Source organism: Rhopalosiphum padi, chromosome 1, assembly GCF_020882245.1.
Source record: "Rhopalosiphum padi isolate XX-2018 chromosome 1, ASM2088224v1, whole genome shotgun sequence".
NCBI classification, from domain to species: Eukaryota; Metazoa; Arthropoda; class Insecta; order Hemiptera; family Aphididae; genus Rhopalosiphum; species Rhopalosiphum padi.
This window is the reverse complement of record NC_083597.1, coordinates 83,114,812-83,167,503: the sequence shown is the minus strand read 5'-3', so window position 1 is coordinate 83,167,503 and position 52,692 is coordinate 83,114,812. Positions and strand designations below refer to the sequence as shown.

The following is a 52,692-nucleotide window of genomic DNA, read 5'->3' as shown; positions in this document are numbered from 1 at the left end:
CTATACATAATGACAGTTCTTAGTGGTATGATAATTCATGTTCAATTACAGTGTCAGAATATAATATGTACAATCAAGGATAATATATTCTTTAACAAAAGTATTATAGTTGCAGTATTGTATTATGCAGTTGCAATGTGAATAAACTATGCGTACCAACTTATTAAACTTTTACTAACGGCCAAAAGCTAAAAAAATAATGTCTGTCGTGATTCGTGTAGAATTTTCTTGAACAATTATTTTTCGTTGTCGTTTTGGTTGTTATATCGTTTTTATTTAGTTCTATAAAATTTGAAAGTATTAAAATAAATATCTCTTCCGAAAAAATGTACTTGAATAAAAATTTTTTTTAGTGCACACAATACAGTACGCATGTAGAGTATTTCTTAAATTTATACACAATTATTAAATTATACATGTAATATTCAAGTACTATACTGTACACGTATACCTACTATATAAATCTATATCTCATACGAACCATTATAAAATGTATTAGTGGCCTTATAGAAAACTCAAAAATATATATACATAATTTCGAAATCAGGTTTAATACGTGATTCAAATGTACTATGTACATGTCATTTAAATGAAACTATTATTATAGAAATTGAAAAGCTTATAAAATTAAAACAATACATATTTGGTATTTAAATTTCATAACTAATATTAGCATTAAAAAAACACTCAAGTCGATAGCTATCAAACGTTTCTATAAATACAAAGGTTCAAATTCCGATAATATTAAAAACACTAACTATTTGATGAATAATCATTCAACACTCGCTCACCTCGTTGCACGCGAGCGTGTTGTGTTTTGTGTTTGTATTTTATTAATTAATATTGTTATTATATTATTAAAACATAAATAAATCATCCCATCATATTCAATAAAACGATTTACGATTCTGATTGCGGAATTCCTATTTATGTTAATCTCTAATGGATTATTTTTCCTATAATATATTAATATATTTTTTTTTTTAAACTATTTAATTTTTATCTAAAAAAGTAATTTACGACTAATCGTAAACAATGAATTTTATATCTAATGAGTATAATTCTGTATATACTATATTATATAATCAGCAACCTTGTACCACACTTCCAAATGTTCAAAATTAAAATTACAAATGATGTAAGGCAAAGTATAAGAACAATTATATACTTTATGGTGAACATAATCTATCCAAAATTATGCCGTATCTATAATTAAATACTAAGACAATAAATATGATGTGCAGGTCACTATATAGTTACCAGGCGGATTATCGAAAATAATGCAAAAAGTTTTCCTCGAATTAAAAAAAAAATGTGTACTCATATATTAAAGCGCCGCTTGTGGTAAATCACTTCCGCGATTTGTAGATTTATATTATTATGTATAGTTTATATTAAAGCTTATTGTTATAATATGACGAAAACTCATTTAATTGACCGTTTGACACACCCACGCTGAACAAATCGATTTGGTCTGTCTGCGGTGATACGGAAGCACTGATCCTTCTAAAAAATATTTTATGATAATTGAGTCAATTATCTCTCTCGTCAATGAACTCCGTAGGTGTAGACATAAGATAGTAAATGTGTAGATACAAGTAAGTAAACATAATAATATTATGTACCCATTATCCCACAGGTAGCCTCGTCGATTTTTTTTTTAGCACAACCGTTTGCCGAACGATTCTTTTCTATGCAAATTTGATTTACCGGAAAAGCCAAACGTTATACACACTCAACTGGTAGGTAGGTATGTGGCATGTGCACTATATACGCATTACATTATGTTATGATAACACAACATTTACCCGACAAAACACAATAATATGCAAATGCATAATATATATATAATATGTATAGTGACTATACATATGGCGTAGACTGCCGGAAACGAGTGCGGCGCGATTCGTGATAATAATAATGGTCGGTGGTTCGCCCCCCGAACGTATTTTCGAACGCGCCAAGGACATGCAAGATTTTGTCGATCGAAACGACAGAATAAACGATATATCGTGATAATGACTGTAAAAAAATTAAAACGCGTAATCTCTCGCGGAAACGACGCGACCGCATAACACGATATAATATGATATACACACACTGCACGAGTAAGCTTACAGAAAACAAGTTCGTGTCAACTGGTGTAATAATATAGATACACGCGCGAACACGGTTACGCATACGGACGGCGCGGCAGACGGAGACGTTTGTGCGTGTAATAATAATAATAATAATAGTAATATAATGATATCGTGTCGAGATTTGTCGCGTCGAGGAAGTAAAATCAAAACGAATAATATAAGTGAAACATAAAAAAATGAAAATCGATCAACGTACCCGCCACAATACGCGTATACCCATATACCTATATATATCATTATACCGCGTCTACACTACGCGTATATAATACGATAATAATAATATAATCTTATTACACGCTCACGATGTATTATTATATTATTGTGTGTGTATAATTCCTATATAAATAATAATAACATATAATAATATTATGTCTGCGGGCGACGACGACGACGATGACGACGGCGGCGATCGACGATCGACGATCGGACAGACCGCGGTACGGTAGCGGTTCAACAAACGTCCGCTAAAAATTCAATGGACTTCCTGCACCGGAGCCTGCCCGGGCCTTGAGACCTGCGTATCCATGTCGTTATATTCCACATATTTATATACCTTAAGGTATATTAGTGGTGGTGGTGTGTGTGTGTGTGTGTATTATTGTCGTGTATTTATATTGTTGTTGTATACTATTTTTTTACTATTATTATTATTACGCGCGCGCGTGTGTGTGTGTGTGTGGACATGTGCGATTATATTATGTACGCGGAGAAAAGTGGCGTGTCTGGTGGAATATAATGTACATGCGAAGAAATCTGCAGCGTGTAGGTGGAAGTGTATACACATAATATATTATTATTATGCATCGAATAATAATTATATTACATATATACTGTATAATATGCTGTGCGCGTATATAATATCGTCAATGTCAAGGGCGGCGGCGGAGATGTCAAAATATAATAATATACACTATACGTCTATACACACGTGTATGTCTGCGAGCCCGACACGTTTCGAACGATAATATCGTACGTTTTCGTGACTCAAATAACAATAATAGCATGCTGCATCCGCAGTAATGATTGCGATGAGATGCTCGCGTCTCTATACATGCACAATGAATGTTGCGATACAGGAACGAAACCGCGATTAGCATAATGATATTTTTTTCGTTTTCCGTCAATTATTATTGTCGGGAATTCGAGTTTATGTTATGTGAATTAGCCTTGCGAATTGGCATTCGCTTAACAATTTAATCTTAAATTTAGAACTTTAGAAGTATAGAGCTGGGTAGAGCCCAGAACTTAATGACTTATAAGTCTTTAAAAATATATATATAAAAAAAAAATGTTTTTAAACTAATGACTTGGTAATGATTTTAAAAATGATCTTAAAATTGTCAAAACAATTCCTTTAAAATAGTCTAATATTTTTATAGGTAGGTATTATAAGAATTAGCAAACTTCCTTATTCTGTGGATTTCTTTTACACGAAAATTTTTAATAATAAATCAATTAAAAGCCTAGATGAACTTCTATATCAATATGCTAAAAAAATTACGTGAAACTAAAGCTCATTCAAATATCAGATCCCAAGTCAAGTGCACGTATACTATAGAGTATAGACTTATTATAGTACAGGGATGGCAAATCATCAGTGGCACGCTAAAAATTAAAATATGTTTATAAATCAAATATCAAAGAATTGACATCAAGTATTAATCAAAAAATAATCACATTAAGTAAATAAATAATTAAGAAGGTAATGTTATTTTATTATGTATACCTGAACGAACTAACTAAACTATTAATATATTAATTATACAATAAAATTATGATAATGTTTTTCTTATAATATTTATAATATTTTTCATACCATCACGGGCATCACGCTCGAAAAAATAAAGGTAATTTTTGGTGCGTAGCGTTAAAATAATTTGCCACCCCTGCTGCAGTATGTTGAAAATCGGTTTCGCATTTTGCTACAAAACGAACGTAAATAATTTTTATGCGACATACCTCCAAAACTGACTTTTTACTATTGTTGTTAACTACAATAGTAGGGTATATCGTATAATATATTGCATTTATTACTATCACCGTGACAGCATTTTTTTTTAATACGTAATCATATAAGTATATATAATATAAATGTATATATAAGTATATCATAAATATACGAACTATTATACTATACGTATTATATGGGGATTCAGTACAGGCATTTATATTCTTAGACTTTTATAGCTATACTTTTATTATATTTTACTTTCGGTGTGCGAAAACTCAAAGCAATATCGTACCAATAAATGCCCGAAAACGGAAAACTATAACAACGATTCAATTCAGTGGATAATAAAAATAACTAGCACGCGTGCAATATAATAATCACACAATAATTAATATTGCACACGATCATAATTATACGACTAAATATCCTTTGGATATATATCATATAGCAGTTATTGCATTCGTAAATACGACAACATTTGAAGGAAATTAAAAATAAAGTACCTAAGTATAGGTATATAATAATTTATTCAATAGTCGTGGTATTTATTATGTATATAATCGTGATTAATAAATATTAAATATCCAAATTTCTATAGATTTATATCGGAAAACAAAATTAAGATTCTCAACAAAGACTAATATTCGTATTATTTATTATACGACAAATATTTTATTATTATTATTAAAAACAAAATATAGTTTTGCAAATGCACCTAATGAGTAATATCGAAAATTGAAATCCCTCAGCCCCGAGGGCTTACATAAATAATTGTATGGTAGTTTTTATTTATTTTTTCTGAGTTACTAAATAAATTCATAAGGTTACTTTTCAATTTAATTTATACGCGTTTGTAAATAACGACATTGCAGGCGACAGTGAATATATAATTTAGTAAAAATTAATTGTATCAGAATTAAAAAAGTAAACGCTGGTTAAATCTACCAATTAACATTTTTATTTTCAAATTTTTAACAAAATATGCATTATTCTTCTTTCATCAAGTATTCCCTTCAAAAATGTAAAAATTAAAAATACATTATATTGCACATTTTACCCTCACTGTAGACTGTACTGTTGTTACTCTAGTAATGACTATAAATTTAAAAAAAAAAAAACAAATATAAACCTCGATTATTATAATATTTAAAATTATGTTGATTGTTATTTTTTATTTCAGTGTGATATTCAAATGCTATACTTTAATAATGTTCAGTTGTATTCCAAATATTAAAACGTGTTTCGTATTGCATAATTGTTATAGTTAAGATATTTAATTAAATAATGTAGAAAATATTGAACTTGTTTATAGTGAAGTAGATCAACAGGTATAACAAAACAATAGTTTTGTATTCCTAAATAAACATTCCGACATTGTACATTAATTACAACATATTTTGTAAAATTGTACAATGATTATTATTATATATTATAAATTATAATGTGTCTGTAGTTACTAGTTCATATATATATTGTATAGCTAACAATATATAATATTATAAGAATAAAAGATAATAAGTTATTATGAATTATGAGTGTATAACTAATGTATATATTTTTCATAATAGGTATGTAACGTAAATATATTTTACTCTGTTTTGCCACTTATTTAGTTATTTGTAGTAATTAAATACCTAATATTTAATTTTGTGTTAACAAGGTTAAACGATAGTCGTTTAAAATATTTCTTGAAATAGTTGTATGTGGTATATGCATTGTGTATACTGTATAAAATACTAATATGGCGTGTAAGTATGCGTATGTATATTAGCTTTGCTTTATAATAAAACAATAAGGAAACTCAGTAGCTCTCCCCTTCTCAATATTATTAAATACTTACACTATAATTATTATAACACTACCTACCTATACACTTAGTTAGAGTAAAAAATAATATAGTTTACTAGTTTAGCTATCATTAAAATTTTTACTTTTTTAGAAATTTTCTTTTTTTGGAAAGTTTTTACTTAAACTACTTGTTTAAACTACTAATTCCAACATTTTTATTTTTTTTTTCACCCTTATGTAAACTAGTGATCGATTCACTATAATAATATAAACATAATTAAACTTTTGATTTTTAAAGTTCAAACAGCGTCTTAAATTTTTTAATTAGTCACTAGAACACTTTCATATAAATGTTAAACGAGTAGGTGGTTTTTTTTATTGATGATCATTAAAAGTTTAGTTGAAAATGTAGAGATGTAACACGAATTTTGTAGTATACCTCTCGTCAATAAATTTCTCTTATTTAAAATTTTTTTTCTTTTAATATTCATTTAATAATCAACATTTATATATCAATATTTTAAGCATATTAGTAAAATTATAGATATAAAATTAAAATTATTCTGCTTCATATTACGTCTGTACAATAAAAATATTGAGTGCTAGAAGAAAAAATATGTGTTGTGTCTATATAATATTATATAATATTAGAATTGCATATGTTATTTAAATTTCATAAAAAGTAACTTTTAAACTTTTAAATATTAATTATTCACTCATTAAAGTGTAAGTCTTATATAAGTACAAACACCACGACCTACCAATAATTCACTTTGAAATTTTAAACAAAAGTATTACCGGTGGCAATCGGTCAATGACTTTTATTTAACAAATCCTGAAATTTTGTACAGATGATTCATGACTTGAGTCATGACATTTTCAACCCTTTAATAAAATCGAAAAATGCACTTTACGTCTTCACCTTAAATGAATATTATGTCGATTTTTATCTTTTAGTACGATTTCAATACTTGAACGATTTTATACTTATCGTCTATACGTTTCGAGAATGTATAAACAGGTTTATTTATTTCGTACTTAGGTGTTGGTATTTTTATAACCCGGTAGCAGTTTTATTACTATTTCAGTTTTCATTCCTTATCCTAAAAACTCGGTGCAGCATCCATACACCAGTGGATGCTCGTAAAATATAAAGCTATTATTTTGGAGGTCTTTTGAAGAAAATTTTACGATTTTCCCACCCTTAAACTACAGGGAAAAAATGCACGGACCATCGGAGGGTGGCATTTGTCCGTTTGCCTTTTATGGGTTCCGCGCGATATTTCAACTTGGTATATATGTAGTGTATATAATTTATATGTATAAGACCCTTCTCGTCATCCTACTGAAATCGTAAATCACATTATTGTTCTGCAGTGACATTTATACTTGGCGCCCGTTAAAATAAAATGATGAGACGATAATAGAACTCCCTTTTAGGAAGTTGAAGACAAAAGCCTTCAGTGGAAATCGAAACCTTTAAAACTTTTATTTTCACTTTTAGTTTATGGAGATTTTCAAGTGAAAAGTTTCTCGAAATATCGAATATTATAATGTTATAGGTATACATTGTGGAGATAAAAACAGAAAGTAATTGATATTTAATAACTCGAAAATGAATAATAATGATAATTAAATTTGTTTTATGATTTAGTTTCAATATTTCCACGAACAATAACTGTAAATTAATTAACTAGCGGCTCTAATTATTTCATTATTTTTGTTTTATATGTAAACATGTAAACTTAATATTATTATTTTAAATACGCGTAGTCCTATATTACCTATACACAAATATATACCAATACGTATATATATGTAGACTGTAGAGTATCTCTTTCTTTCTCTCTCTCTCTCTCTCTCTCACACACACAAACACACACGCTGTTATTATAGTTTATGTAAAAAGTGTGGAGATGATAATATAAAATATACACTAAATATAAACTATATATTATACTAGTGGTCGGGAACGGACGACTCGCACCGCTATTGTACGGTACTCTTTAAATTTTAGAACGACGAAATTTTTTTTTATATATTTCATTATTTTAAAGTTTTAGACAGTATTTTTTTTTTATATATAGTAAATAGTTTAAGAATATAAAATTTTTATTATTATCCGACCCGCAAACTCTTTTAATTCGTTAATGTGGCCCGAGAGTCCAAAAAGGTCTCCGACCACTGCACTATACCATTGACTACCACAAAATATACAAAATATACTATACAATATTATAGGTACGTCTACACTTTTCAATTTATATCAAATTATTATTTATAATTAAAATAATTCACGATGCGGTCAGTTTGACAGTCAACGAGTGAAATCATTTACATAATAATAATAGCCATGTCTCTATAAACCTACCATCTTATTATTATTGTTGTTTAAGTATTTAAAATATATTAATAATTATTCAAGTTTTTTAAGCCAAAAATGTTTTTTTATTGATAAAAATCTTTGCTTGAATCTCACGATTACGCAAAACTTATACATTTTTTTTTTTAAGGAACATAAATCATTCTCTGTATGATAACTAATATATCGTAATAATAAGAACCATATTCTGACTCCGTTACAATATTTTAATAGGATTGACCATCGTGATTTCACGTTTTCCAGCGTTAGCATTTTTATGAAAAAAGTCATAATATAATTTCACGATTAAATCTTTTTTTTAATGTATTTTCAGATGATGTGTTTGTCGTAAACTCCCTCAATTGCTAAACTAATCAAAAATCTCTACGCGTGCAGTTTATCGACATTCGACACACTTCACACTGGCGTCACATATTTATTATGCTAATATATAAATAAGTATAGTATGTGTAAATAATGCAAATATTACTTATATAGTTATAATATAAAAATTGAAAAATATATTTTTATAACCTTTGACGATTAAATCGTCGAAACGCTAAAACATCATATCCATTTAACATGTATACTTACGCGAAACCATACAAATATAATAATAGAGTGCGAGCATTGAAATCTCTTTACTTCTGGATTACTTATATCACACCAAAACTGTTTTTTTTAGCTTTAGTATTTAGTTTTAGTACTCATTACGAATTCGTGACTATATACATAATAAATTGATAACATTTTTGTTCATTTGTAAATACTTATCCCACACGAAGTACGTCTACATTCGTTGCCGGGTCTATACATTTAACCGAAACCAACATACATTTTTTTTTATAATATACCGAAAATTATTTGCACAATTTCAAATAGGCATAGACATACAAAAAATCAGTCTCTCAACAATCTCAACTGGTAAAACATTTTGGCGCTTTTGGAAAATATTATTATACCTAAATTTACTGTTTCATATTTGGATCAAAATGATGCATCGTGTTTGGCAGATCATGTTTGATATGGTGACAACTATTAAAAATATTGGCCATAAAGTGACTGCATACGTAACAACGTTACATGATTTATAAATGTATAACTATTTAAAAATCGATTTTAATCGTAGAGAAAACTTGACTTTTTATAGACATGGGTAAATTGTAAACTATTATACATTAATGATCGGCCGTAATTTTGTCCGTTATATGTATTTATATCACAATTTTTTAAAATTATATCATATTATTATTATTCATTCATAATTTGCGTTTGGTACCACATCATTATAATAAAGTGCCACGTCATATATAAATATACTATATATACACTATACACTATACAGTATAATATATTATTAATTATACACAACCGCGCTGGTAATATTATTTATATGCATTTTTCTGTTATTTGGAATTTTAGAATATGTACCTTAGTGGCTTATGGTATGTGCCATTGTAATTGTTTTAATGAAAAAAAAAATGTAAAATAATATAATATGAAAGTTCTTTTGATTTCTTGGACCCGAGACCTAAACATAATATTTGGTTACTAACTACATGCGCTATATATGGTAAAACGAAAAAATATAATTTATTTACTGTACAGTACTTACTGCAAACAGTAAACTAACTAAATATTATATATGTTTCTGTTTTTATAATACCAACTGTATGTTGTAATATATATATTATAAGTGTTGGGCGATGGACATACGAAAGAAGAAAAATAAGTGGGCATTTAAGATGTACAAAAAACATGTGGCAACCGCACTTCCAACCTAGTTTTTTTTACAAAAACTTGAAATTCATACGTACGTGAATTGCGTATAATTTTTGTATTATACGTCTTAAGGTATAATATAACACTATGAAGTATGATAATTTATACTGCATGTGCATAACATTATTATTTAATCGTTACATTTTTAAAAGTTTGTCTACACTTTATTTAAATGGATCTATAATATCATATGTAATAGGTAAAATATGTTCAAAACGCAATAGATTTAATATAATATGTATATCGTTTGCAGAAAGCTAGGAAACAGATTCAAGGAGTCTTAGCTCCTCTCCCCGCCAAAAATATTTTCCAAATCCCCTTAAAAATGAATTAAAAAATAACTGTTGTATTTTGCTGAGTAAATATATCGTCTTAAATGTCCATATGTGAAAGTAATAAATAGAATATTTTCTTAAAAAATATTTTGCCTGAAAAAACTAACTGTAAAAATATTAGAATATATTTAAACAAGTTTATAGTTTTTTTAATCTAAATATACATTTTAATACAATCTATAAGTTATAACGTATCTATCATACGTAAGTCTTAAATATTAATGTCAAATAAATATTAACAAGTATAATAATCCTATTTTATTGACAAAGTTATGAATACAAATTTTAGTATTAAAATTTTAACTACGACGGCCTCTTGACTTGTATGGTTTTTGTTTGGGGGGGAGTATATTAAAGCAGTCTAGAGTTCTTCGCACGAATTTGTATATTGAAAATATTTTTAGCTTCGTAATTTTAAAAATTCATCACTCCTTTTTTAATCAATTTTGGTTATGGTCTACAACAAACAATTTATAATTCACTATAAATCGTTACAACATTTACGTTTCCGCTCGTTAAGACTATATTTCTGTAAAAGACATTTTAAACTTTTCTCTTATCGTATTATATGGACTGCTTGCGTGATGATAGCACTGATTACCGTTGATTTTTTTTTATATCGAGAAAATACAATTTAGCCGCTGTAACTTTTGGAGCGATAACAAAATAATATGTTTAATTGATAATTTCGAATTGTGCCACTTTTGACCATCTTTAACGAATATTATTATGTAAGTCATGGGAAACTGGAATTAATGGTCAAACGACTCAAAAAAACGTCTGAATTGGCATAGTTTCTACAGCGTTCGTTATTGCATTTGATTTCTATACGCACTGCTGTACACAACGGATTTAATTTATGATCGTCACCTTGAACGAATTTTATGGCCAAAACGGTTTCAAAATATTTCAAACTATTCGCGTATACCGTGTACGAGAATATGTAAACACGTGGTACATTATACAGATATTATTAAAAATAAACACGACATGTAGGTAATATCGTATAGAACATGTCACTAGCCGTATTATATACACATAGGTATTGGGTGTTGTGTTCAGACGAACAATACAGCGTGTTACAAACGTTTACGGGGCCACGTATGCTGTAGGTAAGTATATAAGCGAGTCGGGGATACAGTGTTATTACTTATTATTAATAAACACTTCATTTTTTTTTTCTTTCGAATATGAAGAAATATCGTTCAGCATTGCCATAATAATAATATAATATTATGTATACCATATTATTATTATAACAATTTGTCGTTATTCCGACGAGATAAAACGCAACAACGCGCGATTCAAGGATGTTTTAGGAACTAGGAAACGGACAAGTCTAGTTAAATATTATTATTATTATTATTACTAATCGGCTTCTATTACTGCTGCACCGACGCGTCCGCATATTACGTCGATACGTATTGTGCATTATAATATATTTATGTTTCCAACCATCTACTGATTCTACTGGATACTATAGTCTCGATGGTTTAGTTCCACTCTGTACTTATACTGACAACTATATTTATTTGATTATTTCGCGATTAAAACATCATCGCCGAATAAAGGTGACTTTATTGCGTATACTATTTTTCAATTTTTAGACTTACACTCTCTCGAACAATTCACTATCGTTTACATATTGTTTTTATACTATTTAGTATTTAATTAATATTTTTTTTATTATAAAATAATTAAATTTCTTATTGTATATGTGCGTTGGTTCAGATGCATTTCTCGTTTTAGAAATAATATAATTTTTAACACATCGAATTCAGTTAGGCGATATGCCAACACATTATAATTATTGTTAGTTAAATTAATTCATACTCGTTAATTGCGTATAAAATCAACCAGGAAGTAATAAACAGACATCCTCGTAGAGTTTGCTTTTCCTCATACCTACTTAGATTTATTTTTACGATAATTAAATTATTACCTAATGAACATTTTTTAAAAAAAATTTTCTTATTTTTACTATTATCAATTTTTGATACTTAATAACATTTATTTATAAATTATTATTAACATATTTAAATTTATGTTAAATAAAAACCTAACCTATACTATCAATTGTTATTAAGCAATCGATTTCATATTCAAAACTAAGATTTCATCGATTGGTCAATTATTACTAATTGGTATACAACCAAATATAGGTAGCGTATCTACTTAAAGCCGTTATTAGTTGACATAGCTGTTTTTTTATTGATAACCAAAATACATTAGTACAGAAATAATATTTAAATAAATTTACATTATTACCCGTGTCTTTGAAGCAATTATTTGTGTTAGAGATAGAGAGTAATATAACATTAAAAAAGTGTATTATACGTGATTGATACAAATATAATAATAAATTATAATATGTATTTCATATTTTGTACATAAATAAATATACATTCACCTATATTTACCTCTATTATTAAAATTAGTTTAGTTTATATCATTTAAAAATATATAAATAAAAAAAAAAACATTTAAGATATTTTATTTATAAAATTACTATTCTTAATCTAATCAAATTACTAACATATTTAACTGTTTGTTTTAAAATAAATACATAAAATACTAAAATATCAGAAAAAATTAACTTAAATCTTCAATATTGTACAGTATGTAATATTAATATACTATAATTAAATTATTATTATATCGACTGATGATTGATGGAACCATGCCGATTTTCATTGCAAAATTTATAGACGATGTTTATAAAAATAAAATCACTTTAGCAAGAAGAACATTATCATTACTTATACATAATATATTGTACATTAATCTGTTATATATGTGCCTGAGTGTATGTGTGTGTAGTAAGTATATTTAAATTACTCAACTGGAACATATTAAACTGTTCCACTTCGCGATCGTAAACAAAATATAAATAAATAAAGATATAAAAAATGACAATCAAGTACACTATGAATAAAAACAATAGCATAATAAAGAACGTCAACGAAGATGTTCAATCGATAAGTCCTAATCTGTATGAGACTATTATTATATTAACCATGTATATATAAGCATACAGCGTTAGTCCGTTAGCCGTTAATTATACTATGTTATACTGATGTAATTAATATATATATTAAATAATAAAAAATGAACAGGTATAATAGTTGTAAACCATTAGCTATTTAAGTATAATAATAGGTTATCTTCAATACGACGTGATTTCCTATTACAAACGGAATATCATTAGATAATATTTTACGCGCGGATGACATATAGAATTATATTATAATAATATAATAAGTTTAAGCAAACCGGTACTGTTTCAAATTCATCTCAGACATAATAAATATATTATGCATAAATGAAGAAAGTTTATTTTAGTATGTTTTTCATCGCATACCTATATTATAATTACAATGTACCTAATACATTATACATATATTTATAAACCGATCTATAAGTACTATAAGCTATAAGTTACTAACCACAATATCATCGCGTGTTCTTATAATCGTATATAAATTCTGCAGTGATTTGCAACGTACCTACTATACCTATAATGGCTAATACGTTACGGCACGTACATTAAAATAAGAATAATATACTGCTTCGAACGTATATACTGCGCTGCATCATTCTGCAGTAAGCTCCTTAAAACGAACATAACCGCTTGCGTCGATACCGTCCGCTCTGGTTTTCGTTGTTTTTACTTCTTATTACACAATCTCGTGTAACGATTAGGTACTGCGCCGTATGCGTTATTCGATATTAAAATAATAAAATTAATAAATAAATACGATATTCTTTAATATTATTATTTCTCGAAGTTGTGATCGTAAAATCGTCATGTCCGTTTTTCGAGTTGGCAGCACGGTTTCACGGTCAGCGAAACCCGTGACATTGTAAATTGTATATGATATTACAGAGTTCATTGAGTTGTTCCTACTTTCATAACCACTCGGTGGACGATCTGGCTGGAGGGCTACGCCGACTAAACGCATTGGAATTCATACATTGTAAACAGATTGGTTTTTATTATAGTTAGCAGATTTTTTTTTTTTATACATTCGATTCAATTATCTACCATACACTTCGTCAACAATCTTCTATTATATAAAATCAAAGGCCTATCTGATGTTTCTTATAAAAATCCGTAGTTTTTGACTAATTGGCACTGAATTTAGTATACACAAATTCTTTGGGCTCTCGGGTGGGTAGTGAGCTATTTTTCATCATATAATTCACCCTTAAATGTTAACTCATGTATGCTTTTCGTTTCGGCTTACAATAATCGAATATTTTTTTGTCATAAATATAGGGTACAGAAAATAAAATAATCATTATAATTGATATAATTTTCTGTATTGTATTATATATTTGGTGATTGTCATAGAAACTTGATATAAATATAGACATTTTATTATATAATTATTAATAATTTGTATATCTTCTTTTTTGTTAAGACGTAAAAATTAACCATTGTATTATTAAGATAAAACAAAATATTTATCATTGTGCATAAAATACATTTTTTAGTAAGCTGTGGGATATAAAATATTTAGGTTTTTTCAGATATTATGTTTATTTAATTCGGCTTAGTAGAAAATGTATTATATCATTAAATATTTTATATAGAAATATAAAGAAAACTTGTACAATGTATATAACTGATTATTTCTATCTTAAGGAATTTAAATTTTAGTATTCAAGGATCCTATTACAGGTGACCCCGGAAGAAAACTACAACGTAAATGATGCCACGTGATCTGCTGGATGAATAAATAAATACAACCATACGTCATGAAGTTCATCTATTATTTGATGGATTCTTCGCTCAAGCCCCATCAATCACCTATCCACACCGAATCACTATCGTTTATTATAAAACTAAAATTATGGGAGTTACCCATTTGCGCCAAAAAAAATTAATTCATTTTCGGTATATCACATTTGCGCCAAAATAAAAAAGGTATGTTTTTTCGACCACCCATTTGCGCCAAATTTACCTGTTTAAACATTTTACATTAAATAATTGGTTAATTCGTAATTTAAAAGACGTCGTTTTTGTAACGTATAATAAAGTTATTTTTATAAGTCTGTCAATAGTAGTATTAAAAATATACCTAACCCCAAAAATAATTCACAAGTTAAAAAAAGATTAAAAACTACTTTGAAAGCAATAGAAAATTATAAATTATTATTGATCATTATTTTTAAAATTGACTATGATTTAAATAAAATTCTAACAATTGTTTATTATTTGGGAAAAAAATATATTATTTTATTATAATTATACCAGGTGAATTTGGCGCAAATGGGCGATGCCCAAAATTATAATATATCAATAATTAAAAAACATAGAAATATCCAGGGATATCACCATAACTAGAATAGGGAACTATTGAAGTGTATTTTAAAAAATATATAAGGAAAACTTTATTTTATACTTTCCCAGTTAAATTAGGTACAATAACTGATATTAAATATGTTTCTCATATATCTAAGGCATATTCTATTTTAGTAATGAATAATTTATGTGTTAAGACATTTTTATGTAAATAGATCGATAAAATTATAACTATGGTGCTTTATCATGTCAAATTGCAAGGATATAAAGCTTTTTTCTTAATTATATGAAAACAAAATAAAATTTGAGTACCAAATATAACTATACTGAAAATCCTATTTCTATAGTAGACCTAGATCTATGATTTAATAAGATTGAAATAATTATGATGATCACTTAAGTTAAAGTAAAAAAATATATAAGGTACCTACTACTAAACATTTTTTTTTTGTGTGTGAAAAAGATTTATTGACATCTGTAAACAATGTGAGAGAGTAATTAGGCATTTGAATTCTACCAAATGTAATCGAGAATACTAATACAGGGACGTAATTTCACATTTTTTCCTGGTATGCAAGTTTTCAAGCAGGCCATTTTGAAATTTCACCGGATCATATAAATAAAGTATACTTATATCTACAATGTACATTATCCTGCTTTCAATTATTTTCATACATCATGTACCGAATCATTGCATCAACATAAATAGTAAAAATTAAACCATACTAAAAATTGATATAACACGATATTTATTTCTAATTATAACCAATGCAATTTAAAGTTGTAATCATGATTGACAGTTTACCAATATTGATAAATTTCAATATAAAAATTAAAATACAATTTAATTTTAATTATATTAATAATCGTGCATTATTTCATCAGGGCGCAGGCCAATGGGAACTATTTTAAAAGTAAGGGGTGCAGCCGCACACTCTTATCCCCCCTCCAAATGACGCCCCCGCCATTAACAATAACTTTATAGAAGTTTGACATCTTATCGATATGGTTAAATGTTAATACATTTAAAATTCTTTGCATCATTAACAATTAGAAAATAATAATTGGTATATAGAACATAATAATATATATGTTAATAACTAATAAGATATATTAACAAAATAACATCTGTTTCTATATAGCTATCTGGATAATTTAAAACATTAAATTCATTGTTTATTCATTACGAGTATAACAAATAAAAACATGTAAATCTAAAATTTTAAATATAGAGTATCTATTATAGTACGTGCATCATCCAACGTGCAACGTCCCTATTCCTATCGCTCGCAGCTATAGACAAGTACATAATAATATGTAGTATGTACATTGTACATATTGCCCATATAAAGTGCGTTCATTAAAATGGAAAATACTGTGTCCTACCTTGTATATCACATTGCCTAACTAACAACTATTGTAATTTGTAAGCGTGTATGAATTGATGAAAAAAATTTTTTATTTTAATCTTCAAATGTGTAACGTAACCAGTGGTGTTCCCATGAATTTTTTGAGAGTATACTATATCATCAAATACGCATATATTATGGGTATACGCAGTTACCCATACTATTGAATAAAAATCTTAAGAGTATACGGCGTATATTATGTAGTATACCCTATGGGAACACCCCTGAACGTAACGTCTAATAGGTTCTGCAATAGAACATAAATGAGTTATACGAAATCAAAATTATACCCACTTATATTAAAACAGTTAATTTATAATTATATAAAAACAGATTTTATTTTTTATTTAAATTCTAAATATTTATGAATTATATTAACTCTTTAATGAAGTAGTAAATCAACAACAATTGTATAAATAAATAATTTAATTTTTAATAAATTATAAATATTATATAAATTAAAAAAAATAATGTATTACCAATTTAATGTAATATTGTAATATATAAAATGTAATTGTCACACATTAATTTATACGATGTAGAGTGTAAACTGTAAAAGTATAAACTAATAGTATGGAATATTAGTTGGTAGGTGGGTACCGTAAAATAACATAATCTGTGTAGGGTGCGTAATCCATATATAATATATAATCGAATATTGAAAAACGCTTCCGAGGTCTGTCCTGCATCATACACAAAATTAGTCTATTATGTGTTTAATATTAAAATCCTTGTTCTATTATAATATGTAAACCTTCAATATATTTCACTCATTAAAACCGCTATAGCATTTTTAATAATGTGATCAATAGATAGGTTTAGGCGTGTTGGACACTAATTTAAATTATATTCGCGCATATAATACGAAAAGGATGAACCACAAAATAAATATCGCACAATAAAAACTAATTACGTTTGAATATTTTACTCATTGTCCACAAAGGTTAATATGTTACATAATGTTTTATTCTTTATCGAACTATATATTATAATCAATGCCGCCATCAGTTTTTCAGGTCATGTGTTGAATGAAATTAACTAACGAGAATCTCGTTACGAGACGCAAATATTACGGCTATTAGGTATACAGTGCCACATTATACCGGGGGTGCTGGGGGTGTAAGGCCACTGTCAAGTCATCACGGTTATCTACTAATCGAGGTCCGAACTAGAGCTAAAAGATTTCTATGTAGTGACATTTGACATATTGTCATATTATATTAATATATAATTCTTTAGTCCAAATACATTAGTAGATAGTTGTTATATCTACAGTATGACTAGTACTGAATTGAATAGAACGATTTTTGTTTTATATATTTTTGCATATTTTAATCAAAATGCATTTTTAGCATTTATATTGTATAAAGTTTTAAGAATATTTATTTGTCATAAATATAATATTTATAAACTGTCATGGTCGCGGTCATTCTGTTATGTTGAGTAATATATAAGATTTTATCTATATAATAGGCTTGTGAATTACCTATATGGTTGTTCATAAGTAATTTTTTTATAATTGTTAGTAGCCTTACGACGAGTGTTTGCTGTGTACAAATACTACAAATTATTATATATTTTATGCGTTACATTTAATGTTCAGTGTAACATTTATGTAAATAATTCAGAAGAATTCCTCAAGTTCAAAGTGAAGGAGTTAAACTATGATAAGTTGTAAAAGAATTTTCTGGTGAAATTTTCAAAGCTGATAGTAAAATATTTTAATGTATTATTCACGATCAATTTTTATGTAAAAACAATTTAATGTTTAATAGAATTTAAAATATATTTTTCTTATATAGGTATTTTGCATAATATTTAAAAAAATAAAAGGCACATTCTTTCTTTTAGGCTACACTACCAATATTCAAATAAACAGTAAATCTATGCATTTTTAAAAATGAAATTTTTATATATTAAAGAATCGCCATTCGTACAATCTTATTGATTACAACAAAGATAATATAATTGAGTTATGTTATGTGTCATTTTATTTTATAATACTGGGCCTTTTTAAACAATTACAATATGTTTAAAATATCAAGTGCGTATGTAATTTTTAATCAAATATGATTTTAAGTAATTGTAAATCCCTTAAATAATAACATGTACATATATATAGAACTAAAAACTATGACGTAATACAGGGTGGTCCAACCCGCGGCCCGCGAAGCTTTTTTTTGTGGCCCCTCCGACAATTTAAAATTTAGATTTTAAATCACAATAATATTATAAAAAAATCGTAATAAAAAGGTATAAAATTTATACGATCTTATTGCGAATTTATACGAATTATTTACGAATTGTTATACGGCGGGAGTTCCCGGGAGTCGGTCATATCGCGATAAAACGTGATGGACGACGTGAATACTATTCACAATCGCACAATTGCGAGCATTAAATATTTCTCTAAACTAAATCTAATCAGTAATCGACAATCGTTATTTAAAGATTTAAAGATTTTTATATATTGAAACCTAAATTTGAATTATTTAACAACCCAATGACAGTTGATATCTCAGTACAACCTCCCGATTTTCAAATGGAGTTATGTGATTTACAATCAGACTGTTTTCTTCAATCAAAAGTAAATCTGCCTCCAGAAGAGTTTTGGAAACTGTGTTCACAAGAAAAATTCCCAACATTACGGAATTTTTCTCTTGAAATTTTGTCATTATTTGGCAGTACGTATATTTGTGAATCGGCATTTTCTACAATGAATTTAATAAAGTCAAAATCAAGAAACCGTATTCACGATTCGTCTTTAGAATCGTGCATCAGATTAGCCACCACAGGGTGTTCAATTGAAATTGATAAATTGGCTACTGAAAAACAATGCCAATCATCACATTAATAGTTTATTTTTTTTGTAATGTATTATTGTAATTTTTTAATAATAATTAATTATTTGTGTATTATATAAAATAAAATATAAATAGGTAATAATATAATTTTTTCATCTGGCGGCCCCCGGTGTTTTTATGAAAGTGTAAATTGGCCCGCCAACTACAAAAGGTTGGACCACCCTGACGTAATACATTTGGTGTTGCAGAATACCAGAACATTATTAATAACTATTGAGTGAAGCGAATTATTAATAATTTTGGTATGTACTATACTACTATATGTGTCTACAGTCTACGTACATAGTATTATAGACTATAGTGCTACATACCCTGCACCAATATGATGTGCTTCAAATAACGACACTGTACCTACTAAGTATTAGCTCAATAATTACTAATTTATCTCTCCGTCAACACACAAAGACAATACCTAATAATACCAATATTATTACAGTCAATTATAACAAACAAATCGCTTTTAAAGGTATAATATCATATTGAATATTGATTATAATTTATATTATATAATATACGACGTAGTACGAATAATTCTTATTGATGTATATTACATTTTCATCAATTATTGTATACCATGGCATCTCCTAATTACCGCTTCTGGTTATTATATCGAAAATCATCCCTTATATGAGTTGTCTCTGATCCTTTTCGGGATTTATCGCTCTAACTGCGTGGACAGGGTGGTGCATACCTATATAGGTACACTGTACACTCGTACACATTTTGTTGACCTCGACATGATTACATGACTTATTATTTTATTAATTATTATTATTATATTGTAATTACGTAATATTTTAAAATTATATAGTTACCCACTAATTAGTCAGTAACCTATTAAAGTCAGTGTTGTTATTTCTGTTCGTCATTTTTGAACTTTGAAATCTTATTTTGTGGCTCTCTGTTTTCGTGTTGAGTGTTGACAATACGTTATAATCACCAATTTATACTTTCTGTGAATGAATTTTAGTTTTCTATTTAAATAATAATTTATATTATGAAATAGGTACATATACAACTAATAAACTGTGATAAATATTTATAATTTAACACCTATAATATAAAATCTAATTTTCTTTTTTTGAGACTTGGACTCATCGGTGACTTCATTTAGTGTTATGAGTGACTGAGGTGATAATGGTGATATGTCAATAAAGCTTCGGTTACTTGCATGGCAATGGGTTAATTAGAACTAATATAATCATTGAAGTAAGTTCTGACATATGGCTATAAATACATTTTACAAAACACATAATACAAATATTTATAGAATACCTACCTATCTAATGTTTATTTTCTAAGAATCAACATTGATCACGAGCATTAATTTTATTATTATTGCAATTATCGACGTCACTCGTATCGTTAATAACAATATATATATAACTTAAAACAGTTGTTCCCAAGTATAGTTATTATAATAGTGTGTTTTTTTCCATTTATAATAGAAATATACTCATTGTGTGATTGCAGTGGCATATTTACGGGTCATATAGGCTCTATATTATAGGGGATGGTCCCCGCATGACCTTTTTTTTTTATAGTCGTTAGGTTATTTTTTCTAGAATATTCGCGTACATCGTTTTTGCGTTTCCTCACATTTGTTGTTATCACTGATCGCGCTAATCGATATTTTTGTCGGTTACTCGGTCACTCATTCCGTTTCGTATCGTCGAATGAGTTTTTTTTTTATAATTACTTTTTTTGATGTGTTTTTAGTGTTTTTGGCTTTTACACGTACATCGTAATGCTGACTGCTGACCATTATGTAGTTAAAGGTAATTCAGTTACGAAAAAACACGATGTTAACTGGTCGACCGTAGAGGAGTGATAAAATATTTTCTCGTTCAAATTGTACAAGAGATGTTTGTCTCGGATTAAAGTGGAACATTGTATTATACTATTACAGTAACCCCAGTAATATTAGACATAATATTTAGTAAATAATAATATTAATGACGTGTTGAAATTGACCATTAACGATTAAGAAAATTACTTAATTTCAAAGACGTATGAACGGATGACCATCGTCGTGTTGGTTATCAATTATCATACTCCCTGAATTTCACTATTATCATTTATTTCACATACGGTGATTGTTGCTATATGATGTTTTTATTTTTTAAGTAACTGTTATCTTATTTCGTTAAAAATATATTTTTACTAAATTTTTAAGCGAATAGTAATTACTGACTTGAGTACCATCATAGATGATTAGCTTATAAGTTTTATTTCCAAGTGATACAACGCAGTTGTGTTTTTTGAAATTCTGGTGAGTATATAGTAATTTTCGTTGATCTATATTGGAAATGCCTCTCTTAGAATTAGAGTGCCTTTTTTTTCTCAAATGTAAACGATAATTTAAATATAATATCATCTAACCCAACATCCAACTACCTATAGTAATGATAAAACCTTTCAAATTGTGGTATGGTATTTATTTTTATTTAATTATTATTCATTTGATATGTGCTTGTGTTGTGTGGTCAGTTAAAATATTTTAGTGATTCGCTTTAATCATTGCCTTAGAACTTTGAAACAAGTCATAGAAAAAGTAAAAACAAAATATTCAGACGCTTGACCATGTATTGTTGGGGCAACACAATCAATGGAGAGCTTGGTCTGGGTGGTATTGAGGAAAACTATATCCTCAGCCCAACAGAGATAGTCAATTTTGAAAGCGTAAATAGTATTAGATCAGGTAATTGTCTATCATGTAAGATACATTAGCAATAATCCAAGTACTTTCATTCATATGTTTATTTTTAGTGGCTTGTGGAAATAATCATACACTGGTTGTAACTGAAGATGGAAAATTATATGCTTGTGGCAGTAATGATTTCGGTCAGTTAGGACACGATGGATGTCGGACAAAATTGCGTATGTATATTTTAATCCCAACAAGTTATATCTATGTGCATTTTAAATTCTTAAGCTTCTTGATTTTACAGAACAAATTACTGGGGTTGAATCTTTAGTGATGACAAGTGTTGCATGTGGAGAAGCTCATTCAATGGCACTTAACGAATGGGGACAATTATACACATGGGGATCTGACTCCTGTGGACAATTAGGTGAGTTTAAGATGTTTTAATATATTGAAACTAATTAGAAGTAAAAATTAGTTAATTTTTTATTTTATAATGAAATGTAGGACTTGAAACTGATGAAGGTATTCAATACAAACCAAAAATTGTAAAATCATTAGCCAGTATGCTATTAGTTCAAATTAGCTGTGGATATAAACATTGTATGGCTTTAACAAACCGTGAGTTAATTTTCAATTTTTGTGAAAAAAATATTTTATAAAATAGCACTTAAAAATAATCAATAATTCAATATTTTATTAAAATCTATTTGTATTTTAATAAATATTATTCAAATTAAAAATAGTCTATACATTTTATTAACATTAAATCTTATTCATACATTAGATGGAGAGTTATACACTTGGGGTTCAAATGAATTTGGACAGTTAGGCCTTGGACTCAGCCCTGGTAATGTGTCAAAACCTACATTGGTTAAATCCCTGGTTGGATTACCTATTTCATTCATTGCTTGTGGTGGATATCATAGTTTTGTAGTATCAAAATCAGGTAAGATTACTGTATAAGACACATGTTTTTATTTGTTAATTGTTTATATTGTTTCTTACTCGATTATAAATATTATTACTCGATTAAATACATTTGTTTATTATTTAATATAAATAATTTTTTATAATAAAGTAAACAAATTTAAATATTTAAATATTTTTCATAAAACTACATTAATCAAATTTAAAATGTATTACAAAGAAAATTGTAGTTGAAAATAAAAATGTATACATTTTTATAATTTGTAGTACAATTAAATAAAGAAAAATATACTTTAGTAATAAACTATGGTAACTTTTTATTAGGTAAGAAAGCAATATACTTGTAAGCTGGTTTTTAACTTGAGTCATAGTATATTCAATCTGTTAAATATAAGACCAATAATTAATAAAATGTTTATATTTATATTAATTATTTGTGCCAAATAGGTGCTGTTTATGGTTGGGGAAAAAATGATTTTGGACAACTAGGAGTAAACAGTCAAACTAGTTTATCATCACCTACACAACTGAAAACGATTCGAACTGTCAAAGTAAAATATATTTCTGGAGGAGAAGATTTCTCTGTATTCTTGACATATGTTAGTAATTATTCATTAATTATTTAATATATCTAAAATATATTTTTGTTTATTAATCTATTGCTTAATATTTTTTTTTTAGGATGGTGGAGTTTTTACATGTGGTGCTGGTATGTATGGTCAATTAGGACATGGTTCATTTTCAAATGAAATTGTTCCAAGAAAAGTACTTGAACTCATGGGGAGTACTGTGACACAAGTTGCATGTGGGCGGTAATTGTTATAATTCGATCAATTAGTACTGTTTATTAATTAATTAATATTTTCATATTAATATTTTGTAGAAGACATACTTTAACTTTAGTACCTTCAAAAGGTCGAGTCTACTCATTTGGACTTGGTAGTGTTGGCCAGTTAGGTACAAAAGGATCAATTAACTCAAATACACCACAATTAGTGTTAGGTCCTTGGCTATCTCCATCTGGAACATCTATGATAGAAACGAATAAGGAATATGTTGTGAAAAGTATTTATGCGGGAGGTGATCAATGTTTTGTTAAAGTTACTCATAAAGCGGTATGTGTTATTGAAATTAATTAGCATATTGTGTTTTATTGAAAATAACAATGTATAAAATTGAATGCTATTTAGCTTGAGATAAATCCAGATGATTATCGGATATTACAAGAAAGTTCTCAAATCTGGACTGTAAAGCTTCCAGATGTGATAAATTTATCAACCATTTTACCAGAAAATCCTGTTGACCAAGAAAGAATGTCGTATGTTTAAAAACATTAGTTCATTTGATAAAACTTTATTATGTTATAAATCTGTATGTTATTTTTTATGAAGGTTTGTAGAAATAGTGATGAGCAGTTTGTCATGTTTAAACGGCTCATTTTTAATGTTGAATGATATTCATTATACTTGTACAGAAAATAATCATGGTATAGACTTTGAACTTGCTGCACTATGTTTTGATGCCATTAGTCATGTACGCAATACTTCATTAAATGATTTAGTGAGTATTAAATTTGTGTTATCATTGTACGTCATAATAATTTATGTTATATTATTTTTAGATACTAACATCTTTAGCCAGTGCAGTTGATTCTTTATCATTGCCTTCTCCTGATGTAGAGTCTTTGAGATTTTATCTGACATTACCTATATACCATGAGTTTAAAAATATTACAAATGCTACTATTCTTCAAGTGCCTTATGCAGAAGCCTTATTAAATCTTAAAAACATGGATTTGAATACTATTGGTAAGAATACAGTTGATAGTTGACTGGTATTATCATTTTGAAGCCACATACCAATGCATAGTTATTATAAAAGGTGTAACAAGACTATTTAACAAACTTCCATTACAAATGTTACTATATTTGTTAAATAGTCTTGTTACACTCTGTATACCTTATATGTATATATCATAGACTTGTGAACTGACCTTGTCTATATTATTATTTGTTATAAATCACAAGCAAAGATGAAAGATGGTGAGACATTAATGCACTCATTTATAAATAATTTATATATATATATATATGTGTGTGTGTGTGTGTGTGTGTGTGTGGATATTTATTTTAATTTTAAAAGTATAATCCTTTCAACATTAGCATATAATTATTGAAAATAAAAAATAAATTTTGCTAATTATTAAGGAAATAAAATCGTGTTAATCATAATAATATTCAATATTTGTGCTTAATAAGTATTAGAACATTATAATATAATACATATTATGTACATAAAAAGATGATTTTAATTTTAATTTTAACTACTATATTAGGACTTGGGACATTTTTGGGTACTACAAATAGTTAAATAATAAACACACAATAAGCAATAATTAAGAATCCATATTTATGTTCTGTTAAAATGCTTGAAATGTACATGCTATAAAGTATAAATATATCTTTTTATGCAACAAAAATTGATAAAATATTACAAAAAATTATTCTTGTGAAAAAAAAAACTTAATTTAATAATCTTTATAGTTATTAATTATTTTTTAAATTTTGATTTGATTACATTTATAGTAAAATATACTATTTAGAATGTGGCAGCAGTTTACTAAAACTAATTTACCACTATCCACTAAATTAGTACAGATATCCTGGCTTATATTATAATATGTAAGCCTATATATTGGTAATTTGTCATCTGTATTTAATACTGATCTGTATATAAATATTTAATATGTATAACTATGGTTGGATTTCATACCAATAATGACCTAACTGTTTATAAAAGAAAGTTATCAATTAATAAATAAATAAATTACCAACTATGTAAATAGTTTAGGTATTATGGTTTACAATGGCTGATATCTAAATATTGCCGAAACAACTTCAAAAACTTAAAAGTATTCACAAAAATGCAAAAAGATATAAATTTTAACAGCATACATCCATTAAAAATATGAAAATATGTTTGTGCATATAAATCCTGAATCCTGACTATACTAATCAATAAAAAACACCTCAAAAAATTAATGTTAGCAAATATATATATAAATATTTAAATAATCATTCAATAAAACTTAAGTAGTCATTTAGAAATACAAACTGCTAAATGTTTTTAGCCAAACATAAAATTGAATTATTTAGAAATTTATAGATGATATCAAGCTAAATATATATTGTATAGTCTTAAAAAACTGTTGGTGTATGATATAAATATAAAATATAAAACTCAAACTGCTATTTAAAAAATTAAAACTTAACTGTTTTAAATGTAATCAACCCAGATTAAAATGACCCAAATAATTTATTTTAGTAAATTACACTGAATACAGTCACTAATGTAACTTAACATCAGTGATCACTTTACTTATGTTAATTAAAAACAAATTATCATTTGATTTTTAGTGTATATATTAAAATTATTCCCTAAGTAAATATCTTAACTTATTCATCATGATATAAACTACCATTTTTAGAAATAAAATTGACATAATTACTCCATTGGTAATAACATACATGATAATATAATTAATGTTCATATATTGTTAACCATTTACCATTTAAACATCATACTTCATAATTAAATTAATATTTTTTTGTTAACAGAGTTATGGATTTCTTCAATGCCAGTTATGTATTTTGAAAGCTTATTAATGGTGTACAAAGATGTATTTATTGAACAATTGAACACTAATACAAATTCTGGTGTAAGTACTATGAATATTTACTATAGTCTTATATAACTTACATAGTAATTACTGTAGTCTGTTGACTAACCCTGTTATTTGACACTTAATCTAAATTAATAGTTTTAATAATACACTAAGTTATATTGACATTAAATTACTGTATGTTAACAAATTAGTCATAAAATATTGCTTAGAAGGATATTTAAGATGAAACATTTTTCGAATATAATTTATATTTAATAATAAAGTGACCTTCAATAAGTGGGTTGTTCATTAAGATCCTGTTAATTTTTGTGGATTTAAATATAGTAAATGCTACAGTAAAAATATTTATAAATTTAAATTTATTTTTAAAAACATATTTCTAAGGTTGTAGTACAAATATTGTGCTTTATAAAAAACTACTTTATTCAATACATTTTTTATAAAATTAAATATCTTTAAACTTAATAAGCAAGAATTTGTTTCTATATGAAATATTTACTTATGCCTTAAATTTCTTTAGTATTGGAAAGGTTTTTAATTATATATAAAAATAATTTATATTTTTATTGTATTCTTTAGTATAATATGATGAAATGTATTATTATTATTTAATAATAATTATGTCATTTTTAGCAACAAACGTTTTGGGATAAAGCAATGATAGTGGCTACTTCTGTATTAGCCAAATTAAATAAATTAAATTCCAATTTAAATGGACATCAAGTGAAGAAAGGACAATTGAAAGTGCCATACACCTCATTTTATATTCCTCAATTAGCTGATAAAATAGATATTCGTTTTGATTACATGAGGTGGATACATGCTGATAATAATGGAATTAAAGTAAGTATAGCCAGTATAGGTCATGTTGTCATTTATTGGTATGAAATACTTTCTTCATTGATTTAAATTAATTGTTTTTAAATGTTTTTAGCATCAAGATTTTTATTTTTGTAATTATCCTTTTCTGTTCAATGCTGAAGCTAAAACAATACTTTTACAAGTTGATCAAAAATTGCAGGTATGTATAAAATAAAATTGACAAAAGTATTTAAATAGAGATCAATATTAAATTCAAGACAATTTAATTCCAGATGCAACAAGCAATGCAAGCTGCTGCGACAAGAGCATTTACGCAAATGCTATTTTTGGATGGAAATCAACATAGTTTAGCAAATCAATTTATTGAGCTCAATGTCTCAAGAGATAATTTGGTTGTAGATACAATACGTGAATTGTCTCTTTATACTCAATATGATTATAAAAAACCTTTAAAAGTAAGAACCTTAATTTTAAAAATTAAAATTAATTCTAGGTAAAATATTATTTTTATGTGTAAAATAGGTGAAATTTATCGATGAAGAAGCGGAGGATGCTGGAGGAGTAAAAAAAGAATTTTTCATGCTTTTGATCAAAGAAATTTTAGATCCAAAATTTGGTATGTTTGTAAATTATGAAGAAACAAACATGATTTGGTTCAATGACTCTTCTTTTGAAGACGTTACAATGTACTATCTTATTGGTAATAATCATTTTTTATTTAAATTTTATACTTAACGCGTTTTTTTATTAATTTTTTATTTATATTTCTTTAGGTTTGATGTGTGGCTTGGCGATTTATAATTTTACTATCATAGACTTACCATTTCCACTAGCATTGTATAAAAAATTACTTAATGAACCTGTTACCTTTCAAGACCTTAAAGATTTGGATCCAATTACGGTTAGGTAAGTACAATTAACTATTGTTTTACTAGTTAATTCAAATATTATACATGTTTTATTTGTGCAGGAGTTTTGAAGAATTATTAGCATATAATAAACCAGATTTAGATGAAGTATTTAATCTCACTTTTGAAATCACTAAGGAAATTTATGGGGAAATTCAAACAATTCCATTGAAACCAGATGGTTCTAATATAATAGTTAATCAAAATAATAAGTTAGTAAACATAATTATTAATTAATATTTTTAATATTTGAACTATATTTTTATGTATTTTATGTTTAGACATGAATTTGTTGATTTGTACGTTGATATGGTTTTAAACCGTAGAGTTGAAAAACAATTTAATGTATTTAAAGATGCCTTTTTAAAAGTATGTGGTGGACGGGTATTGAGGTTATTCCATTCACAAGAACTAATGGCCGTTGTTGTGGGCAATCAAGACTATGATTGGATTGAGTGGGAGAATAATGCTGAATATAAAAATGGTTATAGTAAAGACGACGAGACAATAAAAATGTTTTGGGAGGTATTTCATGAGTTTGATATTGATCACAAAAAGAAGTTTTTGTTATTTCTAACAGGAAGCGACCGTGTACCTATTATGGGAATGAAAGCAATAAAAGTAAGTATTAAAATTGGTACTTTCAGAGCCGTACCGTTAACATTTGGCGCCCAGGGCAAAATTAAAAATATTTGCCCCCTATTTTATTTATCAGTATGCATTTCTATTTTTTTGGCGCCCCTTTAAACCACATGCCCGAGACACATGCCCCCTAGCCCCCCCCCCCACGGCACGGCTCTGGGTACTTTTCTTTATTACAATTACTACTTGATGCTGGGACTATCAAGCCATTAAAAATAAATTTATTAATTATATAATGTTTTATATATTTTTAGATTGCATAATTATATTATAGTTGTAGATTATAATAGTTACTTGCGAGAAATATGTATAACAGCTACTGTACATTCTTCTCGCATGAAATAACATCTATAATGAGAATTATTTAAATTTTTTATTAAAAGTTAATTAAAAATATGGTGGAAAAAGTATTGTGGTAGTCAAAATAACAGTATTGTATTGAACTGGTAGTCATAGCATCAAAAAAAAATCTATATTTTTTGTATGCTTAATAATTATTAAATGTTTTTTTCAGATTTATATCCAACCCACCTTAGATGATAACTTCTTACCTGTGGCACACACATGCTTCAACCTTTTAGATTTACCAAAGTATCAAAGCAAAGGAAAACTGAAGTATAAGCTGACTCAAGCCATTCACCAGACACAAGGATTTTCTCTGGTCTAAAAGTTTTATGACACATTCCTCAACAATAAATACACTCAAAATAAATTGTCTAATTAACAAACTTTATCGTAGGATTTAATGGCAGAGGAGCTCAGCATTTTAATTGTTGAATATCAGGGTTACATTATTCGCTCTTGTTAATGTTATGTTTTCGTTCCTTAATGCCTAGATTAAGTTTTATGTTATCAATTCAAATAATTATTAATAATATAATATAAGCTTGTGGCCGGTTAATAAATTGTTTAAGACTAAATTATATTTTTAATACTTTCTCAAGGGAAACAATTATCGGGATAGTTGAATCAACCACTCGTTTAGGATTAAAAAACAAACAAAATTCAACACAAAAATACTCGGTTTTAAATCTTATCATCTGTTCCAATCGACTCTTATTATAAATTCCATGTACAAACTATGTACATGTTAAGATCAATGTATGTTTGGAATGCATGCCAGTATCCTACCTAAGTACATCTCAAATTTATTAAAATAATCGAATAAATAATATTATATGGTGATATTTTGTGAAATTTATTTTTGTAAATTATATATATATATAATATTATTATTTACTATTAGTACCAATGTTTTCAGTCATTATTACATTGTACTTTAATTATTTATACAACTGTTTATGATGATTATAGCATATCACTGATCTATTGACACAAAATACCTACTTTGTAGTTATTATACCTCTTGGTCAATCACACATTACAATCATTATACCTAGAGAATTTCTCCAACGAAAACAAATCAAATTTATTAATGACACATTACGTTTAATGCATCCGCTTACTATTTTTTTTTTTCAATTAATACACCGATTAAGAAAGTATTTTTATTTTCCCAGGCCCCAAACCTCATCTACTACTTTACTTCTTACTGTCGACTAGTTGTGCCTGACGCTCGCATATCGCAAGTAAGTTTGTATTAAAATTAAAACAAAGGTAATTTTTAACTCTTAAAAAGTGCTTTTCTTTGTGTCGAGAAATTAACAATATTAATTGGTAGGCCCCAAACGAAATCAATATAAAAATAAATTAAAAATACGCCCTACTATATGATTGCAAATACTAATACCTTACCTAACCATTAGATATATTGATGGATTAACTGAGTAATTATTTTAAACTTAAATAGCAGTAATCAAAATCTATGCTAGTAAGTAATAATTGTCAATAAATATAAACATTTTAAAGACAATTGTTTGTTTCAAAATAAACTTCTAATACAATATTTGACTATTGTTTTTTTTTTTTTTTAAATGATCTTACTATCACCCAATATCCGACCCCCCCCCCCCCGACACACACACATTTTCTACAGTAGCTAGAACACTATGAATCATGGAAAACGCCATTGAAATAAATTAACAGAATATTTTAAATTACAAATTGTGTATATGATATATTACGGTAAATACTAAACAATAAACATAATTATTTTATTAAGAATTGAATATTTTTATAAGTTACATTGAATTGGCCACTGAGTTATACAATAAAGAAGTTTAAATTTAGATGCAATTTATAATGCAATATTTTTCTAAATCATTTGCCCACAATTTGCTTAAATTATATTGCGTTTAGTTAAAAATCGTCAAGAATTGTAATATTTAAAATGCATATATAATCAAATAAATAACAAAAAACTATTTAAGTATTAACTTCAAAAAGTTAAGTCATATTATTTTAATAAGTAGTCAAGTGGATATATAGTAAATTTAATATGTCATACTTAATTATAATTATATTCAAATTAAAACTTATTGGAGCAAAATAATAACTTTATTATCAGTTGATTAAATATTATTTGAAATGTAAAATAGTAAAATACATTACTATTCTTATACAATTCTATATAAATGATTTTTAAAATTTTTGTTGGCTATTCATGATGTAGAAAAAATCTCAAAATAAATTGTTGGAAAATAAAAATACATATTACTAATAAAAAAAAATTAAGCAATTTGTTCATAAATTTTAGTCTGTTAAATCAAAATTATTTTTTCAATGTTTTAATCACAGTTTCTTCAAAATCAACTTTTTTATCAATTCGAACATGTTCAATTCCATCAAAGACTTTTGATACAATCCAATGAGGTACTTTTTCTTGGAGAAGATTAAAATGAGCTTTCCATTCCTCTAAAATAATAAAATAAAAAATTTTACTTGAAAAGTTAGAAAACGTTAATGGAATAATTACCGTCTGTCATAGCTTCGGGATAACTCTGCTTTAGCTGATCGACGACTTTTTTGAAGGGCATTACATTTCTTTGTAGTTGTACAAAATAGGTACGCATACCTCTTGCAATATCTGGTAATCTATCCATCATTCTATCCTCATTTAATTGACCCACTGACCGTGTCATCAACTCTTTGGCTTTTTGTGCTTGCTTTTCTTGAATCTTTATATAAATATTTAAGTATTTATGTAAAAATAGTAAATTAATATCAAAGAATTACCCTCAGTAAAAATGATTTAGGAATCCCTTTGAGTGCTCCTTTTAGTGCATTTTTTGCATCTGTCGATGGAAATTTTTTTTCAGGTACACTTTTATTTTCAATGTTCATTGTTTTAAGAGTCCGATTCAAACGATTATTGTAAGCAAACAATGCATGTGATTTATCTAAAAACAAATTAAACAGTAATTAATACATTATACATTTATAATGCAATGTAAATGTATCTGTTAAACAAATATACAGTATTACCTATTAAATCTTTTGCAGTTTCAATTTTTGGTTTGTTTATTTCAATTTTAGGTAATGTCGAAGGAATGATATCTTTAGCAGTTTCAACATCAAACTCTGGATGCCATCTGGTTATTTTATCTTTATCGATCACAATAGGCGGAATTAATGAATTCAAATATTTCTGGAATCAAAAAAATATTAGTTGTTTTAAAATTAAATTAGCTACAATTACTATAAAATCATCATACATCATGATGTTCCTTCATAATGTCAAGTAGTGCATTAGTAAATGCCTTTTTTCTTCGAGTTGTTTGTTCAATTAAGTCAATGTTATCTTCGTTACTTGAGCCTAATTAGAATAAAAATTGTATAATTTTAACTGAAAATTTATAACTAATAAAATATTTACCATAATTTGGAATTATTACTAATTCATAACTAGATTTCTCTTTTGGAGATTTTACTAATGCAAACTTGAAGAAATCTGGAACTACAGTTTTAATTTTTGCCAAGTGTAATTCAGTAAAATTTCTAAAAAATATAATTTTTAATAATTAATAAGTAATTTATAACATTTCCAATAAAACAATTAAATGATTACTTTCTAGTCATGTGCTGAACACCCCGTTTGAGTTTATTAAATGTAATTTTTTCTTTTCTAACAAACATCATTGATGAAACAGTTTCCACAGCTTTGAATAATTCATCCAAAATTCGGTACTTCAAAGGCAAAGGTAATGTTTTAGAATCAACCAATGATGCATATCGTTTTGATGGAGACAAAGCCAAAAGAGATCCAACTTCGTTTAATAATTTTTTAGGCGACATATATTCTTTAGGCTGATCCACCTGAGTGGTCATCATTACTTTCCTCGGACTAACAATAGATTGTGCTGGGCTGAGAAATAAGGCAGTAGGTTTAAGATGAGATTTTGCTACAGGACTTGATGCAACTTTTACTGGGCTAGTATCCACCAAGAGATCGACTGATTTAAATGAAGATAAGTAATGATTTTTGGCAGTTTCTACTTTAGATTCCGCAGATTTAAGATCAATTTGAGATTGTTCTACTGCACTCAACTTTTCTTGTAATTTTTTAAGGTTGTGTTTACGGCAGACAATTTGACGAAATTCGCCCAAATCCAATTCCTAAAATAAATGAAATAGATATAAACTTATAATAATTGAACAGGTAAAAAAATTATAATTTTTATTCTATAATTATATTTTTTTAAATGACCAACAGTTAAGGACAATAAGATTAGCATTGTATCTTAGATAATATATAACATAAATCATAAAAATTAACTAATTAACAGTTATAATAATTATGTTAGTCTTGAATTAAAATGTGAATGTTATTATCTATTATTAATCAAATCTTGAAAATACTATTGTTGATAAACATACTTTACGCAATTTGGCTTTAGTTGATGATGTTTGATCTGGAGTTGTAGCTCTCTCTGAATGAATTTCATCATTAATTTCAGCCTGTTTCCTTTCCAAAATATTTTTAACTGCATTGTTGACAACAGAAACATTTAGATTATCTTGAATAAATGTTTTTGTTAAACCAGGATCAATCTAAAAAAATAATAATAATAAGGTAATAAATAGAAAATAATACCTAGGTACATACATACAACATACTACAAAATAATAAATTATAAATGTAATTCAGAGGCAATGCCAAAATTAATTATTAGACTCAGTGATAAAATACAATTATAACATTTTGATACAAGATACCTAACTAAATTTTAGAATTTAAGTCTAAAAAATCTGTTGGTATTATATTGTTGATTTTTTTCATTTTTAATAAAGTTAGTTACTCTCTGACTGTAATATATTCAAAAGATTGTTCAATTTTTATAAATTAGGTTTAGAGAAGGGTCCACAAAATTTAATTCCAGTAGTTATGAATGAAGAGCAATTTATAAATAATGCTTTTATTTTGCAAAAAATTAAAAAAATTAATAATTTGCATTCTATGTTGCTATTTTAATTTTAAACCACTTTTCAGTGACCAACTATTTTCTAGGTTTAAAGTTTATAAACGAAATAAAATCACATTTATTTCATAAAATATCAAATAAAAACGATAAACTATGATTAATATAATATTATAAGTAATTAAGTTATTATAATAAATGAACATATTTTTAACATGAAAATAACTAATTTAAATGATTTTTATTTAACTTAATATACTTATTAAGTTTACTAAATAGTTACTATAAAAAGAAAGGAACAAAACTTTTTTTGTCTGATATTTTTATTTTTTTTTCAAAAACTAAAATTTTATGTTGTAGATTACAATGTAGATGTTTGACAGTACGGTCATTAGTTTGTTCACAGTTTAGATAGAAAATACAACCATCAATTTTTTATAGAAACCACAATTAGGAATCAATTAAATTCGCAAAAAAATTTAAAAATTTAAATTATCTTTATATTAATAAAATATTGTTTCTATTTAATATTGTTTTTGGTATACAAAGATATTTTGTTTATAGAAAAAGATATCTGGTAAAGTACTTTTATAACTAAATAAATATTATAATTTAGTTATCATATTATGTAAATACAAGTATCTAAGCATAAACAAATATGTGAATTGACACTATTTAAATAAAGAAACGTAATACTACCAGTAGTATCGCTATGGCTGTAGCCAGGCGCAGATCTAGAGGCTAAATGAAAAAATTTACTTTATGTACATAAAAGCATAGACATTAAGTTTAAGTTTTGAAATATTTTTAGTAGGTACCTAAGGCTTAAGGGAAGGGCTTCAGCCCCCATAGCCTCTCCTTTGTATCCGCGCCCGGTTCTAGCATAGCTAAGTTAATACAGACAATAGTTAAGTAGTAAACTAACCTTTTGTTTTTTAACTGATTTCTGCGCCGTAAAATCAAACGATAGTTTTCTAGTCGGTTTATTTATTCCAAAACTATTGTTCACAAGTTCCTTTTTATGCAAACCATCTTCGATGGTGGGTCTTTTTCTAGTCTTGATGAAGTTATCCAATGTTTTTTGGGTGTCCATGTTTCCTTCAATAACAATTCGATTTAACTGTCAGTAACTCACTATTAACAAAATCCTTCGTATATAGTATTTGCTTTTGTTAGTCAACAATGATTTAACATAAAAAATGAGAATTTACCTATTAATTGTTTGAGTTGATGCTGCTGAATGCTGAAATGCTGGATGCCAATGTGCCCACGTAAGTCCACGTTACTTACTTGGTACTTGCTAATTAATAATTACTACAAACAGTTAACAAGTTGTTTTGCTGTTGATCCGGTTGATTGTTGTAGCTTGTAGTCGAGTGTTACTGAGTGTAGAACGGTTACGGACTTACGGTTTACTTGTTTAAACAATAGCAGTGTAGGCCTACATAATAAAAATATCGTATCGTGGTTACCAGCCCGCCCGTTTTAAGATTTACTTACTCATGCTTATATCTTGAATCGTGGTTACCAGTTACCATTTCAGTTTTTATCTACCTGCGTTATCATCTAACCGAACATCGGGAAAACGTTATTTCGTTATTTATGTTAATTTTAAATTATGATTTAGTATTTACTCTAGTTGCATTAATTATACATTTTTAAATAATAAACATTAAGTACATCGTTTTCTATAATACACGCAATATTGTACTCGTCTGTTTGGACGTTATTATTAAATATTTGATAGTTTATAATAATTTTCACGTAAACACCACAGCAGCTCCATAGTAGTGTGTGCCGTGCAGTTATCGGCTTACTCGTACCTATTTGTTTCTTCTTCGTTACCGGCATATACCTAAAGTCTATTTCAAGGTTCGTATACGTTTCTATAAATATATTGCCCCTAACTGTAATTCACTCGTTAGTTAGCCACTGTACACTATTAAATGGTTAGTATATTATGATATACTCTACAGGTTATGTTTTTATTAAATAATTAATGTATTTTGGATTAGTTGTAGTGTTTGAATAAAAGTCAAATTGACAGATTTTTATTTTACCTCGTTTGGGTAAACTAAGATCTGCTGATCACCGTTATGAAATCGCCTTTCGCGGCAGTTGTAAGATAGTTTAGCGTTGTTTTTATGTCTGTTTGAGTATTCACCCAATTTTCCATACTTTGACTATGATTATTTTAGCCAATGTTCTGTAGAAATCATGGGAAAAAGATCAAATTTATGATCATTAGTTCTAATTAAAAAATTTGATTAGATATACCATAAAATTAATAAATGGATTAAAATCTCAAACTCCTCAAGTACAATGATATATGTATATGCAATTTATATTCTATAAATTAAATAAAAGTTTTGTAAATCAAGCTCAATTATAAACAATAGTTTACAAGGGATAACCATTACTATTTCAAAATATATTACAGACAATAAACATTTACTTATATTGTATTTCAACTTCTAACACTTTGATTAAAATGCCTATAAAATAACATTAATAAAAAAATTAACAAATAAAAAATATAATATTACAATATGTAACATTATCATAAACTTGATTAAGAACGGTAAATATTATTTGAATAATAATAAAAAATAGTGATAAGTACACAAAATAAAATATTTCAATGTATTTTTATACTTATTAAAATTCAAATTCAAATAAATATACATTGTAATATTATAATAATTACAATTATTGTTGATCTGAATTTGTAATTACAACTGATGTTCAATAAAATATGACAAAATAACAAAATGTCAAAATGGTTTTTATTTTATAATTACTCTTGTGGAAATATATTTTACTGAATAACTAGTTACTACTAAATCACTATTTTGTATCTCATAAAAATTAACTTCTGGTTTGTATTTTTTTTCTCTCTAGGATTATGGAATCAGGTGAAGCCAATGAGTTAGTTAACAGTTCAATGGATGCACTTATTGATTGGAGTACTCCCGAAATAGTGAAACACAAAACTCATGATGAAAATTGTATTAATAACCCATTTGATATACTAGAATTACAAGCAGCCAATATGGATCCTTTTGATTTAGTACCTAAACAAACTCCATTAAGAATAGATCCACCTTGTGGTAACATATTGAGTCCTCTGTGGGAATCAAAAGCCAGCAGGATAAAAAAAAGTATATCATTAACAGATATTCATGGTGTTGCAAAACTTTTGGAACAAAACTACATAGAGCACAATGATGATGATTTTATAAAGAATCAATCAATAGATGATTGTGCTACAGCAGAATGTGTTAGTACATCAAAAATAGATGATCAGACAATACAAAATAATGTCTCGGGTGAAAAAAAAATAGAAAATGAAGAGGTATCAATCAAATTAAATTTATCAGATCAGAATGAGGTAGATATAGAAAAAAATTCTTATTGCAACGAACATGAAAAGAAACAAATAAGAGAGCAAACGCGGCAACGAATTGAAATGCTAATTGAAAAGGGGAAAAAAAATTATGAAGAAAATTATTCCAGAAAGTCATTATTTTGTACACCACAGCGTAGTAACACTGAGTCAAATTTAAATAAAAATATAAATTCAAGCTTTTTAAATAGAGGATTTTTAGGAAGTTTTAATATAAATTCCAATAGTTTTAATAAAACACCAGTAAGTAAAGAAAATTTCAAATATTTTCTGTACTAGCCTTTTATATATCAAATTAATAAATAAATATCTAATAATTTTAATTCTAAATTTTAGGATAATAATATTGATATAAATGAAAACATAACACCAAATTCTAGTTTGGTATTTCCATTCCAAGAACTAACCTCATTTGATCTTAATTCTTTGAAACCTGAATGGGTGACGGATAACTTCAGCGATAGTGACGGACCTAGTGATATTCAAACAGTAAGTGAACACATGTAATTTAAATAATATATTTTATATATGTTTTTAATCATATATTATAATGTAATTTGTTAAAGGAAAATTCTGTGACAGAAATTGAAATGACTGATAATAATAAAGTTGATGTCAAATTGAAAACTCTTAATCGCTTAGGTATGTAGTAGTTTAATCAAAATAATTATAGCTTACTACATCAATTTAGTTATTATTTAAAAAAAAAAAATTAATATTGGTCTCTTATGTATTACTATTTCTATGATATTGTTTCAGGAATTGTCGAAACAAAAGCAAATGCTAGTCGAACTGTTGTAAAGTCCATGCAAAATAAAAGAACTCAAAGCAAAGGTCCGTTTATGGCCAATGTCCCTGTTCAACACATGGTGCAAAATTATAAGAATGAAGAAATTAAAGATGTTAGTCATGGGTCTGTTAGTCCTCGTAAAGTAAGCATATCTTTGTATGAAAAATATATTTTTTTAATATGTGTAAATATTGTTTAAACATTTTTTTCTTTCTTAGTATACATTCATTAACAATATTCCATGTATTAAATATATATATATATATATGTGTGTGTATTTATTTATTACCTACTTAATACTTTATATTATCATAAGTTTACACATGTCTTTTCATCAAATATTAAGTGCTGTAATAAAAAAAATAAAAATTCTTTAACAATACTTGTTCTGTATCTTAGATGAAGCCTATAGCATCTTCTACACCATCAACATCAGATATTGTCACCACATTTAAAACTCCTTCAACTACCGAGTCTTCTATTAAATCAAGGTATATGTGTATTTAAATGTATAATAAATTTTAAGAGAATTTCAAACATACATATTTTATTTTAATTAAAATGAACTTCAATATGTTTAGATGTGAAAATTGTACTGTATTAAACTAGTTTTAATCCTATTGTGTTTTTAATAACAATTTTGGTGTTTAATTAAATTGTTTTTATTTTTTGTAGGAGTAGTATATCACGTCGATCAATAGCCAATTCTGTAAGCCCTGGAACACCATTAAATGTTACAAAGTGCATTAAAAAAAATTCAAATAATGTAAGTATGACTTGTTTATTATTTTATTTAGATTTATTTATAACAATAATTATTCAAATTTTAGACTACAGTTGTTTTGTTCAATAAAGTTAATGAAAGAAATACTGAAATATTGCGATCATTTAAATTAAACAAATCAAAAGTAAGAATTAGTTTTTAACCATAATTTAATATTGTTTATATCTTAATATTATGATGTATGATTTTAGTCTGAAAGTAAAATTGGGATACCTAAACCTAATGTAATGAATACAACTAAAATAAGTGTAAGTATATGTTACGTTTTACTAAATACAAAATTAATTTTTTTTCAGATTCTTAGTAGAGCAATGAATGTATTGATTATATAATAATCTGTATTTTTTTCTGTCTTTTGAGACAGTAAAAATATGTTAATTTTCAAAAATGGGGGTGGATTCTGATAGAAAATTAGATCTAATTAGTATTTTGAGATAGTCAAAAGTTTTTTTTAGTCGAAAAAAATAGGAAGACAAGTAAACCGCATTACTGTACAATAGGTGTTGAGTGGGTCACTATTATAGGTGTGTTAATGTTAAATTTGAATTCAATGATATAGGATTGTATACAAAAAAACGATTCTGAACGGAAACTGTCGTAACAACCTATATCACCAAATTATATATTTATTTTATTTAATTATTAACCATTTCTTTTAATTTTAGTATTATAGTAGGTCGACATATTTTATAATATTTTAATACTAAATACAAATAATATAAGAAATGCAATATTTTCAGGAAAAAATATTTGAACCCTACACCTACTATAATACTATTATTAGTAAAATAAATGACTTAAATCATATGAAATAAACTTATAGTCATATAAGCTGACAGACCGTTTCCTCTCAGAATTGTTTTTTTGTGTAAACTGTACAGTAAATTTAATTTTAACTTACCTATAATAGTGACCCACTTGATTCCTTATGTACAGCAGTGTGGTATTCACTTGTCATTTTCATTTTATACTTATGTTAAATATTTACTAGTTTTTATTTTTATAATTTAACATTTATGTCTAGGGCTTGCCAGTATCGAAACGGTTTACTATGTCGTTCAAAGGGAAAGAAAATGTACAACCTCAGTGAATTAGTATCGTAGTCATTTTAATGTCATGTGTGACTTTTACATATAATATTAAATATTTTTAAGTCATGTTAATTTATATATTTCATAAATAGATAATTTTACTGTTTTTTTATTACTGTATGTTTTATTAGTGATTGAAGCAAACACTTTTCTTTTTATTAACTAAACACTTTATTTTTAAGGTCTGATGTTTTATAAACATATTATGAATTGTTTTTTATTATTATTATTTAGAAAAAATTAGAACAAAATACTGTTTTGTAAATCATTAAATCGTATTTTATTGAGACATATTATTTCTCTAATTTATGCATTTACGTAAAATTAATTAGTAAATCATTAAATCCACGTACATATGTATTCAAATTTCAAATTCAACATTTCTGATGATTATATAACCCATACCCTGTTAGATACAACCTTGCTTACAGCCGTATTTAAAAATAATATCAAATATACTTTTTCCATATGTTTAAAATGAATGATAAATAGTTAAAGTACAATATTTTATAGACTGAACAAATTTTGGTAAAAAATATTTATTTACAAAGCATAGCATTTAGGATTTTACATTGGTGGTTGTGTTAATCGTTTGTAATCAACTTTCTCCAAGTGCACCAGTGGCTTCAGTTGTTCAGCAAATACACGCATGTCTTCAGCAATAGCATCTTGATTACTAGGTGCCAATACACTTAACTCTACTAGGTATGATTGTGATATAGGATCGACACTCTCCGGAGCAGGTTTACCTACTACCATCATCTTTAAAAGAAATATTAAATATTAATAAATACATAAGGAACTTAAAATAAATATCACCAACTTTAAATATTTTAGACACTGTAATCTTCATTCTGCCTTTTCGAAACATATAGCCACGTAAAATATATTCAAAATCCATGCGAAATCCCATTTCAGTGAGGAAATCTACTATTGTCGGTGTTGTAGCTACGTCGATACTATTTCGCAATATTGTCGGTCTAGATTTATCACCTGAAAACTGGCCACTGTTAAACGTCTACAGGCATAAAATTAACAAACATTTTACCAAGTTCGGGTTGTCCAATATAACGCAGCTGGTATGGCATGTCTAAATAGTCTATCGCTCTTCTGACTCTCAATGTGAGTGGTTGTGGTGTTACACTCCCTAAAAAAAAATATATGATATTGAGAATGGGGTGAGCACAAAACATGTACTCTAAAAGACAGAAACAATAGATTACTTATGCTGAAACACATTTCATGGTCGTGAAATGTCTCGGGTCCTGAATCAACGTTATCGCAAAGACCTCGTAACCTGTGCAACAGAACTTCAACAGCCGAGTCCAGAACACTGCCTTGTAACAGATACTCTTGGTTTGGGACAATGTTGTTCTTCATGGCTGCATTCAAGCTATCTATCGCCGGGATGGGCGCTTCCTGCAATTCAATTTTTGTATCATATCATTTATAAATTTATAATAGAGAAAAAGGAAAAAATTACCTTAATTGCTTCCATGTTACTTGAGGATTTATTCGTTGGAGTTACGAACGGTTTTAAACTTGATACGTCGAAGAACTCAAACGATAATCAAATTCTGATTTAGTTTATTAAATTTCAATATTCACATATTTCAAGTTACAACGTGAATACGAGATTCAATCCCAAACAACTATTAGGACTCAACTTTACCTAGGGTTGTACCGTACTACCGTTTTTATAACAAAACTTAAGATCTATATTCATTACTCTAAGCTAAATTCACAAAATAATAGTGTTGTTTATTTTTGATTACAGTTATTTACAACTTTACATATTTTTTACAAACATAAGACAGTACGATAAGACAGTATCAAACTATCAACAAAGCTTGGAAAGTAAACAAAAAAATTAGATTTTTATCAATTTTTTACATTGTTTTAGGTTATCGGTCGTATACTCGTATAACTTATAGAAAATTAAATCGAACTGAGTGAATTAGGTATTGAATTGTCTGAATTAGACACCTACATTTTGAAAAATAATTAGTTTATACTTTATTTGTAAGCATTCATAGATATCACTATTCAAATATATTAAAATGTAAGTACAATTAAACTACTGTAGACTACATTATACACATTATATTTTGTTCAAAACTAAATTGTATACAATACATAGTTTCGGCAAAAAGTATTATTTGAAAGGAGTAGTACATAGTCTTGTATTATTCTGTGATCTAACAGATTTAGGTTGAATTTAAAATGTTTATTTTATTATTAAAAAAATATTTGTAATAGATAAAAATTGTCCCCTTCTACACTTCTAAACACACCTAAAATTATTTAGTGCCTCTTTTGCATTAAACTATTTAATTTTGGGATGCCACTACCGGTGACTTCTCTACCAATACCCCAACAACTTCCCACAAATACATTAAGCAATTACACTTATTGTAGGTACTGTTATTGGTATAGATTGTAAATTTCTTAATTCAATTAAAAAAAAAAAATACTATTCAATTTATTGTTATTTGTTAATTTTTTAAAAAACTGTACTAGTAAAACTATTACTTCTACTACATTTGATTGTATTCATTATTTTTAATCCCTCATTAAACAAATACAATCGCACATTATCTACATTCGTTTAATATTTTAAAAATATTAAATATTATTTTGTTAAAGTCGAATATAATGAGAGCATATAGATTGTTGAAGAAATTGACGCCGTCCAGTGGCGGTGGTGACGATTTCGAAAAGGCGAAAAAGTCCATACGTTTGGCTAGATATGGCTGTACAAATAGACCTTTTTATCACATCGTAGTAGTACTGGTAAGTTTAACAATTTTGAACTTAAAACATTTTGTTAGCAATATTAAAATATTTGTGTCTTAGCAACGACGTGATTGCCAATCCCACCCGATTGAACAGCTTGGTACATATGATCCTATGGAAAACCATTATGGAGAAAAATTAGTCAGTTTCAATTTAGAAAGGATTAAATACTGGATGGCGAAAAAAGCACGCCTAACCAGTCCAGTTGCTGAATTATTAGGTATGTGTAAAGATTTAATTGTCATTAGTGCAATTGTAAAGAAATTACACACTTAATGAAATTAATATACACTAAAAATTTAGGTATACACTAATGAAATGTATGACACATGTGTGTACATTACTTATATAGTAATAAAACTGTATAAACTATTTTTAATGAAAAAAAAAAAAGTTTAACAATTTAAAAATTAATTAATTATCACAGCTCTACAAATTTGAAACTATAACCAACATTAATAATTTAGATAATCATTTATTAATTTTTTTTATAGTCACTTTAATCAATTATAGAACCTTTGAGTAATTAATCTACCTTTTTCATTCTTTTTTTTATTTCAAATAATACAAAAATCTGTATACCATTTACAATAAGATATAATATGTATGTTACGGGCAAAGTATACAATTTGGGCGTTTTATACAATGCCCGGTCATTTTATACAATGCTCGGACGTTGTATATAATGGCCTTCGTATATTAGGCAATGTATATAATATAATATTTAAAAGAAAAGTATTGCCAAAATATAACGAATACTATATATTTATACTATAATATTTTTTATTTGTGTTATTAGAAAATAAAATTTTATTTTTTATTTTTACATCACTTATTTTCGCAAGTACTGCTTTGGTGGCATTTAGATATGCATAGCCGCTCAGTTGCTTTACATTTGCACTTCCATGTTTTACATTTTTGTACATCGGTCGTAGCAATGACCACCCAAATTAGAAAATTTCCGTGCTGTCTCACGGAGTGAAATTTTGGTTTGTGGCACATCATCGACTTCTAGAAATTTTTTTTTGCAAATCACAAATTGGTTCCTACTGTATAAAGTCGAAAGATGACCTTCCTTAGTCCCAATTTTGTACATATTATTGTTAACTGCAAATATATAATAAATTTATTTTATTATTTTATCTGAAATTTTAATAATACAAGTAAAATATTTGTAGTCACCCGAAAGAATAACTCCAATAATGTTTCTAAAATCATTACGGGCCCTATCGACGTCTGGAATCTTAATCGTCACTGACTGGCCTATTTCACCGGGACAGAATCGATTCTCAGAAGCTTGCTTCATTTTAGTGGCTTGAACTTTTAAATTTTTAAGCGATTCAGTTCTATTATCACGAATAGATTTTATTCTTAAAGGTATAGCTTAAATAAAACAAATATGTGGATTGCCCCATTGTAAGAAAACCGATAAGAACAAATGAAAAAATACACTAACTAATCCAAATTAACAAATAATAATCATTGTTTAATCTGGCTTTGATATACGAAATCAGGACTAAGGAAGGTCGTCTTTCAACTTTATACAGTAGAAACCAATTTATGATTTGCAAAGAAAAATTATGCGACTATACACATCAAAATGCCACCAAAGCAGTACCAGCGAAAATAAGTGATGTAAAAATAAAAATAAAATTTTATTTTCTAATAATATAAATAAAAAATATTATAGCATAAATATATAGTATTCATTATATTTTGGCAATACTTTTCTTTTAAATATTATATTATATACATTGCCCAATATACGAGGGCCATTATATACAACGCCCGAGCATTGTATAAAATGACCGGGCATTGTATAAAACGCCCAAATTATTTACTTTGCCCGTAACATGTATACTCAGTACTGTATACTGTGTAGTACTGTAGTATATTTTTACATTAAACTTTATATACCTACTTATAGTATTTAGATTTGAAACAATTAAACAATTTTAAATTTAATTGTAACAAGTTACTAAATGATTTTATTTCAACTATCATTTTTATTTTTAAATTCTAGCTTTTTTTTCGTGTGATAAAGTTATAATAACTAAAAAATGAACATATAATAATGATGTTTTTATGAACAATAATATAATATATTCTGAAATATGAAATTTAAGTTAAATATTCTTTGATATGTAAAATAAATATTTTTCTTTCAATTCTCTTATGGATAAGTTGTCCACATTTTCATCTCCATTAAGCTGCATAAAGTTAATAAATATATTTATATATGTAAAAACATAAAAATTCACTCTCTACAAATAATTTTTGTGACTCAGGATACATAAAAAATTTAATATAATTGTAGTGAAAATAAATTCTAGTAATAACATCAAACTTTAAAAATGCCTGCCTCCTAGTAAATCAAATATATAATTTAAATGTTTAACATTCTAAAAGTCTTGTTTTTGTATTTTCTACCTTGACGAATGTAAGATGTTTGTTTTCAATGTTACTTTATTCATTCATAATTACTTAAAATATCTATTTAGAATTGCATTTCATAATAATGCATTTGATTAAAATAATTTATTATTTTTAGGTCTATCTGGATTCTTACCCATACACCCTCATACTTATATGACAGCTTGGAGGAATAGGCAACACAGTAAAACTGAAAGCGAACAGAGTGAGACTGCGACTGCGGCCAATTAATGAATATTTAATGTTATACTATATTTGTTTTCTGGTTATTTTGAATAGTTGAACTGCCGTAAAGCTTGTAGTATTATAGCAAGTAAGTGCATTTGTGCAAAAAGAAAAAAATATAAAAAAATTGTGTAAATATATTCTGTTGTTGATATGTAATAAATTTGAGTAATGTAAACAAAAGTAGAATTTCAAAACATACAAATAATAATAACAATTGTATTTGTTTTGAATCAAAATAATATGTGTTTTTTCACAAGTATGTTATTTATCAATAGTTTATTTTAAAATGTTATTTTGAAAACCGGTGTCACATTTACTAATCTAATATATTATTCTAAAAATGTGTCCTGATTTTAATACAAAAGGAGCATTATATAATACATTTCGCCGTAAATTAATTTTATGGTTTTTATTGACAATAAATAATAATAGACATAAACAAGTTAGTGTATAAAATAAATAATAATAATAATAAAACGCATAACGTTTAGTAGTTAAATAAAACGAGTGGAACTCAGTATTCGAAAGACGACATATCTTTGTCGTTATAAAGGTGATGATCGTCGGGATTGTTTTCCATAGCCCGGCCCAGTGTGCTGACGAAGGATTTTGCTCTCGATGACAGATACCGGTCAACTTGGCCCAAAACCGTCATGAACTGTATCATCTTCTCTAGGTCGGAATTAATCTTTTCCGCCCTTTCCTCCTCCGAAACGGGTTGCCTGAATGGTTCTTCCAAGCGAATGTGGTTGGATCGTGGCCTAGACGGTTGATATGGATCCATTATAGTTGGTATGCGCCCGTTGCGCGGCAAATGGTTATTTCCTGTGAAATTGACATAGCATGTAGGATGTTGTACTAATCAGACGTTAAACATATTCAATTAAAATTGCTTTTTTTCAAACATTCATTCATAGGTGACTTACCTACCTACCTACCTCTTGATAATCAATCCAGACACCACACGCTGATCAAATAACATATATCTAATTGATATAAATATTTAATTATAGGAATTAATGTATTACGACCTCGGTCTAGCATTTCTAGGGTTCACAGTTAAACTAGATAAAAGGTATCCAGTACCTACGCCCTACACCCTCCTCTACAGTCTACACTCCACTGCTCTAGTAGGTACCTATACTTGTAGTGCTTGGATCTTTGACGTGTCTGTGTAAATCGATTAATCGCCACCGTGCTAAACATCATATTCGATCACGACCATATAGAATAATAGTAGGTAGGTAATACGATATGATACACAATCGTGCCTGCAGACGAAGTGTACCTACTCAACTGTACGGTTTATTTTCGCGCTTGTTTATACGAAATTCGTCAAAAACACAATGACACTGGGAGTTTTGTTTGAATTAAAATCGGCTAAAAATCACGTAGGTACCGGCTCGTGTTTAACATATTAATATATAAACTATATTAATCATATTGTTCAATTGTTGTACGGTCAGCAAGTGCACAAACAATACATACCTACCTATATGTCACATTAAACAAAAAACGTTATGATACCCACGTCGTAAAAAGTGCCGGATCGACGGAAATCCACGTTCGGTGTCAGATTTAAATTTTCTATAAACAAGACCGCCACATAGAAAATTATCACAATATTATTAGATGTACCTAAACACATTATGTAATTATGTATTTGGTGGGTACTTACTATGTCACGAGAAGGTACTGCAATTTGCAGCACATGTCTTAGTGGAGATGCATATGATGTATTATGTATTGTATACACAATGTAATATGATGATACGGTGTAGGTGTATGATGATGAGGAGGGCTAGGAGGGGATAGCCGGATGTTAGCACTACGAATCTCTTTATACTTTATAGCGCATAAAATATGTATGCGAGAAATAGTTATTTGATATTTTTAAAACTAATATTGATGATGGCAATGTATAATGATTATGATTAGACTTAAAGACTTTTAACATTTGTGAGGTTTTTTTTCTACATTTCAATAACTATAGCGGAGTCAAATAAAAATTATATTTTTATAAATCGTTTTGGTCAATATAGATGGTGTTAGATTAAGACAGATTCTGTTATATAGTGTGCAAGACCGGGTTTATCTAATAAATTGTTACAAGTATTTTTATTAATTAGAATTAATAGGTAAGAAAGTATTCGTAGAGTAGTCTGAGCTTATTCATTGGCGTGTCATTTCAATTTTTTTTTTAATACGCATGGCGTTTAGAGCAGGCCACTTAAGCGCAAGCCACTATCGATTATTCAGGCCAATTTATTTATAGTGAGTCAAATTACTACAAAATTGGATTTTAAATACGCAAATGTATAATACACTGCACGGCCCAAATGACGCCACTGTGCTTATTACTTATTTACTTATCTTATTATATTTTTAAGTATGATATATAAAATTATAAAAATATAAAATGGACGGTTTAATTGAAGTATATCCAATTGGAATATGTAAGTCAAAGCGGATATTCATTAAATGGCGAAACGTTACGAGATATTGTGAAGAGGATGATTATTAATTAGGTACTTATATCCATAAATTTATTTTTATGAAAGGGAAGGCATAAAATCTAACGTGGAACATGGAAAGAAATCAATGAAAGAAAATCAGGTGCGTCTAAAGATTCAGTTAAAAGATACGAAATTCAAGACGTTGCGGCTGTGCATGTTAAGAATTTATTCTGAACCTGCTCGATTCTTGATCGGTCATTTGCCAAATAAGAAATACAATGAATCGGTAACTAAAACGACGTGTTAGCAAAATAAATAAGTAGTAAAGGCAGTTAGAAGATGAAAAAACTTTCAGAGTATTTCTATAAAGTTTAAAAGTTACCTATAACTAAACTCAAAACTTTAAAGTACTTACTTGTATTATAAAAAATATGATATACTGATGCAGCCTGCAATATAAGTGTAATATAATAATATTTTAGACTCTATATGAATCTATGATAATTAAAGTTTTTTTTTTAAAATTATTTTCAATAACAGTGTACAACGTTATATAATAACTAATACACATAGTTTTACATTACACGTATAAGTCAAAGGTTATGTTACACCTAACTCAAAGTATCCTACTACTGCTCGTACTATCGAATTTTCGAATTTTTGCATAAAAACGATTTATTTTATAGAAAAAATAAAACAATTATAGGTACAGTACCTGCGTTAGTCTGTAGTTTGAGCCAGGGTTTGGTGTCGGGTCCGCTTGACGTAAACTTTTTAGATATGGCTGACGTCCTGGGTAGTTTGCCAACTTCCGGTATGCCCCTGGCCCTGGAAGCCGGCGTCGGGTGGTAAAACGTTCCGATCGGAGAGACGTTATCGCCGTGAGATATGGTGGCGGTAGGCGACGCAACGACGACCGACTGCGACACAGCCAAACCGAAAACAGAAAAATGGTAACAGAACGTTAATATTATTATATCATTATCCCGTTATAATATTAAGTATAGTATTTAGGTAGTATTTTCAAAAGAAACCCCAACGCGCGACCGCCGACGAATTGAAATATCGAAATATTATATTATATAGGTATACAAAATGTTTGATGTGATTTTTATAGAGGACGACTCGCGGACAAAGCGATCTTGACTTGGGGTCGCTGCCGTGTCACATACGTATCATTATGAATATCGTGGACGACGACGACGATCATTGCGCGACCCCGCGAGTGTCCGACTTGAGCGGAAAAAATTCTATATAAAAACGATAAACCTCTAAGTGTCGTGTGCAGTCGCGCGCGGGTTAAATTCGTGTATTTTAAAACATGTGTATTATGAAGGGTGATGACGGACGTGTACCTGGACGGCGACGTAAAGCGCAATCGCTCTGTACACCATCGTGGAGAATACGTAAGCACTATGTGCCCTGTCGGTCGGAGGCGTCCGCTTTTTAAACGTTTCCGCGACGCGGTTTCGGATTTTTTTTTCTTCCGCACCGGGTCTTTCAAAACAAATTTAGGTAGGCACAACTATAATATAGGTCTACTCGCCTTACCCGCACCACTGCTTTATTATTTGGCGTTTTTCGCGTATGCAAATATCCGCTGGTATGTGCCATATATAATATGATATCATATTATTTTATAATATTATACGCGCACACGTGACAATATAGGTGTACTATAGGTACGTGTAATAATAATAATAATAATAATATAATATAATAATATGTATGTATGTATATTTTTTTTGAGTATTATTATGTTTTTGAAATTTTAGCGGCGGCTACGCACGACAGTAACGACATCAACAACAATAATAATAATAACAATAATCATATTATGCAGTAATAACAATAACAATTGCGGGTACTATTATTACAGCGATAATAGTAATATAGCTAACAGGTGAGATAATTTAAGTAATAGTGAAATGTTTCAAGTTTTTACGATTAACACTTTACGAATTATTCAACTATCTTTATATATAAAAAAAAAACTAAAATCGTTATTTTACGCGCGAATATTCTAGTTTGTCGAAATTTAAATTTCAGATGCTCATAAAAAATATTTATACCGTTAAAATTAAATTTTATTTATTGTTCTTATAAGGAAAACTTACATGGAATAGTATTATGTTAACTTTTCAAATCTTAGCCCTTATGTAGGAATACTAATTATTATATAGGTGTTATGAATTTTTTAATACGATATAGGTAACTTGCAAATTTTTTGCGATCTTAACCAATTTCAAATGTTTAGAATAAATTTCTATGGAATTATATGCTCCATTTTATAAAATTATTTCCAGTGTTAGTAACTTATATGACATAACTTTATATTAATTTTTTTAGCATTTTGTCTGAGAAAAATTCTTTTATAGAAAACAATTGAAAACAATTGAAAATTTTATAATTAAATAATAAATAATTGAAAAAAGTTGAATTATTTTGATAATTATAAGATGTATGAAAATTCATTTATAATTATATGGTGAAAATTTCCAACATCTACGACTATTCATATTTTCGAATAGCAACAAAATAACAAAATACATTTTATCAAAAACTGCCTAATTATATTCTTGTATTTCCATAATTTTGTTTTTTTTTTGTCCTCACTAAATTAGGAAAATCATAATATTTATGATTTAATATATTTAATCATAAATTAGGAGGATCGTCTGGATTATTTTCATTTCAATTGTAACAACTGTTTAAATACGGATACTTGTTTTGGTATATTAAAAATAGTAAATAAGTTTTTTTTTGCCCATTTTTAATCACCAAAATAAAATAAAATATTTTTATTAAATTATATGTATATTGCAAAATAAACTATAATATTTTATATTTATACAATTTACTTTTGAATAATTCTGTTACAATATTCTCTACGTCATATTATTGCATAGGATGTATCTCACATTCTCACTATCTTATGCTTAAATTGTTATTAAATCTTAAATAATCAAAAAAATGTGTAGGCTTAAATATACTTTGATGGAGCTATATAAGCTTCCCTAAGTCCCCCCTTAGTTGCACCAATGGTGGGTACTAGGTATACTAAATTATGTATTTTTAATAATAATAATAATATTTTATTGGCCAAGAAATTACAATTTTCAGTGTACCTATATATATATAACATATAGTTAAATGGCCCATCTCACCACTGAGGATAACCTCTTATTGGTGATTATGGAGTACTATTAAAAAAGTATACATTTATAAATTTTATAATTAATATTTTTGATATTTCCGTAAAAAAAAAAACTGTGCTAAATTTGACTATAATTCAAAAACATAAATGGACATACCTAGTAGTAACTATTAATTAGTGAAATAATAATAAAAACATAAATAACAATAAATGAATACCTATGTAAAAATCAACAAAAAAGGACTAAGAAAAAAAATGATTTTGTATCGTGATTTATAAATATTCATTATTCACCACGCCACTATATAGATTTATAGAGTCAAAATGTATAGCTCTTGCATTTGAATTAATTTAAAACCTAAAGGATAAAAGAAGGTTAAGCAATGAGTGCTGTGCTTGGTAAATGACTTAGTAATCTCTACCCACGTTACGTATAATACGAAAAAAATAATCAAAATTGAAGTTATCGTGTTTTGTGACATGTTGCATCAAAAAATAAGGTAAAAATATTTACCTAAATGGTTAGATAATATTGGTAGATTTATATAGTCTTTTTCGGTACAATTACCTCTTATTCTTATCTGACAGCATTAAAATTCATATCATTACTATACAGTATTCGTTCCTGAATACACAACACACTATTATAATTCGCGAAT

General features: G+C 27.4%; 7 protein-coding genes and 1 long non-coding RNA gene across 11 annotated transcripts; 4 read left to right on the top strand and 4 right to left on the bottom strand.

The window, feature by feature from the left end:
• The first annotated feature begins 19,579 nt into the window (after positions 1 to 19,579).
• Positions 19,580 to 19,930, top strand: LOC132927014 (general transcription factor II-I repeat domain-containing protein 2B-like). The gene has a single exon (XM_060991464.1). The coding sequence runs from the start codon at positions 19,580 to 19,582 to the stop codon at positions 19,928 to 19,930; it is 351 nt and encodes a 116-aa protein (XP_060847447.1).
• A 1,633-nt stretch (positions 19,931 to 21,563) lies between these two features.
• On the top strand, positions 21,564 to 31,480 carry LOC132917494 (probable E3 ubiquitin-protein ligase HERC4). Of its 3 annotated transcripts, none has more exons than XM_060978259.1 (21): positions 21,564 to 21,718; positions 22,470 to 22,641; positions 22,710 to 22,820; positions 22,892 to 23,014; positions 23,095 to 23,208; positions 23,375 to 23,536; positions 23,965 to 24,116; positions 24,199 to 24,329; positions 24,401 to 24,632; positions 24,708 to 24,835; positions 24,909 to 25,077; positions 25,139 to 25,325; positions 27,135 to 27,235; positions 27,836 to 28,045; positions 28,137 to 28,223; positions 28,297 to 28,479; positions 28,547 to 28,724; positions 28,798 to 28,930; positions 28,995 to 29,144; positions 29,214 to 29,553; positions 30,089 to 31,480. In XM_060978259.1, the coding sequence occupies exons 2-21, from the start codon at positions 22,524 to 22,526 to the stop codon at positions 30,239 to 30,241; spliced, it is 3,162 nt and encodes a 1,053-aa protein (XP_060834242.1). In that variant the 5' UTR covers positions 21,564 to 21,718; positions 22,470 to 22,523; the 3' UTR covers positions 30,242 to 31,480. The 3 variants fall into 3 exon arrangements, with proteins under 3 accessions (XP_060834242.1, XP_060834240.1, XP_060834241.1); XM_060978257.1 differs by lacking the exon at positions 21,564 to 21,718 and adding an exon at positions 22,029 to 22,212; XM_060978258.1 differs by lacking the exon at positions 21,564 to 21,718 and adding an exon at positions 22,219 to 22,368.
• Positions 31,481 to 31,624: 144 nt separating this feature from the next.
• LOC132917495 (DNA replication factor Cdt1-like) lies at positions 31,625 to 36,342 on the bottom strand. Of its 2 annotated transcripts, none has more exons than XM_060978260.1 (10): positions 36,104 to 36,342; positions 35,818 to 36,026; positions 34,351 to 34,524; positions 33,542 to 34,089; positions 33,350 to 33,471; positions 33,189 to 33,289; positions 32,959 to 33,121; positions 32,710 to 32,873; positions 32,450 to 32,651; positions 31,625 to 32,388 (listed from the first exon to the last, which is right to left on the bottom strand). In XM_060978260.1, the coding sequence occupies exons 2-10, from the start codon at positions 35,983 to 35,985 to the stop codon at positions 32,246 to 32,248; spliced, it is 1,785 nt and encodes a 594-aa protein (XP_060834243.1). In that variant the 5' UTR covers positions 35,986 to 36,026; positions 36,104 to 36,342; the 3' UTR covers positions 31,625 to 32,245. The 2 variants fall into 2 exon arrangements, with proteins under 2 accessions (XP_060834243.1, XP_060834245.1); XM_060978262.1 differs by having other exon boundaries at positions 35,818 to 35,990.
• A 136-nt stretch (positions 36,343 to 36,478) lies between these two features.
• LOC132917496 (uncharacterized) lies at positions 36,479 to 41,252 on the top strand. Its single transcript, XM_060978263.1, has 10 exons — positions 36,479 to 36,764; positions 37,794 to 38,541; positions 38,635 to 38,787; positions 38,865 to 38,940; positions 39,058 to 39,230; positions 39,488 to 39,579; positions 39,764 to 39,854; positions 39,919 to 39,996; positions 40,064 to 40,120; positions 40,897 to 41,252. Exons 2-10 carry the CDS (start codon positions 37,798 to 37,800, stop codon positions 40,960 to 40,962), a joined length of 1,530 nt encoding a protein of 509 aa, XP_060834246.1. The 5' UTR covers positions 36,479 to 36,764; positions 37,794 to 37,797; the 3' UTR covers positions 40,963 to 41,252.
• A 234-nt stretch (positions 41,253 to 41,486) lies between these two features.
• On the bottom strand, positions 41,487 to 42,761 carry LOC132917497 (mediator of RNA polymerase II transcription subunit 18). Its single transcript, XM_060978264.1, has 5 exons — positions 42,447 to 42,761; positions 42,187 to 42,382; positions 42,012 to 42,110; positions 41,787 to 41,956; positions 41,487 to 41,725 (listed from the first exon to the last, which is right to left on the bottom strand). The coding sequence occupies exons 1-5, from the start codon at positions 42,459 to 42,461 to the stop codon at positions 41,531 to 41,533; spliced, it is 675 nt and encodes a 224-aa protein (XP_060834247.1). The 5' UTR covers positions 42,462 to 42,761; the 3' UTR covers positions 41,487 to 41,530.
• Positions 42,762 to 42,864: 103 nt separating this feature from the next.
• On the top strand, positions 42,865 to 46,555 carry LOC132917499 (small ribosomal subunit protein bS16m). Its single transcript, XM_060978266.1, has 4 exons — positions 42,865 to 43,025; positions 43,610 to 43,756; positions 43,820 to 43,979; positions 46,311 to 46,555. Exons 2-4 carry the CDS (start codon positions 43,619 to 43,621, stop codon positions 46,421 to 46,423), a joined length of 411 nt encoding a protein of 136 aa, XP_060834249.1. The 5' UTR covers positions 42,865 to 43,025; positions 43,610 to 43,618; the 3' UTR covers positions 46,424 to 46,555.
• Positions 46,556 to 46,814: 259 nt separating this feature from the next.
• Positions 46,815 to 50,390, bottom strand: LOC132917498 (uncharacterized). Its single transcript, XM_060978265.1, has 3 exons — positions 50,232 to 50,390; positions 49,592 to 49,796; positions 46,815 to 47,245 (listed from the first exon to the last, which is right to left on the bottom strand). The coding sequence occupies exons 1-3, from the start codon at positions 50,268 to 50,270 to the stop codon at positions 46,935 to 46,937; spliced, it is 555 nt and encodes a 184-aa protein (XP_060834248.1). The 5' UTR covers positions 50,271 to 50,390; the 3' UTR covers positions 46,815 to 46,934.
• Positions 47,358 to 49,581, bottom strand: LOC132917500 (uncharacterized). Its single transcript, XR_009660292.1, has 2 exons — positions 48,099 to 49,581; positions 47,358 to 48,007 (listed from the first exon to the last, which is right to left on the bottom strand). It is a non-coding gene; the product is annotated as an uncharacterized LOC132917500 (long non-coding RNA).
• Positions 50,391 to 52,692: the final 2,302 nt, after the last annotated feature.

Coding starts and splice junctions, on each gene's coding strand:
- LOC132917498 (XM_060978265.1), bottom strand. CDS start 50,270: ATGGTGTACAGAGCGATTGCGCTTTACGTCGCCGTCCAG. Junction 49,797..50,231: donor CGCTTTACGTCGCCGTCCAG/GTACACGTCCGT, acceptor GCTGTGTCGCAG/TCGGTCGTCGTTGCGTCGCC. Junction 47,246..49,591: donor CAAACTACAGACTAACGCAG/GTACTGTACCTA, acceptor TCAATTTCACAG/GAAATAACCATTTGCCGCGC.
- LOC132917495 (XM_060978260.1), bottom strand. CDS start 35,985: ATGGACACCCAAAAAACATTGGATAACTTCATCAAGACTAGAAAAAGA. Junction 33,472..33,541: donor GTTCAGCACATGACTAGAAA/GTAATCATTTAA, acceptor TATATTTTTTAG/AAATTTTACTGAATTACACT. Junction 33,290..33,349: donor AGTAATAATTCCAAATTATG/GTAAATATTTTA, acceptor TATTCTAATTAG/GCTCAAGTAACGAAGATAAC.
- LOC132917496 (XM_060978263.1), top strand. CDS start 37,798: ATGGAATCAGGTGAAGCCAATGAGTTAGTTAACAGTTCAATGGATGCA. Junction 39,231..39,487: donor GGTCTGTTAGTCCTCGTAAA/GTAAGCATATCT, acceptor TCTGTATCTTAG/ATGAAGCCTATAGCATCTTC. Junction 39,580..39,763: donor GAGTCTTCTATTAAATCAAG/GTATATGTGTAT, acceptor TATTTTTTGTAG/GAGTAGTATATCACGTCGAT.
- LOC132917499 (XM_060978266.1), top strand. CDS start 43,619: ATGAGAGCATATAGATTGTTGAAGAAATTGACGCCGTCCAGTGGCGGT. Junction 43,757..43,819: donor ATCACATCGTAGTAGTACTG/GTAAGTTTAACA, acceptor TTTGTGTCTTAG/CAACGACGTGATTGCCAATC. Junction 43,980..46,310: donor TCCAGTTGCTGAATTATTAG/GTATGTGTAAAG, acceptor TATTATTTTTAG/GTCTATCTGGATTCTTACCC.
- LOC132917494 (XM_060978259.1), top strand. CDS start 22,524: ATGTATTGTTGGGGCAACACAATCAATGGAGAGCTTGGTCTGGGTGGT. Junction 23,015..23,094: donor TGACTCCTGTGGACAATTAG/GTGAGTTTAAGA, acceptor AATGAAATGTAG/GACTTGAAACTGATGAAGGT. Junction 23,209..23,374: donor TTGTATGGCTTTAACAAACC/GTGAGTTAATTT, acceptor TTCATACATTAG/ATGGAGAGTTATACACTTGG.
- LOC132917497 (XM_060978264.1), bottom strand. Junction 42,111..42,186: donor TGAAATGTGTTTCAGCATAA/GTAATCTATTGT, acceptor ATTTTTTTTTAG/GGAGTGTAACACCACAACCA. Junction 41,726..41,786: donor CAGTGTCTAAAATATTTAAA/GTTGGTGATATT, acceptor TTTCTTTTAAAG/ATGATGGTAGTAGGTAAACC.
- LOC132927014 (XM_060991464.1), top strand. CDS start 19,580: ATGACAGTTGATATCTCAGTACAACCTCCCGATTTTCAAATGGAGTTA.